Below are 72,089 nucleotides of genomic sequence, written 5' to 3'. Positions count from 1 at the left end.
ATGCATACAATTATTATACACAATGTTTAATTGCTTTTAATATATTTTTAGATAGCAGTAAACTCAATTGACTTTTCTATTGTGTTGCAGCTGTAGTCTACAAGACGTAAGGTTTGCCAATATTGTATTAATGTTAATCTATACAGTTATGTCTGCTTTGCATATTCAAAAAATATGAATTACAAAGACTGCAAACATTGTATTGCATTGTATTGACATGGTGACACTATTGTCCTATATTGTATTATGATAGTCTTGATAAAACTTTTAATTATTTTAGTCTTTTTTATCAAGAGGAATCTAATAAATCATCTTGGGTATCTCTAACATTACAATTGCTATTTCTGTGTCAGTTCATTAAACTCTTGCACCTAGGTATTCCCATCGATGAGACTGGCAGGCTCTCTTGTTTATTCATCAGCGATAGACTGTAAATTGCCCCTTGTCTAGATGTGCACCTTGATGAGGTGTCGGGGGCTTTGTATGAACAATGAGACTCAATCCATTCATTATCTCTTACAGTCTTTCCCAGGACATCTATTCTCCTGTTGAATCAGTAAAATCAATTTGAACTTTTAATAAACTCAGTTATACATGTAAAGAGAATTTACCACTTAAGGTAAATCCAATACAAATGTAGATTTAAATATATCAGCAATACAAACAAGTTAAAGTAACAAAAAGTAAACTTTAGGTTTGACTATTAACAAAATAATCCTTATGTTAATATTCTGTGACTGCTGATACTGTAAAATATTATTATAATTATTTTTTAGTATTGATAGTATATTTAGTTGTAATTGTAAATGAATAACTATAATACTAATACATACAGCCTTCAAGGACCAATAAAAAAGGGCCACATCCAAATTAAATAAAAGTGCTGGAAGTCTAGATACAGTAGGTGATGGGATAGTGATATCTTGGGGCTAAACCAAAGTGTTATCTAAACCCAAAAACAAAAATGTTGTATATTGTTGTTTACAAGAAGTATAACTAAAGACAAAACATTTTTATTTTTTTTAGTTTTGGACAGAGTGGAGATGGTCGGGCTTTTATTGTGTTGATGGGGGAATTCTGTTATGATGGGGGAATTGTGATTTTTTTTGTTACTGCAACCTATGGTTGCAGGAAGGAAATTCCCTCTGTCTATGGCCTGCCTTACATAAAATAGTTGTGCCATGTACTTGGGGTTCTTATCTACCAGGGATTCTCATTACATCACTTGTGAAAGTTAAAGGGGTTGTAAAGGTAAATGTTTTTTCACCTTACCGCATCCTATGCATTAAGGTGAAAAAACATCCAATGGTACCGCCCCCCCCCCCCCGAACCCCCGTTTTACTTACCTGACCGTTCGAAATTCCCGGGCGCGTACATGTGATGTTCTTGGGTTCCCAGCCTGGCCGTTGATTGGCTCGGCTGGGCGGATTGATAGCAGCGCAGCCATTCAATCACAGCTGATGACGCGGTGCGCTGGGGGTGGGGCCGAGTGATACAGTCGGCGGCTATGGCCGGCGCTGTGTCACGGGAACGTGCTCGCAAAAGCTTTCCACCATGCGAGCTTGCTCGCATGAAGGTAGAAAGCTTTTGCGAGGAGGAGCTGAGACAGCCACGGAGGGACCCCAGAAGACAGGGTTCGGGTACACTCTGTGCAAAACGAGCTGCACAGTGGAGGTAAGTATACAATGTTTGTTATTTAAAAAAAAAAAATTTGCCTTTAGTGTTCCTTTAAAAGAAGACATACAAATGAACCTGTTGGAGGTACTTGAATGGAGACAATTTCTGCTATAATTGAATGTAAGCCATGTATTTTTATTGTTTCACTTTAAGCATTATTAAAATCATTGCTCCTGAAAAAAACGAACAATTTTAAAACTTTTTTTTGCATTGATACACGTCCCCTGGGGAATGACCCAGAGCCCCATGCCTTTTTTTCAAAGATTTTTTATCTATATTGCCGGAATCCGACAATACAGCCACAGTTTTAAATTATATTTTTCCTTTAGAAATTTATTTTTGCTGTGGTATTGTTCTAATCATGGGAAAGATGCGCTACTTTACAGGCATAATAAGGACACCCACCAGGCATGATATTTAAAAGGAATATTTCATTTTTATTATCTAAGCATTATTGAAATCACTGCTCGTCAAAAAGGCAGCTTTAAAAACTTTTTTGCATTAATACATATCCCCTGGGGCAGGACCCGGGTCCCCAAACATTGTTTATGGCAATAACTTGCACATAAGCCTTTAGAATGAGCACTTTTGTTTTTTCATGTTAGTGTCCCATAGACTTTAATGGGGTTCCGCAGCTTTCAAATTTGCATAATGTCCGATGTTCAAGTTGAACTTAAGTTCAACTTAAACATCGGGCTCATCCCTAACCAAAATTACCAACAAAAGGGACTCTCAGAGTGTTTAGTGCATCTAGCAGCCCAATACTGAGACTGTACCTGGAAGAGACTGAAGACTGTGACTCTCTCTAGGCAGGAGAGAACAGGTGAAAAGTGCTCTCTTCATTTTCTGAGCTGATATTCATTATTATTAGCACTCATACTGGTACACATATTCAGTATATGTTTGTTTATCGTGGAGTAATCACACATACAGTAATTTAATTTCAGCATGCACAAATTTTGGGTTTGACTGATATCAATTTTAACCTGTACCCATGGGCGGATCCAGAGTCTACTCTCAGGAGGGGCACTACCAGAAAATATATTTTTGGGGGGCAATTTATCAGGGAAATGACTGGTATTAGCGCTTCAATGATCACGGCACCATGGTTGTTATGGTGTCAGGATGATTGGAGCGCATTATTTATATTATTACATTGTAATATAAAATTAAATGGTTCAACTCACCATAATGCAGAATCCGTGGGAGCCCCGAGTGTCACTTGCCACGTCACCTGCCACCAGATGCAGCTTGTCACTTGCCACATCACCTGCCACAAGTTGCGGATTGTCACTTGCCATGTCGCCTGCCACATGTTGTGTATTGTCACTTGTCACACATCGCGGATTGTCACTTGCCACATCACCTGCCACAAGTTGCGGAATGTCACTTGCCTGCCACCAGATGCAGATTGTCACTTTCCACATCACCTGCCACATGTTGCGGATTGTCACTTGCCACGTCACCTGCCACATGTTGCGGATTGTCACTTGCCTGCCACCAGATGCAGATTGTCACTTGCCACGTCACCTGTCACAAGTTGCAGATTGTCACTTGCCACATCACCTGCCTAATGTTGCGGATTCTCACTTGCCATGTCACCTGCCACAAGTTGCAGAATGTCACTTGCCTGCCACCAGATGCATATTGTCACTTGCCACCTCACCTGCCACACCTTGAGGATTGTCACTTGCTAAGGTGGTGTTTTGCTTGTCAGATTCAGGCAGCAGAGAGATGATTTAATCTCTCTGCTGCCTGCACAGTGAGGGCGGAAGTTATTGCAGGGATACAAGACGGGCGTGTCATCTCTCTGCTCCCCCGGCTTGTTGATTGGCAGCTGCCTGCACACCCACAGAGCCGACCAGCTGGCCGCACACTCTCTGACTGTGACTCGCCGCGGAACCGCCCGACGCATGCAAATTCCGCAACTAAAACAAATTTCTCGGGGGTGGCAATTTCCCTGTTGCTCACCTGGATCCGCCCTGCCTGTACCATTTACTCACCTATAATGCTGTGAAAAATCATTTGCCCCCTTTATGATTTTTTTTTGCATATTTGTCACACTTAAATTACTCAGATCATCAAACAAAAGTTATTATTACACAAAGGTAACCCGAGTAAATACAAAATTCTGTTTTTAAATGATGGTTTCATTTATTAAGGCAAAAAAGCTGTCCAAACCTGCCTGGCTTTATGTGAAAAAGTAATTGCCCCCTAAACCTAATAACTGGTTGTGCCACCCTTGGCAGCAACAACTGCAATCAAGCAATTACGATAACTGGTAATAAATCTTTCACATTGCTGTGGAGCAATTTTGGCCCTCTCTTCTTTGCAGGAAAACATTGGAGTGTTTTCCAGCATGAACGGCCCGTGTATGGTCATGATACAGCATCTCAATTGGATTTAAGTCCGGGCTTTGACTAGGCCACTCCAAAACCTAAATTGTGCTTTGTTTGATCCATTTGAAGGTGGACTTGCTGTTATGTTTCTGATCAGTGTCCTGCTGCATGTAACAGCTCTGGTGAACGGGAGTGAACCACAACTGCGGCTAGCAAGGAATTTAAATGCACTTCTCTATGTGAGAATTCAGTATTGGACCCCAGGCGTCACTCCACACAAACAAGAGTTTGGGGGTTTTCTACATCATTTCTCTCTTTTACATAAAGAAATGCGATGATCTTCTAGGGGTGATCGCATTACAACATGCGACCAGAGCCTAGCGTTAAAAGATACGATTCACTAGGAGATTCCAATGCACAACTGTATGCAAGTGATTATCAGTTTTGAACCCAAGGTGTCACTCCACACAAACAGGAGTTTGGGGTTCCCTACATCATATCACTTAAACATACAGTAGTGCATTAGGCCACTAAGGGAGTAGGTATGTATTACCTCCAACCCTTAGCATAGAACAGTTAGAGTGAACAAGTTCAGTAACTTGGGGCAAGGGCCTTTTAGCAAATAAGAACTTATGTCAAGCAAAAATGGGCCAGCCGGACGTACGTTCGTGGATCGCCGTATCTAGCTAATTTGCATACTCGATGCGGAATTCGACGGAAACGCCACCTAGCGGCCAGCGTAAATATACACCTACGATCCGACGGCTTACTAAGACGTACGCCTGTCGGATCGATCCCTCATTCCGTCGTATCTTGTTTTGTGGATACAAAACAAAGATTTGACGCGGGAACTTTGAAATTACGCGGCGTATCAATAGATACGCCGGCGTAATTTCTTTGTGGATCTGGCCCTGTGACTCTATCTAGACTGTGACTTTTCTGGGGACAACCCAAAATTTTTGATTTTCTTTTACTTTCACTTTCAATAGTAATGGTAGACAGGACAAATAGAGAGGGTGAATGTCCTTAAAGGGGGCACAGGCAGAAATACAAACTAAACAGGGGTTCTAATCCCTCTACACCCCATCCAAATCTAAAAAAAAAAGTTTGCCTTTAGTTATACTTTAAAGTTAGAAGGACATTCAGATGATAAGGAATGTGTTTTGAGTAGAAACCTGCAGGTGTCCTGTGATTTCTCTACCTTCCTTTCTCTTCTCTTTGCACATGTGTAATAAAAGCTACAAAAAAGTGACTGGCATCCATCAATCTGAACATCCAGAAAAAATAACTTCTCCCAAGAATGTGGTGGAGGCATCACTTGCCAAGTATGTGGGACATTGATAACATAGCTATCGAGTGGCTGAAGAGCAAAATGTGGTGTATCTTCAAATCATGCCTTCATGATTTCTTCAAATCAGCAATGTTTCTTCAAATCATGCTTTATTTTTGGTTACCAATAGTGCTGCATATATAATTATTTTTATTTTTTATTTATTTTTTTACATAGTGCTCCCCTTTCTTTATTTGATATCAATAAGTAAAATCTTACTTTTTATTAATTTTTTAAGTCTATATTTTTTTTTTGTGAAACATTTTTTTTTATATTGTAAGTTACAGTAAACATTTAGGGGCAGATCCACAGAGATCTGCACCCGCGCAGCGTATCAGAGATACGCTACGCCACCGTACCTTACCTGGCATAATTTTGAATCCTTAAAGATTTCGCGCCATAAGTTACGGCGGCGTAGTGTATCTCTGGCGGCGGAATTCAAATCGCGATTAGGGGGCGTGTTTCATTTAAATGAAGCGCGTCCCCGCGCCGAATGAACTGCGCATGCGCCGTCCCGAAATTTCCCACCGTGCATTGCGCTAAATAACGTCGCTAGGACGTCATTTTTTTTAACTGAGACGGGACTTACGTACATTCCGATTCACGGACGACTTACGCAAACAAAAAAAATAATTCAAATTAAACGCGGAAACGACGGCCATACTTAACATGACAAGTCTAACTATACGCCGCAAAATACCAGCTTTAACTATACGCCGGAAAAAGCCGACTACAGTCGACGTAAAGGAATGCGCCGGCCGCTCGTACGTTCATACAAACTAAACAGGGGTTCTAATCCCTCTACACCCCATCCAAATCTAAAAAAAAAAGTTTGCCTTTAGTTATACTTTAAAGTTAGAAGGACATTCAGATGATAAGGAATGTGTTTTGAGTAGAAACCTGCAGGTGTCCTGTGATTTCTCTACCTTCCTTTCTCTTCTCTTTGCACATGTGTAATAAAAGCTACAAAAAAGTGACTGGCATCCATCAATCTGAACATCCAGAAAAAATAACTTCTCCCAAGAATGTGGTGGAGGCATCACTTGCCAAGTATGTGGGACATTGATAACATAGCTATCGAGTGGCTGAAGAGCAAAATGTGGTGTATCTTCAAATCATGCCTTCATGGCATGGCATGGCTATTGGAAATAGCTAATTTGCATACCCGACACGGAAAACGACGTGAACGCCACCCAGCGGACGCCGAAGTATTGCATCTTAGATCCGAAGGCGTACGTACGCCTGTCGGATCTAACCCAGATGCCGTCGTATCTTGGTTTGAGGATTCAAACTAAAGATACGACGCGGGTAATTTGAAAGCACGCCGGCGTATCAGTAGATATGCCGGCATACTCGCTCTGAGGATCTGGCCCTAACTTTTTGTATTTGAATGTTCTTATTTGTATTTGTATGTCATTGGCTCCCGCTGCTGTCAATCAAATCCAAATGACACGGCTTCCGGGGAGTGGGACCGATTCATACACTCTGCGTCTATGGACGTCGATTGTATGACACGGAAGCTTACCCGCAAGGTAACCCCCTCAGGTTAGAGCTTCCCAGAGAGGGCTAGCTGTTGCAGGGAGGAGCCAAGAGAGCAAACATGGGACCCCAGAACAGGAGGATCGGGGCCACTCTGTGCAAAACAAACTTCACAGTGGAGGTAAGTAGGACATGTTTGTTATTTAAAAAAATGTTTAACCTTTACAACCACTTTAAGGCAGTATAAGGCCAGTAATGTTAATCTATACAATCAATCTATCTATCTATCTATCTATCTATCTATCTATCTATCTATCTATCTATCTATCTATCTATCTATCTATCTATCTATCTATCTATCTATCTATCTCTCTTTTTCCATCTCTCTCCCTCTCTCTCATCTTCTTAAAAATGCATTCAATTATTATACACAATGTTTCATTGCTTTTAATATATTTTTAGATAGCAGTAAACTCAATGAACTTTTCTATTGTGTTGCAGCTATAGTCTACAAGACGTAAGGTTTGCCAGTATTGTATTAATGTTAATCTATACAGTTATGACAAATATGAATTACAAAGACTGCAAACATTTTATTTCATTGTATTGACATGTTGACACTATTGTCCTATATTGTATAATGATAGTCTTGATAAAACTTTTAATTATTTTAGTCTTTTTTATCAAGAGGAATCTAATAAATCATCTTGGGTATCTCTAACATTACAATTGCTATTTCTGTGTCAGTTCATTAAACTCTTGCACCTAGGTATTCCCATCGATGAGACTGGCAGGCTCTTGTGTTTATTCATCAGCGATAGACTGTAAATTGCCCCTTGTCTAGATGTGCACCTTGATGAGGTGTCGGGGGCTTTGTATGAACAATGAGACTCAATCCATTCATTATCTCTTACAGTCTTTCCCAGGACATCTATTCTCTTGTTGAATCAGTAAAATCAATTTGAACTTTTAATAAACTCAGTTATACATGTAAAGAGAATTTACCACTTAAGGTAAATCCAATACAAATGTAGATTTAAATATATCAGCAATACAAACAAGTTAAAGTAACAAAAAGTAAACTTTAGGTTTGACTATTAACAAAATAATCCTTATGTTAATATTCTGTGACTGCTGATACTGTAAAGTATTATTATAATTAATTTTTTTATTATTGATAGTATAATTAGTATTAATTGTAAATGAATAACAATAATACTAATACATACAGCCTTCAAGGACCAATAAAAAAAGGGCCACATCCAAATTAAATAACAATTCAAGTGCTGGAAGTCTATATACAGTAGGTGATGGGATGGTGATATATTGGGGCTAAACCAAAGTTGTATCTAAACCCAAAAACAAAAATGTTGTATATTGTTTACCAGAAGTATAACTAAAGACAAAACATTTTTATTTGTTTTAGTTTTGGACAGAGTGGAGATGGTCTGGCTTTTATTGCAGTCTGTGTCCCTGTTATGGATATTCACTCTCCTTATTTATCTTGTTTACCATTATCATCATAAGTTAAAGTAAAAAAAAAAAGGCGGAGCTTGGCGAGGACCGGGATGGCCGCATGAGAGCGGAGCTCCTGCAACAACGGGGATACAGCACCCGAATACAGCCTGTCTAGCGGCGATCGCGACCCACTAATCCCGCGTTTACATCACGCTGACCACCCGCGGGATGACAAACAAACGAAAAGGCCCCCAGTGGCCTCAGAAACTGACCGAGTACTTTGCATGGGAGCAGAGACAAGATGGCGCCAAGACTCCCGGACCATCTGCTGCCAGCACTCCACAGTCTCAAACCAAGAGCAAAGCAGCAAAACGGAACTCACCCTCGGCCAGGAAACAATCTCCTGTCTCTTCTTCTGCCTCGGGGAGCCCAGAAAAGACAAGGCCTAAGCTGGATGGCTTGGATCCTGCTCCAGAGGTTAGTGTGGGCCCAGACTCTTGGGATGACACCAGGGAACTCCCTGATTCCATCAACCGCTTCCCTACCACTAATCAGCCTGTATTAGACACTACACTAAAGGACATGTTAGTGTCCCTTAGAACCTCGCTCCACGGCGACATGATGTCTTGCATACGCAGATTTGGCAAGGATCTACAAAATGTGTCTGCCAGGGTGGACCACGTGGAGACTAAGATGGGGGAGTACGCTGACACCATTAACAGCTTAGTAGACGCGCATGATGCCAGGGATGAGGAGATGGAAGCAGTCAGGGCCAAAATCGCAGATATTGAGGACCGTGCAAGGAGAAACAACCTTAAAATAAGGGGGGTCCCTGAGACAGTTCAGCAGTCAGATCTGCAAGGCCATGTCACCAACATAATCACCTCAATCCTGCCTGATGTTACAGCAATGGATGTTACCATAGACAGGATCCATAGACTACCTAAGCCTTCACATTTACCGGATAATGTGCCCCGGGACGTTATCTTACGCCTTCACTTCTACCATATTAAAGATCGCTTGATGAGAGCAGCTCGCAACAAGGATCTTGTCCCTGAACAATATAAAGACCTGCAATTTTTTGCAGACTTGTCCCAGTATACACTGCAGAAGAGGCGCAACCTGAATACAATTTCCAAAGCCTTGCGAAACCATAATATTGCATACAAGTGGGGGTTCCCATCAAACTTATCATCACTAACAAGGGAAAGAATTTCACGGTTGACTCCCTTTCTAAAGGCTTGGATCTGCTCAAATCCTGGCTCATCATCCCTGAGGAGGACCCACAGGGCTCACACAAGGGAGACCCATCACGTGTCAAGGATGACTGGCAAATAGTCAACCCAAAAAACGCCCGCTCACACCGCTAACATGCTCGCTGGACTACACAGTGACTTATTTTGTTACCAGCTGTAATCCCTGTTGAGGAGTACGTCTACCAAGCTAGACTTTTTTCCCCTGTTCTAAGCTAGCGTTTGTGCACGCTACACCCAGGTTGTCATGACCTACCGTACCCCCTTGCAGACTGTTTTATTTGTTTTATTTCAAATCTTCTTTTCTTTCTATGTCTGGAGCCTCTTTTTTGTAGCTGGCGACACCACACTCCTTTTGGCCATCGGAGACCTGCCACCCAAGCCGGGAACTCGCCACTTGATGGATGATCTTCTTCGCCAAGTACACGCACCGGGAACTGTGAGTGATGTACCCATTTTTTATTTTGCACAGACTCTTATCGACGGCCCACCATGCCTGTCACATTCCTGACAATAAACACAAAGGGTTTAAATCACCCGGTGAAGAGAAAGTCCCTGTGGAATGAGGCTATCCTCCACAAGGGGGATGTACTCTGTGCGCAAGAGACTCATTTCCACAAACATAAAATGTCTTCATGCACCCACCCTAAGTATCCCCATATTTTCATGGCAAGTGCCTCAGCTAAAAAGGGTGGAGTGCTTACTGCAATCAGGGACACGGTAGCATTTACCAAACACAGCGAGTTGGGAGACCTTCTACGGCTCTGTCCAGCTCTCCTAGGGTAACTGCCTGTCTCCTGGAATCTCCTCCATGCTCTTGAGACTGTGCTGGCAGACGCGGCAAACCTTCTGGCAATGTCACATATTGATGTGCCATCCTGGAGGAGTTGTACTACCTGTGCAACCTTTATAGGGTCCAAGTATCACCTCGTGCTACCAGTAGTGACACTGACCCTAGCCAAATGCAAAACTAGTGAACAACAGTCAGAAAGGATGAGTAGGGAAAAAAATGTCAGATACCTCCACCTGAAAAAAACATTCCTGTTTTGGAGGTCGTCTCATTGTTGCCCATCTAGTGCACCTGTTGTTAATCAGTTTCAGCTTCTTTGCTGTTAATTTAAATTAACAACCCCCTCTGTATACACCCCTCCTCCTCTGTATACTCCCCTCCCTCTCTGCTACTTAACTGACCAGATCAATATCCCAGGAGTTCTGATTCAAATGTTCCTTTAATTTTTTTGAGCAGTGTACTTATGTACTAACTTGACAGTAAATTGTCATAAATGTTATATGATGATGCCATAGATATTTATCTGTAACTCTGTCCCCATTCATTTAATAGAATAGAATAGCCACACATGTTCCTGAGGAAGTTATGAGGCGAAACATGTAGAAGGTAAAATGTGGAACATCTGTATGAAGAAAATGTATTAATGTACACTTGTCTTTCTTTTTTTGTATGCAACAATAATAAAACATTATATACTTTTTTATTTAATATTGTGTTATTTGGTACAGTTAATAGCACCTTGAAAGTCCCACACCATTCAATAGGATTTCCTCTTCTCTTTTTTCTTGTAAAGGGATGATGGTGCTAAAATCTTTATTTGGTAGTTGATCGTTCTAGATTACATACTATTATGAATTATAAGAGTTTCCGGCAATCATTGTTCATGACTTATCCGACTGATTGTCTGTACATTGATTAAACATGCAAGCAAGCATTCAGAGAGACACACACAAGTGTGCAGTTCATCAATTTACTTTATTTTTAAAGCTTATCTCCAGGCTAACAGCTGAATACACACATGAAATACATACACAGGAGCTGCTTTACCCGCTGAAGTATTTGTATTTTTCTCTATCTAGTTCTGAAATTTACATGACTTTGCCAAACAGCACACCTGTCTGATAATGAAGAAAGCCCTATCTTTCCCTGCTTCAGTTTCACTATCACTTACTGTAACCCTGAGCAGCAGACTGATAAGCTCATCTTTCGTTCACTCCCCTCTCTCCACTCAGCATGCTCCTCACATTGTGCCACGTTCGGCATCTGACTGCTTTTCCCTTCCACTGTCTAAATTGTTCTCTACAGAGGGGACAAAGCTAGGCATTCTTACCTTTGAGATAAAGACTTTGTCCAGTACACCCCCACCCAAGAGACATGTGCTTCATCCACACACCCCCAGCCCCTGCACAGGGAGAGAAGTTCAAGTGTAATAAATAAGCAATTGTATGGCAAATATATATATATACAGGGCTTTTTTCAGCAGGAACCCAGGGGAACGCCTATTAAATAACGTCTATTAATGCTGGCTGCTGGGGGATCTATTGTTGCTGGAGGGGATCTATTTATACAGGGGGGTCTATTGTTACTGGGGAGGTCAGTTGTTGCTAATAGGGGATCTATTGTTGCTAAGGGGGGGTCTTATGCTATTAGGAGACAATGGTTGCTGGGAGACATCAACTGTTGAGGGAGGGGTCTATTGTTGCTAGCTGTTCAGAGTCTATTGTTGCTGGGGAAGCTCCGTTGTTGCTGGCTACAGGGGATCTATTTTACTTCCTATCATTAAAAAATTACTTAGCACCACAAATTGATACTTTGTTCTGTATCCATTACTGAGAGGGGGTGGAACCAAGCAATGGTGCTTGGAGGTTGGTAGGGAGTGGAACCAAAGAATGGTGCTCGGAGGTGTGTAGGGGGTGGAACCAAGGAATGGTGCTCAGAGGTGGGTATGGAGTGGAACCAAAGAATGGTGCTTGGAGGTTGGTAGGGAGTGGAACCAAAGAATGGTGCTCGGAGGTGTGTAGGGGATGGAACCAAGGAATGGTGCTCAGAGGTGGGTAGGGAGTGGAACCAAGGAATGGTGCTTGGAGGTGAGTATGGGGTGGACACAACAGGTGACTCGGAAGTAGGGAGTAAGCCCTGTATATATATATATATATGGTGTCAGTAGATTTTTTATTTTACATTTTTTAAGTTATTTTTTATTATTTTTTACAATATTATTATTATTATTATTATTATTATTATTTATTTTTAGGAGCCCCAATTGGGGGGAGGCTTATCTGAAATATCAGGAGTCTAAACATACCCCTGATGTCTCACTTGTGAGACAGAGAAAGAGACTGAGGACAGAGACTCATCAGTCCCTCTCTCTTCAGCCTCAGGTGCACTGGGCAGTGAATGAATTTGAGGTGCTCTGTGCTGCCAAGTGGCTTCCTGTTCATTCACAAACTGAAGCATAGTAAACACAGTTTACTAAGCTGCAGTTCTAAATTGACACAGTGAGCGATCATTCAGAAAAGGAAGGGGCTGGTTAATTATATATTTACTGGTCCCTTCCCCTACTCTCCATCCTGAAACCATCCCCCACAGCAGTCAGCAAGAGAGGGGAGAAGCTGGTAGTGCTGGGGGAGGCCAGGGAAGCAGAAAGAAGTAGAATCTGGATGGGGAAGGTGGCAGGGGCATAATTTACTAGAATTTATTGACTGTGTTTTCCTCCTGCAGGAGGGGGAGGAGGAGAGGCAGGCTTTCAGCTGCTGCAAAAAGAAAATGCAACTGACCAGTTCTAGTAAATGCCTCCCCTGCTGCCCCTCCTATCCAGGTGTGACAGGGAGGCCACACAGCCTAATGGGTTAGCTGTCTGTTTTTTTCTCTCCATGGCCACCAATGTGAAAGAGCCTTTAACCACTTAAGCCCCGGACCATTTGGGTGGCCAAAGACAAGAGCACTTTTTGCGTCGCTTTAAGTGACAATTGTGTGGTCGTGCCACGTGGCTCCCAAACAAAATTGATCTCCTTTTTTCCCACAAATAGAGCTTTCTTTTGGTGGTATTTGATTACCTCTGCGGTTTTTATTTTTTACGCTATAAACAAAAATAGAGCAACAATTTTGACAAAGTTATAGCGTCTACAAAATAGGGAATCGTTTTATGGCATTTTTATTAATATTTTTTTTACTAGTAATGGCAGCGATCAATGATTTTTATTGTGACTGTGACATTATGGCGGACACATCGGACACATTTGACACCATTTTGGGACCATTGTCATTGATACAGTGATCAGTGCTATAAAAATGCACTGATTACTGTAAAAATGACATTGGCAGTGAAGGGGTTAACCAGTAGGGGTGTTAATTTAGAACTGCAGCATAGTGAACTGTGTTTACTATTTTTCAGTGCTGAAGGGGTTAAGTGTGTCCTAAGGATGTGTTCTAACTGTGGGGGTAATGGGCTATGTGTGACATGACACTGATCACCGTTCTCGATCACAGAGAGCTGTGATCAGTGTCCTGTCACTAGGAAGAATGGGGAAATGCTTGTTTACATCAGCATTTCCCCGTTCTTCCTCTCCATGAGATGATTGCGGGTATCCCTGTGGACATCGAGTCTGTGGGACCCACAATTCCACATCTTAAAGGGGGTGAACAGGTACGTCCATCTGCCCAGCCATGCCATTGTGCTGATGTATATTGTTCCCCCCGGCTTCCGGGTTCTGATTCCCGCGGGACTGGGCGTTCCTATTGAGAGGTTAGATGATTGACGTCTGGACCATTTCCAGCGGATAAATCCTCTGGCGGATTTGGATCTGATGGCTGTACACACCATCAGATCGACATCCGCGGTGACATGTTGCGCCGTCGCCGCGACGATGACGCGGCGACGTGTGCGATGCTGGAAGGTAACTACTTCCACGCATGCGTCGAATCATTACGACGCATGCGAGGGATGGGAGCGGACGGATTGATCTGGTGAGTCTGTACAGACGACCGGATCAATCCGCTGGACACGAATATCCGCTAGGCCGTACAGATGACCGGATTTGTCCGCTGGAACTGATCCGTGGATCAATCCCAGCGGATAGATCCGGTCGTCTGTACGAGGCCTTATATAATTGTTTTAGGGTGAACCTCCACTTTAAGCTGTTAAGAAATCAACCATATTGCCTTCATTCAGTGACTAGAACATTTTCTTTTTGTAGTTTCTTAGTGCTGCAGTGGCTTCCCAAATATCTTTATTTCTTAAACTGTACACCAGAGGATTTAACATTGGGACTACAACAAGAAAAAGTAATGGGAGCAACTTGTCTTGGTCTTTGGCATGTTCAAATTCTTCCTTTATGTATAGAAAAATGCTCGGGCCACAGAATAACACAACTGTGATAAGGTGAGAGGTGCAACTGGAGAAAGCCTTGAGACGTCCATGCCTTGACTTGATCTTTAAAACATTGGAAATGATAAAAACATAGGAGGCAATGATAAGTACAAATGGTATGAAGGCCAATATGATGTCATCAAAAACGATTAGAAGCTTCCTGCTGTTAGTGTCACTAGTCGAAAGTGAAATCAGTGAGTTAAGCTCACAAAACAAATTGTTGATATCACGAGAAGTGCAAAAAAATAATAGAGACGTGAGTATGGCATGCACCAATGAGTTTAAAGCTCCAGTAAGCAAAGAAAACACAATCAGTGACATGCACAATGTCTTGCTCATGATTAGGTAATATTGCAGAGGTTTACATATGGCGAGATAACGGTCATACGCCATTGATGTCAGGGTTAAGAGCTCGCTAACAGCACAAAACACAAAGAAAAATAGCTGAATTATGCAACCATAAAGGGAAATTTTGTGATCTTGAGTAATTAAAATCATAAGTAATTTTGGGATGAAGTTCGAGGTGGATGCTACATCTAAGACGGAAATGTTGCAAAGAAAGAAATACATTGGGGTGTGCAATTTGGGTGCTGTAAAGACAAGTGTAAAAATAGCAACATTTCCAAGTATGGTCATCAGATACAACAAAAAGCCTCCAATGAAGATGAAAAGTTGTCCAACTGGAGAAGTTGTGAATGCCAAAATATGGAAGTCATATTGTGCACTTTGGTTTGGGCATCCAGGCATACTGTCAATCTAATGTCAACGTCAAGGTCTAATCTCAATCTAATAAAGGTAAAACATATATTTCCTAATGAATTATGTGTTTAACACATTATTAACTACATCAAAAAAATGGCAATGTAAAAAATGTTTACTTTAGTTCTAGGTGTTAAATAGATTCATGAGGGACACAATATAAAAAAAAAGGAAGATAAATATGTTTATTTGTGAAGTGGAACTTTATACCGGGCCAGCCAATGAAGATGACTAAAGACAACGTACCTGAAAGAAGACCAAGCAAAGATGTCAGCAGCATTAGGTTTGCAGACATTGCATTGCAGCATTAAGGCAGAACTAAATCCTCCTATCCTTTTCAGCCAAAGGAGCTGCCATCTTAGTGTCTGTCTTCAATAGGGGTGAGCCCGATGTTCGAGAACATCGGATGTTCGCCTGTTCGCCGAATAGCAAACAATTTGGGGTGTTCGCGGCAAATTCGAATGCCGGGGAACACGCTTTAAAAGTCTATGGGAGAAATAAAAAGTGTGAATTTTTTTCCTGTGGCCTGCCAGGTTGCAAGCTCAGATAAGGGTCTGGTATGGATTTTTGAGGGCAATCCCACACCATTTTTTTTTTTAATTTTGGCACGGGTTCCCCTTTAAAATCCATATCAGACCTGACATGGATTTTGAGGGGGACCCCTACGCCATTTAAAAAAAAATCTCAGGGTTCACTTTAAAGTGGGGGTTCACCCTAAAAACGATTTTCTAACATTACATCCAGCTCATTCTCTACATTGCCAGTATGCTGTTTTTTTTGTTTTGCTGTACATACCTCATACAGCTATTTTCCTCCCCGGCTTATGGGTAGGGCCTCCCGCGGGAGTGGGCATTACTATCCAGCAGGTGATTGATGTGATAACAAAAACAACCTCTCCCCGTCTCATAAGGAGCATCACGAGTTGCTGAAAGAAGCCGAACGGTGAGTCGGCGCTATACGGCGCCTACGCACCGATGGTCGGCTTCTTTCGGCAACTCGTGACGCTCCTTATGCGACGGGGGAGGTCGTTTTTGTCATCACATCAATCACCTGCTGGATAGGAACGCTCACTCCCGCGGGAGGCCCTACCCGGAAGCCAGGGAAGAAAATAGCTGTATGTACAGCAAAAAAACAAAAACAAATGGCATACTGTCAATGTAGAGAGTGAGCTGGATGTAATGTTAGAAAATCGTTTTAGGGTGAGCTCCCGCTTTAATACCCATACCAGACCTGAAGGGCCTGGTATGGAATTTGGGGGGACCCCTCCCAATTTTTTTTTTATTTTGGTTTGGGGTTCTCTTTAATATTCATACCAGACCCAAAGGGCCTGGTAATGGACTGGGGGGGGGGGGAACCCATGCTTTTTTTTCAATGATTTTTATCTGTATTGCTGGGACCCATCAATTTATAATAGCTGCGAGTAGTTTTAAATTACTTTTTTTACTTTAGAAATGTCATTTTGCGCAGGGACTGTTATAAACACAGGAAAAACGCACCACTTTACAGGCATACTATAGACACGCCCCAATAATGAATTTTAAATGAATATTTATTTAAACTTTTATTGTTTCACTTTAAGCATTATTAAAACTAATCCCCCCCAGAAAAATTGCTGTTTTTAAAACTTTTTTTTTGCATTGATACATGTTCCCTGGGGCAGGACCCAGGTCCCCAAACACTTTTTATGACAATAACTTGCATATTAATCTTTAAAATTAGCCCTTTTGATTTTTCACGTTCGCATCCCATAGACTTTAACGGTGTTTGCGTGTTCGAACAAGTTTTTTGCCTGTTCTGCTGCAAACCTAATTGGGAGGTGTTCGGCTCATCCCTAATCTTCAACTGCCAGGATTCTGCACATGTGATCAGTTATGACACTGACCATTTGGTGGTTTCACAGTTTGACTGAGAACACAAGCAAATGTGACAGCATTTTTGGCATGCTGCAAATGTAACTGTTTTTTTTTTAAGTTAAATCAAAGAATTTTGTTTAGTTTAAGTTGCACAATCCCAACGTAAGTTACCAAAACTCCATTGCCCAGCCAAGAAGGACCATGGGCTCTATCAGCAGCATTAGAAAAAAGTAATTTTAAGTATTAATAAGGTTGTATTTTTCAATTTCATGTCCTTGATAGTACATGCTCTTCTTAGAATAAATATTTGAGAGAAGGTTGATGCATGCTTGCTGCTGCTCTCACTAGAGTCAAAACTCTTCAACCACAAAAAACTACACCCATCTTGACTGAAAGTATCAAATCGCATGCAAGTCACACAGGTGTGATGGGGGACTAAAGGGGTTGGCATTGAATACACACACCGTATATTCTTGAGTATAAGCCAAGTTTTTCAGAAATTTTTTTTGGTGCTGAAAATGCCCCCCTCGGCTTATACTCAAGTCACTTTTGCACCTTATCTCCTGGACTTTGGGTACCTGTACCGGCCAAACCTGGCACACATGCAGCCCCACTCTTCCTCTATTAGTGTGCAAAGTTTGTTGTCCAGGGGACCTACAGCCAGGGAGCACTGACTTTTCAAAGCCGGCACCCCTTCCATAGACTCCCATGTTAAACGTCAGTCTAGTCATGGGCACAGTGAGGCATGGACACAGTGAGGCATGGACACAGTGAGGCATGGGCACAGTGAGGCATGGACACAGTGAGGCATGGAAACAGTGAGGCATGCACATGGACAAAGTGATGCAAAATGAGGCACAGTGAGGCATGCAGATGGACACCCTAGGCTTATACTCAAGTCAATAAGTTTTCCCATTTTTGTGGTAAAATTAGATGCCTCGGCTTATATTCGGGTATGCTTATACTCGAGTATATACGGTACATCGTTTTATGGATTTTAAATATATTTGTGCCATTTTTAACAGTTGGAATACAGTGGTAATTACATGTGGAATTTGGTACTGGTCCCAGGCTTTAAAATTGGATCTTTTGGATGTAATTTAATAGGTTGTAGCTACCAGTAATATGTGATACTCAAATCACACATACATTATTTTATACATTACAAGGTTTCTTTATTTCAATTTTAGATTCCACACAAGCTTCTTTCCATATCCCTGAGCTTTGAAGTGTTTATGTATCTCAAATGAAGAGTGGTCCTGGTGTATCTTTGAAATAAATTGTATATACTGTATATCATTTTCTTGAATATTTAACTATTAAATAAGAAGGCACATTTAACACATATATTATTATTTTAGACAATACACAGGTATAAAATCTATTATCATTGACCATTTCATCCAGGTAGATTAGAAAACCAGGAATTAAATAACTGCTACTCTTTGGTAATAATGTCAAAATGCAGGCTCAATTTGCTAAGGCTCCTGAAAAGTACTCCCAAAGTTTGCATCCAATGTGCAGTGTAGGAAATAAAGGATTAAATAACTTTATATGGTATATATTTCATATCATAAAGAGTTTTGTGGACAAGACCAGATTACCAATGTTTTTTCGAACCGACATTACACAGTATCGTAAATAGATAGGAAGCGGGGTTGGAAAAAGAGACTTTTCAGGTGCAAAGACATATTACACAACCATTTATTAAAAATGACAAAACATTATTTGCTTACAAAACATTTAAACAACCATGTGTTGCCATACACCAAAAAGAGAAAACATATACATCTTGCTTGCAATTCAACATGTTTCACCATTCCGACTTCTTTTGGAAAAAAGTGTGGTGAAAAAAAAAAAACGAATGAAGTAAACAAAAACAACATAAGAAATCTAGAAAAGCACAGTTGAACATTGTATCCATATTACATAATAATGTAATTTTGTCTCACGTGTTATAAATATTATTTGGCAATATGGATACAATGTTAAACTGTGGATTTCTAAATTTCGTATGTTGTTTATGTTTACTTCATTCGTTTTTTCACCTCTCTTTTTTCTTCCTGAAGAAGCTGGGACATTGAAACATGTTGAATTGCAAGTGTGATGTATAAACTTTCCTCTGTTTGGTGTTAAGCAACATAGGCCTGGATTCACATACATCGGCGCATATTTATGCCGTCGTAGCGTATCTCTTTTACGCTACGCTGGCGCAGCTGGATTCACAAAGCACTTTCTCCCACTCGCTCTTAAATATACGCTGGGTTTCCTCGGCGTAAGCCAGTGTAGGTGGAAGTGGGCGTGAGCAATGCTAATGAGGCGTGACCCCATGCAAACGATGGGCCAAGCGCCATAGAAGTACTTAAAATGAACGGCGCATGCGCCGTCCCGTGGCCGCATCCCAGTGCGCATGCTCAGAATCACATTGAAACAACTGCCTAAGATACGTCGAATCACTGCCTATGACGTGAACGTAACCTACTCCTAGTCATATTCACGTACAACGTAAATGACAAAAGATACGATGGCTTGTGTTCCCTGGTCCATACCTTTGCATGAGTTGCGCCTCCTATATGGGGAATAACTTTACGCCGGACGTACGACTTACGCAAACCGCGTATAATTATGCGCCGGCCGCAACTACGTTTGTGAATTGGCGTATCTCCCTCATTTGCATATGTGCATAGAAAATCTATGGGAGCGGCAAATGCGCCCAGCATAAATATGCGCCCACGATACGACGGCGTAGGCAAGTTACGTCGGTCGTAGGAAGCCTATTTTCAGGCGTATCTAGTTTTGTGGGTGCGGCGCACAGATACGACGGCGCATATTTGCACTTAAGCGGCGTATCTCGAGATACTTCGGCGTAAGTGCTTTGTGAATCCGGGCTTTTGTGTTCAGAAATAGTTTTATCAAGACATCATACATATGCCTATGTCTGCAACAATTAGCCCTGTATATGCCTGGGGGGGTTATTTACTAAAGGAAAATCTACTTTCCACTACAAGTGCACTTGGAAGTGCAGTCGCTGTAGATCTGAGGAGAAGATCTTAAATGTGGGGAAGCTCTGCTGATTTATATCATCCAATCATGTGCAAGAAAAAATGCTGTTTTTAATTTTTGTTTTCCTTGCATGTCCCCCTTAGATCTACAGCAACTTCACTTCAAAGTGCACTTGCAGTGCACTTGTAGTGGAAAGTAGATTTTCCTTTCGTAAATAAACCCCTATGTCTCCAACAATTACTGAATTAATAGATAAAATAGGCTGACAAAAACATGATACATTAACAAAAATGTTTGCTACTGCCAGCCTTAAAAATGAAAAGTGTCTCAACAATGTTCAACATATTGATAATGTGGCACATATTAATAATAATAATAATAATAATAATAATAATAATAATAATAATAATAATAATAAAATAAAATTCAAGAAAAATAAATAAACCTTTTCAGTTTATGATTCAGGCTTACCAGAAAAATGAAGCGTTGTGGTTTGGCAACTTTTTTTTTATTATCAATTTGAAATGAGGATCCAGTATTATTTTGAAATAAGTTAAGGTGAAGTAGGTATTATTGGCACATTTGTAGTCAGCATTTCAAAGGCAAAATATGACCAATAAATCTTTATGGTCTTTATATTTTGCAGAGGTTACAATGCAGGAGATGTTACTGCAATTCTTTCCAGTTCCTTGGCTTTGATAAAGCTTGAAGCAGCTTCTTTTAAAGACCAAGGCAATTTACCAGGGATTTCAAGACCTGCTGGGACATGACAAAATTGAATTGACAAATGTTATTTTTCTTTGATTTAAAAATAGCTTAAAGCAACACTAAAGGCAAACTTTTTTTTAAAATAACAAACATGTTATACTTACCTCCACTGTGCAGGTCGTTTTGCACAGTGTCCCCTAACCCTGTCTTCTGGGGTCCCTTGGCGGCTGTCTCGGCTCCTCCTCGAGCTTGCTCGCATGAAGGTGGAAAGCTTTTGTGAGCGTGCTCCCGTGATACAGCGGCGGGCATAGCCGTCGACTGTATCACTCGGCCCCGCCCCCCCGGCGCGCCACGTTATCCGCTGTGATTGACAGCAGCGCCAGCCAATGGCTGCGCTGCTATCAATCCTTCCAGCCTAGCCAATCAACGGGCAGGCTGGGAACCGAAGATAGGATGCATTAAGGTGAAAAAACATTTACCTTTACAGCCCCTTTAAGGTGCTTATAAAGCCATTTTTTTCATTCTGGATATTGTGACGAAGAGTTGGAACCTCTGTCTGTGTCCCGGTTTGGGATTTTCACCCTTACAATTTGTCCTGGTGACCATTGCTGCTGGGACAGAAAGTTGGTGCAAGTTCAAAAAGGTGTTGTCATCAGAGCAAGAGGTGACGGTAAAACCTAAAATGGGGACACCTGGTGCTATTACGCAAATCTTGTTCACTTTGTAAATATTTCTTCTCATTTCCCATTGCTTCTCCAGGAAATCAAGGGGCATCTCCCAGTTGGATATAGACTGTAAAAACACACTGGCCCAGATTCAGGTAGGGGCGCGCACTGATACGGCGGTGCAGCGTATCGTTTTTACGCTACGCCTCCGTAAATTACTGGAGCTACGCTGCATTCACGAAGCATTTGCTCCGTAATTTGCGGCGGCGTCTCGTAAAAGGGGGCGGCGTAAGCGTGCATATTTAAATGATCCCGACGTGCATTGCGGTAAATGATGTAGCAAAGAAATCATTGGCTTCGACGTGAACATAAATGGCGTCCAGCACCATTCACGAACGAGTTACGCCGGCCGCGCGTACGTTTGTGAATCGGCGTTAGTATGCAATTTGCATACTCTACGCTGACAACTACGGGTGCACCACCTAGCGGCCAGCGGCAGATTGCACCCTAAGATACGACGGCATAAGAGACTTATGCCAGTCGTCTCTAAGGTTACAGTCGGCGTATCTAGCTTTATGAATACAGAAAATAGATACGCCAGCGCTACTTAGCAATTACGCTGCGTATCTATGGATACGCAGGCGTAACTGCTTTCTGAATCTACCCCACTGTCACTGGGAAAAGAGGTGAAAAATTAATAAAGGGGAAACCTTTCAATGGGGACAATTGCTCCAGTTACAACTGTCTATGAGAGTATTCCTATAACTTTAAAACATTTCCTCATGCTTTCTGTTGTGTGTCTACAGAAAGAGAAGTGATGTCTCCTGAAAGGGACGCAGATGACACAAAAATCCTAATAGGGGTTTTGTGTATGTAAACCCTAATAAGAATATTTCTTTATTTGTTCCCTGGTTAGCTAAATATAAAACTTGAAAGTGTGTGGAATCAGAAGGAAAGCTAGAAAGCTTAGGGAATCTGGCCATCCCATGCCTCCAAACTTTGCAGACACTTCTCTTGTAAGCAGATGTTTTTCCAAGTGAGGAAACACAGCATTAGCAGTCCAAGACCTAGGACTGTGCCTGAGAGAGGCTGAACACAGACCAAACCTACTCTAGGCAGAGGAAAAAGTCACAATCTTCATGCCAACTGTGAAGGAATCATCCAGCATCCAGTATGGGTGCCTCTGTCAAGATATAGCTTCCTCCAGTCTGGATCCAGGAGCCGGGTATTATATCTAAGCACCCAAGACTAGGCAACACTAACTTAGATGCAAACTGGAACTCTCAAAATATATAGCACACCAGATCAGGTAGGGCCTAATAACATTACCCTAACAATACAAACTATAGGGCGGAGCCAACAGCGGACATATAAGCAGCAGTGTGAAGGCGCTCATATATTTCAGTGGGTAGGGCCGGTGGAGGATCAGTGTATACATGGATGCTGTATACATGGGTCCTGCCAGCGCAGTGCCCCAGTGTGAAAGCACCCGGGCTTTCACATTGGGATTTTAGGGGAGGCATTTTTCAGGCGCTTTACAGTCACTATTTTTAGCCCTTTAGTGCCTAAAAAATGCCTCAGTGTAAAATGAGTCTAATGCTTACCTGAGCCCCCTCTCAATCCAGCAATAACCATGAGAGCCTTGCCTCTCCAAGGACTTGCACTCCTGATTGACTTTTGGTATCAGTGAGAGCTATTGGCTCCTGCTGCTGTCAATCACAGTCAGTGAGCCAATCAGTAGATGAAGGAGGTGGAGCCAAGCCGAAGCTCCATGTGTGAAGGGACACACAGACCTGAGGCTCTGGAGCGCACCTTCTTGGGTACCCCCAGAGCAAGCTGCTTACTATGGGGCATCTGTCAGGAGGGAGAGGATCCGGGCTGCTCTATGTGAATGTAATGCAGAGAGCAGGTTAGTATAGCAAGCATAAGGGAACAGACAGCACACCACAATAAGAAACAATAATGTAACCACTTGACAACTGGGCACTAGGGATGAGCTTCATGTTCGACTCGAACGTCGTATGTTCGATCGTTCGTCAAACTACGAACGTTTTGGGACATTTGTGCCAAATTTGAGTTGCGTTTTATGGCCCATAATTCACTGCTGCATCCCAGTGTATTGCTGGCTGATGATTGGCCAAGCATGCACTATGACCCGCATACTTGGCCAATCACAGCTTGCAAAAACGGAGAGCCATAATTGGCCAAAGCCAGGGTGGCTTTGACCAATTATGGCTCAGGGGGTTTAGTACACGCCCCACACTATAAAAGGCTGCATGCAGGTAGGCCTTGTGTAGTGTGTTGCGGTGGTTAAAAGAGAGAAAACAGAGAGAGAGAGAGTGTAATTTCTAGTAGGTAGGCAGGCTAGTCAGTTAAAGTTACAGGGCCGGATTCAGATACGAGATACGACGGCGTATCTCCAGATACACCATCGTATCTCTGAGTGCGGGCCGTCGTATCTATGCGCCTGATTCAGAGAATCAGTTACGCATAGATTTCCCTAAGATCTGACCGGCGTAAGTGTCTTACACCATCGTATCTTAGGCTGCATATTAACGCTGGCCGCTAGGTGGTGCTTCCGTATAGTTACGCAAGGAATATGCTAATTAGGTATTTATACCTATTCAGAAACGTACGTCCGGCCGGCGCATTTTCTTACATCATTTACGTTAGGCTTTTTCCTGCGTAAAGTTACCCCTGCTATATGAGGCGTAGCTAATGTTAAGTATGGACTTCGTTCCAGCGCAGAGTTTTGAAATTTTTACGTTGTTTGCGTAAGTCGTTCGCGAATAGGGCTTTGCGTAAGTTACGTTCACGTCTAAACCAATGAGGCTTTGTGGCGTAATTTCGAGCATGCGCACTGGAATTCTTTCACGAACAGCGCATGCGCCGTTCACAAAAAACGTAAAATATGCGGGGTCATTTTAAATTTAAATAAAACACGCCCACAACATCCCCATTTGAATTAGGCGGGCTTACGTCGCCACACATACGTTACGCCACCGTAACTAAGGGCGCAAGTTCTTTCTGCATACGGAACTTGCGCCCAAAGTTACAGCGGTGTAACGTATCTGAGATACGTTACGCCCGCAGATAGATAGACTAATCTATCTGAATCCGGGCCACAGTGTGTAGATGATATATATGCATCCCAGGTGTTGTATATATATTTATACACTGTATAGTTCAGCTAGATCAGCTCTTCCTAATTTACTGGCAGGCAGGTGATTGTGCTAGCTGCATTATTCTCACGTGGTGTACTGCCTGTGTCCTCTGCAGTGTGCACCATACAGCTATGTGGGATGTGCACTGCCTTTGTCCTCTGCAGTGTGCACCTAAAGCTACTTGGTGTGTACTGCCCGTGTCCTCTGCAGTGTGCACCTAAAGCTATGTAGTGTGTACTGCCTGTGTCCTCTGCAGTGTGCACCTAAAGCTACATGGTGTGTGTACTGTCTGTGTCTGCGCTATTTTTCTCAATGATTTTCATCCATATTGCAGGGACCAGACATTACATTAAAGCTGCAAGTAGTTTTTAATTACTTTTTTCTTATAGTAATCCAATTTTGTGCAGGGACATTGGCAAGCGTACCTCAAATTGTGGGGTATTGCAGAGTATTGTGGGGCATTGCAAAGTATTGCAGAGTATTGTGGAGTATTGCGGGGTATTGTGGGGTATTGCAGAGTATTGCGGGTATTGCAGAGAATTGCAGGGATTGCACAGTATGGGGCAGAGTATTGCAGGGTATTGTGTATTGCACAGTATGGGCAGAGTATTGGGCAGGAATGGCTGATCGATCATGGAGGGATCAGGATCATGGAGGCAATTGTCACAGATCCAGCCCACAGCACTGCTGCTGACATCCACTCTCTCCACCTCTTCTCTTACACTGTACCGATCGGTACAGAGAGGGGAGGGAGGAACCAGCATCATCACATGACGCTGGTTTGTTTACAAGTGATCGCTCCGTCATTGGATGGAGCGATCGCGTGGTAAACCACCGCTATCAGCGGCAATTTACCATGATCCATGATGCGCTGGGTCCTCTGGACCCAGCGGTCATGGACACTGCTGTTTGCGCACCCTAGGGGGCGCGCAGGAGCGCGATTCTGGAAAGCCGTTAATTAACGGCCTCCCAGAGTTAAGCATCCACCCTGTAACAGTACTTTGGCTATTGGCCGGTTGTTAACTGTTAACTAGTTTATTGTTAATAAGATTTGGCAAGACATGCAGTAAGTCATACAGATGCTATAAGAAATATTGCACACTTTATTAACCAAGTCATGCTAATGATACTGGATTGACAAACAGTCATATGTTATATATAGGACATGTTAGCACAAAAATCTCAAATACACCTGTAACATAATCATATGGTATGTACAGTGCATTGCAAAAGTATTCACCCCCTTGGCATTTTTCGTGTTTTGTTGCCTCACAACCTGGAATTCAATGTGCAATTCAACTATTCACCCCCTAAAGGCAATACTTTGTAGAGCCTTTTGCGGCTATCACAGCTCCAAGTCTCTTTGGATAAGTCTCTATGAGCTTGCCACATCTTACCCCTGGGATTTTTGCCGTCCCTCCTTGCAAAACTGCTTCAGCTCCTTCAAGTTGGATGGTTTGCTCTTGTGAACAGCAATCTTTAAGTCTGATCACAGATTTTCTATTGGATTGAGGTCTAGGCTTTGACTAGGCCATTCCAACACATTTACATGTTTCTCCTTAAACCACTCAAGTGTTGCTTTTGCAGTGTGTTTGGGGTCATTGTCCTGCTGGAAGGTGAACCTCCGTCCTATAGCCTCAAATCACACACAGAGTGGTACAGGTTTTGCTCAAGAATATCCCTGTATTCATCACCATCCATCTTTCCCTCAACTCTGACCAGTTTCCCAGTCCCGACTGCTGAAAAACATCCCAACAGCATGATGCTGCCACCACCATGTTTCACAGTGGGGATGGTGTTCTTTGGGTGATGTAATGTGTTGGGATTGCGCCAGACATATCGTTTTCTTTAATGGCCAAAAAGTAAAATTTTAGTCTCATCAGACCAAAGCACCTTCCTCCATACATTTTGGGAGTCTCCCGCATGCCTTTTCGCAAACTCAAAATGTGCCATTTTGTTTTTTTGCTAAAAGTAATGGCTTTCTTCTGACAACTCTGTCATCCTATGTACATGTAGCGCCCCCTTACTTTCAGTATGGGCACTACGCTTAAGTTAGTAGGGAATGGGAGAGTTATTTTGCTCCCATTCACAATTTGTTAAATTTGGGCTGCTGTCATTCCTAAACTGTCCCGTGGGTCAGTCTGCGCTCCAGGGGTGTCGTTTCCACCCCTGGGTGACAGGTGGTGCTAGAGGGGTTCTGGCGGAGACGTTTTTCCCCAGCAGCCAATTAGAGGAGTTTTCCCTCGCGGGGCATGCTGGGGGAGAGTATATCTGTGGCAGACGCCATTTTCTTTGGTTCTTCGCAGGTTCCAGGTTCCAGGTGCGGCACCCACCTTTAGGGTGTGCGCATCCAACAGACCCCAGGGATATGGCCTTCCAGGCCGGGGTCACATTCTACGCGGAGCTCCATGTTCCTGAGAGGGGCCCCAGTGAATTATTGGGCCCCCACTTTGCTGAGAAGATCCCAGGCTGGGTGACGTTCGATGGGGGGTCGGCTTGAGGAGAACCCGGAGGCAGGTTGTCCAACAAGGCTTGAATGAACCATCGGGGATCTGGTGGCCGGAATGCTGACAGGTACTCTTTGCTGTCATCCGGTGACCTATGTTTAATCTACTGGAAGGATTCGCTCAATTTGTCCATTCAGCTCATTCAAGTAATAGTCCTGTGGCAGAGGCCCTAGAGCCAGGTCTGTGGCACAGGCCTGTTCCTCCCAGCAATCTAAAGTGACGATTTGGCTGCCAGGCTTGTGGCAGAGGTCTGTCCGGGGGCACTTCACCCACTCTGGCTGGAGTGGCGACGAACTGCGGTTGATACTACTGAGAGCAGAATTGCTTGGTTCATATCCAGGCCTGATACTGCAAAGTTCTTTCCTGCTTCATCAACCTTTTCTCCCTATTTGATGTTGATGTTGGCTATGTTGGGCCGAAAATAAAGCATTTGAAAATCTTCCATCAATGACTGGACATTCGCTCACTGCTCTATTCTACTCTACTCATCAAATACACCCCTAGACAACACTGAGATAACTTAATACGCCGATCCCAACAACAACCAGCGGCTCCTGCGGGGGTAGTGCTACACGTGGGGGCTCATCCGGGATTTTGGCTGTTACCATTGACAATGGAAATTGTGAGTAGCAATTTATTAAGGAGCGAAGAGTGTTCGGCATTGTGTATTTAGAACTGTAGCCGGACAGGGAGTTATGCCGCGTACACACCATCGCTTTCTGCGATGGAAAAATGCGACGCTTTATGTGCTTTAAAAAAACGTCATTTTTCAAACTTCAATTTGAACAACGACGTAGCATACACACCATCGCTTTTTCACAACGCTCTAGCACAGCGCAGTTCCGTCAATCACGCACGACGTCACTATAAAGGGTCGTTTCCATGCGGAAGACGGCCTCTTTTGCTGATATCGTGTTGCTGCGTGTTAGTAAAAGTTTGGTGAGATACGATTCGTGATTTTCAGTGACTGTGCTTTAAATTTCGTTTTCTGTCGTACAGTTTGTCTATTTGTTGTCGGATCTGTGATACAGTGCTTGTACTAAGGACGTATTTGTTTAGGCATTACGTTTTGTGTGCACGGTGCTGTTTAGCAGGTCGTTCTTCAAAGGCCATTCTTTACTTCAGGGCGTAATTTTTAGTCTGATCTGATTTGACGACCGTTTTCTAGCCATGTTGCGGGTACGAACTCGTCGCCGAGATCGTGCTGTGCTTGTTGTTAGGATGTGTGCTGCATCCCAGCGACGGTCCATGAACAGGGTGAGGAGGAGGTTGTGGACCAAGAACTGGTTGCTATGCAGGGACCAGTTCTCTCATATGCCTCTGCTGCGGGAGATCCGAGAAAATAACCCTGATGATTTCAGGAATTTTCTTAGGATGTCTGACCCCGTATTTCAGCAGCTTTTGGCTTTGGTGTCGCCATATATCACCAGGCAGGACACCGTTATGCGGGAAGCCATCACTGCTGAGCAGAGGCTAGTTGCTACGTTGCGCTACCTTGCAACAGGGAGAAGTCTGCAGGACTTGAAGTTCTCGACGGGCATCTCCCCCCAGGCTCTGGGCCTCATAATCCCTGAGACCTGTTCGGCCATCATTCAGGTTCTTCAGGAGGACTATGTTAAGGTAAGTGGTGTTCTTTCAATGGTCAAACTATGTCCCAAAAAAAAAAAAATGTTCTAATATGCTTAGAATGCTCACTTTGTCTCTATGTATGCTGTTCTACACAATTAGTAAAGCCCTACATGTTTATTTAATTTAGCCAACCTGTCCATCATTCTATGTTGTGGCCAAACCCACCTAGCATAGTCCCTATATCCCCGTTTATTTGTGGCCTCCATTGTAGTGCTGCATTTTGTGTGTCCCTATATCCCCGTTTATTTGTGGCCTCCATTGTAGTGCTGCATTTTGTGTGTCCCTATATCCCCGTTTATTTGTGGCCTCCATTGTAGTGCTGCATTTTGTGTGTCCCTATATCCCCGTTTATTTGTGGCCTCCATTGTCCAAACCCCCCCCCCTAGATTTTTGAACTACATACTAATAATTATTTTTCTTAGTTAGATATTTTTTGGGGGGTTGTTTCTCATGTGAGAAACTCATCTTGAGCCCCACTCCCCCTAAATATATTTTTTCAACATCAGAGGGGGGTGATTAATATGCTTAATTGTTCACATGTTATTTTTTAATACTAACCTTTTTTGTGGAATTGTTGGTGGGATCCCTTGTAATTTTAGCTATATTCTGTTCAAAATCTTTGTTATAATGTTTTTTATTTTTTCTTTCTATCTAGTTCCCCACCACGCCACAGGAATGGCAGACTGTGGCAGCGGACTTCTCCCAGCGTTGGAACTTTCCGAACTGCGGAGGAGCCATTGATGGCAAGCACATCCGCATTGTGCCCCCACCCCATAGTGGATCCCATTTCTTCAATTACAAGGGGTTCCACAGCGTTGTTTTGATGGCGGTGGTCTCTGCAAATTACGAGTTTTTGTACGTGGATGTTGGGAAAAATGGCCGGATGTCGGACGGCGGTGTGTTTGCGGAGACGGAGTTCGCCCAACGGCTTCGGTTGGAGGACCTAGGATTGCCACCTGCGGAGGAGAACGAAGAGGGTCTGCCCTTCGTGTTTGTTGCAGATGAGGCTTTTGGTTTGGGTCCCCACCTCATGAGGCCATTTCCCGTACGCACCCTCACCCATGAGAGGAGGGTTTTTAATTATCGGCTGGCCAGAGCAAGACGTGTGGTAGAGAATGCCTTTGGAATCATGGCCAGCCGATTCAGATTGTTTTTAACAGCAATAAACCTGGCGGAATACAAGTGGAATTACATCATCCTATCTTGTTGCATTTTGCACAATTTTTTGAAAAGAAATTCTCAAACTTACCTGACGGTATTGCCTGATGAGGCTGATCTTGTGGCTCCGGAGCCGGGACATCAGGCTAGCCATAGAGGCTTGGCCCCCCAAACCGCACGTGCAGTGCGTCAATCCTATGTGGACTATTTTATGGGGAGGGGGGCCATTGCAATGCCTGATCTTGATTAAATAATTAAATTTACTTTTTGTTTGATGAAACAGTGTTTATTTGTTTGATTTTAGTTATTTGTAAGTTTTGGGGGGTAATGTTTCTTTTTCCTAGGTTCTCATCCAGCCATGTGTTTGGGATGTCATAAATTCACATGAGTGTTAAATCTTAATAACTCTACAAATATGCCTGAGTAATTGAATGAGTCTGCATTGATACCAATAACTACACACAAATTGTTTGGAGTCCAAGGGCCAGATTCTCAAAGGCGTTACGACGGCGCAACACCATTAGCGCCGTCGTAACACCTCATCTGGCCCCGGGTATCTATGCGACTGATTCTCAGAATCAGTTTCGCATAGGTACCCATTAGATCTGACAAGCGTAAGGCTGTTACGCTGTCAGATCTTAAAAGTAATTTTTTTTCCCGCCGCTAGGTGTCGCATCGTCGCTTTTCCCCGTCGTCTATGCAAATGAGGTAAGTACGGCGATTCCCGAACATACGCGAGGTCGACGCAGCGAATTAACGTCGTTTGCGTAGCGTACCCGACGCGTAAGGTTGCCCCTGCTAATTAGCAGGCGCAACCAATGTTAACTATGGCCGTCGTTCCCACGTCGAATTGAATAAAAATTACGTCGTTTGCGTAAGACGTCCGTGAATGGCGCTGGACGCCATTTACGCATACATCTAGGCAAATGACGTCGGGGCGACGTCATTTAGCGCAATGCACATCGGGTAATTTACCCGACGGAGCATGCGCAGTACGCTCGGCGCGGGAGCGCGCCTAATTTAAATGGTGCCCGCCCCATTTGAATTGGGCGGGCTTGCGCCAAGCAATCTAACGCTACACCGCCGCAAGTTTACAGGTAAGTGTTCTGAGAATCAGGATGTAAACCTGTAGACCTGCGGCGGTGTAACGTAGAGCTCATATATTACGCTGCCCAGGAGCAGCGCGAATGTATGAGAATCTGGGCCCAAAATGTTATTTATTTGTGACTTTTTTTTTTTTGATTAGTACAACAAATCATTTTTTTTGTTTTTTTGGTCTTTTTTGATTAGTACAAAATATAATATAATTTTTTTGTTTTTTTGGTCTTTTTTGATTAGTACAAAATATAATATAATTTTTTTGTTTTTTTGGTCTTTTTTGATTAGTACAAAATATAATATAATTTTTTTGTTTTTTTGGTCTTTTTTGATTAGTACAAAATATAATTTATTTTTTTTGTTTTTTTGGTCTTTTTTGATTAGTACAAAATATATATATTTTTTTTTTTTTTTTTTTTTTTTTTCAAATTCAAGGAAAAAAGAAAATACACCAAAAATTAAACCCTCCCCAAAACATTAATAAAATTTTTAAGCTGCCGTCCCAGCGTCTTTGCTTTGTGGCGTATTTCACGGCAGGCCAGACGTATGTCCTCAACTTGGGCCCTGCAGGTGAGAACCTCGCCGATGAGGAGCTGGGCACTATACGTGTCCAGTCCCTGACCAGCCCGATTTCCTCCTGAAATGTGGAACCAAAACATGTGTTAAAAGATTGTATGCCTATATCTATATTCACAGAAAATGTGGTAGATGTTACTTTACCGGATGTTGAGGCAGGTTCCTCTTCCTCTACATCCCTCGGGGGTGTGGCTTGATTGGCTTGTGCCTCCTGCCTTTCTGCTTCATTGTGCCCTACAAGATTGAAGAAAGGGAAAACATGAGGTTCAACCATTACGAGCGGCATGAAATGACACCCAAAAAATAAGAAATGATAAACAAAAGGTCACTATTGTTGATTTTTAAACAATTATCAATAAAATAGACCAATATTTAATCCATTCACAAAGTAATGTCAAATCAGTTAACCCAATTTTTAATTTTAGATATGTAAGCTAAACAAGTCTCCCCTGGATCTGCTCACCCCTGTGTGTGACCCAACATAGGTTGTGATTGTGACAAACAATTGTGCTACTGAGTACACATGTTCAATAAAAAAAGGAGTAGCAAACGCTCCTTTTTGGGAATCTCAAGGTATTTACGTTTCTTCTAAAATAAGCTGAAACACATTTCCATCTATTCCAGAATTGAATACACCTTTTTTTTAAGCCCCAAAAATGTCACAACTTTCATATTTGTGTCAACTAATTGGTCATAGGAGTCATCGTTCATTCGCCCACAATTCATAAATTTACGATTTTTGTTCAGATACAGTGCTTCAACTCCCCTTTGCACATGCAAACTAGGCATGATGCCATTTCTCATTAATATGGTCTTGGATTATTGAAAGTCACCGAATGAACGACGACTACGACGACTGCATCATGCGTCCACATTCATAATATTCATTTTATGGTCAACCTGGCCCAAAAAAAAAAATGGCACAAAGAACACACCAAAATAATTAAATACACATGGAAAAAACTTACTTCTTCTTCGAATCACCCTATTAATTCTGTAAAGTTGGTGGGGTTCCCTTTTTTTTAAATCCGACCACCTTTTGCGCAGGTGCTCTCTGCTCCTGGTTTTCCCAAACTTCCGCTGGAGCCTACGGATGACCTTCTCCATAATTTGGGCTTTTACTTTATTGGGATGCATGTAGGGGCCATGCTTGGCATCATAGTCCTCCCTCCTCAATATGGTGACCATCTCCACCATTTCATTAAAGCTCATGTTGGAGGCTCTGCAGCGGAATCTGCGGCGTGGTTGGGCCTGGCCTGCCTCCTGGCTAGAGCTAGAATACACCTCCATGTTGTCCATCTTTTCTCACTCACCAAACGACAGAGAAGGGGCGTGGAAAGGACGATACCGAACGTCAGGGGCGGGGTGTCGTGCGGAGCGTCACGCGTGCGTAGTGTAAAAGGGATGGGACGTGTTTGTAAACGGCGTGCATAGTCTGTGGAAGAAGGCGTAAATCCCGATCTTTCCTAACGACGAGACGTAAGTTTTTTATTCCGACTTTATTATAGTGAATAGGGAATGAGTTTGTGGGCTAGTTAGGGGAAGTAAGCTAGTGCCTTTAATTACATTATGTTTTGGCTTCTGTTTCATGTGCAGAAAGAATGGATGCCTTCAAGGATGCGGACTTCCTGACAGAATTCATCCAAAAATGGAAGGAACATCCAGTTCTGTGGCAAACCAAAAGCACAATAAATAAAAACAAAGATGCCAGGGAGAAAGCTAGACAGAGCATGCTTGTTTTTGTGAAAACAAGGGTCCCCAACGCCACAACAGCCACTGTGAAAAGTAAAATCAATTCCATCAGGGGCACCTACAGGGCCCAACGGGTCCAAGTCCTGGCCTCAATGAGGTCTGGGGCTGCAGCTGACTCCATATACAAACCAACCCTGTGGTACTATAGTCAGCTGCAGTTCCTGGACGACCACATTGAGACCAGGACATCCATGTCTACCCTTCCCCCAAGAGGTAGCTCCCAGCTTCCCAGCAGCCAATCCTCCAGTGTTCCCTGCAGACAAGAGCAGGCAAGCTCGGAGGAAGAGGAAGAGTTCCTGGAGGACCCCAATTGTGAGCCATGGCGAATGGTATGTGTTTTTTGTTTGAATTTAGTTAGTATATGACAAGTATAGTAATAATGGTAAATGTATGTTACTATTGTTCTAAATTCTATGTGAATCTCGTAAGTTTAGGGATAGGATCAATAGTCAGTAGTGGGAAAACATGATGGGGTCAAAATGGGCAAATTAATAATGTTTATGAAGGAGTGGGTGGCATTTTCAGATAGGCCAGTAGGGGGGAGTAACGCAATACACCTGCAAGGGGTCCCAGATGGAAGACACCCTTTTTGAGTACTATCTAGTTGACACTAAATTGAATAAATTAATTTTTTGGGAAAAGGCCACTTATTTACTAAATTAGGCATGCAACAACCCACATAATTCCAGGGGGACCATGTCTGAAGGTGTTTAAGGGGCCACATAATTAAGGATGGCGACCCTGTGTGTAATATATATTGACATTCAATTTGCATCACTCATGATTGTAAAAATGTGTGTGATTAATGACAAACACAAATAACATATGTTCCTTTTTTTGATACACAGGCAGACCCAAGCCAGGAAGAGCCAGGGCCCACAGGGAGCCAGGAAGAGCCAGGGCCCACAGGGAGCCAGGAAGAGACAGGGCCCACAGGGAGCCAGGAGGAGCCAGGGCCAACTGCAAGGCAGGAGGTGGCAGAGCCCACTGGGAGCCAGGAGGTGGCAGGCCCCAGTGGGACCCAGGAGGCACGCCGGCGGGATACCATCTCCCGGATCTCTCCATTCCGCAATCCCAATAAACGGCTCAGGAGTATGCGACAAATGGAGGAGGAGACCCAGGGCCTGCTTCGCCAAGCTACTGCAGCCATCCGAGAGCCACCCAGTGAAGTTGAGGGGTTCGCAGCGCTCATTGCAGCCAAGATGTACAATCTGGAGCAGAGCCAGCGTGTGCGCTGCGAACTCCTCATCTTCCAAGCCATAACCATGGCATCCCTGGGGCAGCTCGATGACGACACCCACATTGTGCGGATTGCTCCTCCTGTCCTTGCTGCTCCTCCTGCTCCTGCTCCTGCTCCTGCTCCTGCTCCTGCTCCTGCACCTGCTCCTGCTCCTCCACCTCATGAGGCTGCTCTGGCTCCTGCCACCTCATCTCCTCCAGGAACCCAGCCCCCAAGGACTCGGGCTACCGGGAAGGCTGCAGGGAAGACTGCAGGGAAGGCTGCTGGGAAGAAAAGGGCGAAGAAATAATACGGTGCCCCTGATGGAATTTTAATGTGGACTCACAGGCTGTATTTGTGGCTTCGGGGACCCTTGTTTTCAGAAAAAAACAAGCATGCTCTAAAGTGCTGCCTACCTTGGCATCTTTGTTTTTATTATGTTGTGTTTTTGGGTTGCCACTTTTTATTTTTGAAATTTTTATGAAGACTAAAATAAAAATTAATTTTTCAGCCAAATTTCAACATGTTTCTTTATTGTAGATTTGAGAGATCAGTATTGAGTGGGCAGACCCATTACAAAATAAATAATGCAAACATTAACAAGGTAAAAAAACATGCTTGTGGGTGAGTTAACTAAAAAATTAGGTTGTTGCAGACACTTCACACACTCCTAAATAAAAACAAAATAGAGATTACTAATCAAATTGGTGACAAAAAAAAAAAAAGGTGGACCAATATATATATTTAAAATGTTTAAGATGGAAGATACAACTAAATAACAGAACACAAACATAAACATTATCAAACAAGAAAGAAACTAATTAAAAGCTTGTCATAACTATGCAACAAGATCAGCCGCAACAAACGTCCATTTCTGGGTAGCAGTTAAAAGCAGGGGTTAAAGAAGCGCTTTATTTTCTTGTCTATAAGCTGAAAAACACCTTAACGAATGTGCTGATTCCATTCTGAACAGTCGTTTTACATGAATGAGCGCTGCCGTCTCCTAACTTGCTTCTGAGCATGCGCGGGCTTAAATCGACGTTTTTATGTACACACGGTCAATGTTTAGAACACAGAAAACGACGTCGGCCAAAAACGACACATAAAATTGAAGCATGCTTCAATTTTTTTCTGTCGTTTTTTAGAAGACATAAAACGACGTTTTTGCCCACACACGGTCAATTAAATTGACGTTTTTGAAAATGACGTTTTTTTCCATCGCAGAAAGCGATGGTGTGTACGCGGCATTACCCTCGCACAGCTAAGCTTGGGCGTACGTGCGGCACAGCACGTGCCTACAACGTGTCCGGACAAGTTCTTCTAGTGGGAGGAGCCACCCTCCCCTGCGCAGGACGTATAATAAGATTTTGCGCCAAGCAAGCAGAGTACCGCCCATCAGCAAGGTAGAAGGAGAACCGCATGGTGATGTCTGCTTTCCTGCAACCGGGTGTTGCCCCTCCGCGACTTAGGCCCCCAACTACCTCACCAAGGGCCCTTAGCATGTTTACACTGCTGGGAGTGTCTGTCACTGACACAGGCGTTCGCTTGACCTCAGAAGGTCAGTTTGTGCTATTGTCCAGTGGAGGAACGGAGATGCTTGAACTGACCTGCCCTCAGTGCGAGTAACTGTCCGTCAAGATTCAGCCTTTCGCCCGCTACCAGAGATGCCAGGCCTATTTGTTCGTTGCCACATCACCCGTTAAGACTCCAAGGGAGTACAGGGTGAATTTCATTACAGCTGCCGTCACCGCTGAGGAGGAACCCACAAGGCTGGAACCATCCCCATCAGTGGAGCTCGTAGAGCCGGAGGCTCCCAACATAGAGGTCATCTCGGTCTCATCAACCCTGACCTTGCAATCGACTACCCTGCCACCTTGCCCCCCAGAGGTAAGCCCTATGACCGAAGATGACCCAACCAGCGTGGCCAGCTTATCGGACGTGACCAGTTTATCGGACTTGAGAAAATTGCAGGCCGATACCACTTTGGAGACCACCCCACCCACAGTGATCTCCGTGTGGCGTACTTCAATCGAAGTGGGACCTGTTCCAGCCTCCCGCGGCTGCGGTCGAGGCCTACCCTCCAGACACTCCTTGCCTGATCAACCCAAAGATCCAACAGCCAAACCTTGCAGCCATACACCTGCGGAAGAGCTGCACTCCTCCGAGCTTGATTCTGTGTCTGAAGATGAGGACACACTGGAAAGTTTATTTGAACCAAGGTTCCCGGAATTGCAAGGCCTTGGAGAATCCCGTGCCATCCCTGGTACTCGGAGGAGGAAGAAGCGTTCCGGCCGGAGCGCATCCCGTGGGTCTCAGCAGTCATCCGTGAACGTTCCGCAGCTAACCTGGGGAGTCGGTGAGTCTATTTCTGTTCCCCCTATCTCACTCACCACCCCTGTGCCCCTTGTTGCTCCCATATTGAGAAGGGCACCAGATGCTTTAGTGCTGCAGGGACGAGGAGACCCGCGGAACCTACCCAAGTTGGCTCACTTACAGTATGTGGTAATCCAAAGGGTTTCTACTGAATATGGATACAAATATCCGTATGTGCCACCTTCCCTTTTGTCACAGATTGACCAAGAATGGGAAGCTTGGTGCCAGGAAGCCATTTGGTCATATTTAAAAGTGCCTCGTATCCTTGTGGGTGCAGACCCAAGGCTGCCTCATTTGAAAGACAGATTTGAGAGATGCCAACGCGACTGGAGCTGGGGCCGACATATCTTTAGAGATCGTGTTGTGCTGAAATTTCCTGGGAGAGAGGATCGAGTGTTTTTAGTCACCAAGTCCACAGAAAATGGTGACATTGTCATTTTGCCTGACCCCCAATTTTATAAGTAAAATACATGTGGGCTTTGCATAGCTTACTAACCTTGAATAAGTTTTGGACAAGGATTTTCTTTGCCCCCACTTTTGTTGTTTCTCCAAGTTTTCCCTTTTCCCCCTGGCCTCTCCGGATCCAAATCAGAACTATTGTGAAGAACTTTGGAGGGGTTGGGTTCAGTCAGTTAGAGGGGGTCCTTGCCAACTTATTTACAGCAGTACCAGAAGATTCAACAAGAAAATAATTGTTCTACCTGTTCACTTCCCTTTTGCTGCTATTTCTTTGCACTTAAACTGGACTGCCGTCGTACCAGCGCACTGACCGCTAAGGGCAGTGTTCTGCAATGTTTACATTGCAGGACAGAAATTTACATACAGTTCCTTTATATCTTTAGATTCTTGCAAACAGAGTACAGAGTAAAGATTGCTCAAGCACTTACATTTAGGACTCCCTGGGAGGAAAGGAGATTTTGAGTTCAGACGTGAGCGTGCAGTCTCAATTCTGACCTTGGAGGTTGTAAATAGATAGGAATTCTATATTGTATATTGTGTATGTTTTATATTTCCTATGCAGGTTTTCTGGACCCACCTACTATCAACACTGTGGAGAATGGGCAGCTAGATAGATAGGGTTGTGTATGTTCGTATGTCTTATGTTATCCTAAATTTTCAATATTGTAATTTAATGTTTTAAATTATGCTTTTTACTTTCCCCCCCTTTTTCTGGTTAGCAAGTATCAGGCTGGCATTCAGGCTTGAATGTCTTAGGACACTGGGGACAGTGTCATTTCAAGTGGGGGGAGTATGTAGCGCCCCCTTACTTTCAGTATGGGCACTACGCTAAAGTTAGTGGGGAATGGGAGAGTTATTTTGCTCCCATTCACAATTTGTTAAATTTGGGCTGCTGTCATTCCTGAACTGTCCTGTGGGTCAGTCTGCGCTCCAGGGGTGTCGTTTCCACCCCTGGGCAACAGGTGGCGCTAGATGGGTTCTGGCGGAGCCGCTTTTCCCCAGAAGCCAATTAGAGAACTTTTCCCTCGTGGGGCATGCTGGGGGAGAGTATATCTGTGGCAGACGCCATTTTCTTTGGTTCTTCGAGGGTTCCAGGTTCCAGGTGCGGTACCCACCTTTAGGGTGTGAACATACAACGGACCCCGGCAATATGGCCTTCCAGGCCGGGGTCGCATTCTACGCGGAGCTCCATGTTCCTGAGAGGGGCCCCAGTGACTTACTGGGCCCCCCACTTTGCTGAAAAGATCCCAGGCTGGGTGCCATTCAATGGGGGGTTGGCTTGAGGAGAACCCAGAGGCTGGTTGTCTAACAGGGCTTGAACGAACCATCGGTAATCTGGTGGCCAGAATGCTGACAGGTACTCTTTGCTGTCATCCGGTGACCTATGTTTAATCTACTGGGAGGATTTGCTCAATTCGTCCATTTAGCTCATTCAAGTAATAGGCCTGTGGCAGAGGCCCTAGAGCCAGGTCTGTGGCAGAGGCTTGTTCCTCCCAGCAATCTAAAGTGACGCTTTGGCTGCCAGGCTTGTGGCAGAGGTCTGTCCGGGGGCACTTCACCCACTCTGGCTGGAGTGGCGACGAACTGTGATTGATACTACTGAGAGCAGGGTTGCCCGGTTCATATCCAGGCCTGATACTGCAAAGTTATCTCCTGCTTCATCAACCTTTTCTCCGTATTTGATGTTGATGTTGGCTATGTTGGGCCGAAAATAAAGCATTTCAAAATCTTCCTTCATTGACTGGACATTCGCTCACTGCTCAATTCTACTCTAATACACCCCTAGACAACACGGAGGTAACTTAATACGCCAATCCCAACAACAACCAGCGGCTCCTGCGGGGGTAGCTTACATACAGATACTCCAGTCTCTGCTGTAGAACTCTGCAGCTCCTCCAGGGTTACCATAGGTCTCTGTGCTGCCTCTCAGATTAATGCCCTCCTTGCCTGGTCCGTGAGTTTTGGTGTGCGGCCATCTCTTGGCAGGTTTGCTGTTGTGCCATGTTCTTTCCATTTGCTTATGATAGATTTGATGGGGCTCCTAGGGATCATCAAAGATTTGGATATTTATTTATAACCTAACCCTGACTTGTACTTCTCAACAACATTGTCCCTTACTTGTTTGGAGAGTTCCTTGGTCTTCATGGCAGTGTTTGGTTAGTGGTGCCTCTTGCTTAGGTGTTGCACCCTCTGGGGACTTTCAAAAAGGTGTGTCTATGTAATGACAGATCATGTGACACTTAGATTGCACACAGGTGGACTACATTTCACTAATTATGTGACTTCTGAAGGTGATTGGTTGCACCAGAGCTTTTTATGGGCTTTATAACAAAGAGTGAATACATACGCACATGCCAATTATCATTTTTTCTGAAAAATAGTTTTATGTATATATTTTTCAAATTTTACTTCACCAACTTAGACTATTGTGTTCTGATCCATCACATATAATTCAGATTAAAAAAACATTGAACTAAAGGCTGTAATGTAAAAAAAAAAAGTTAAAAGCCAGGGGGGGGGGGGGGGATTTTTTTGCAAGGCACTGTAAGTCTTTCAAAATGTAGTTATAATAAAATGTAGCATTTATTGTGAATGTTGAACACTATATAAATGAAGCATGGGAACCACCTTAAAATGATGGAACATTAACCACTAGCCGACCACGCACCGCCGTTCTACGTCGGCAGGTCGGCTCGGCTGGGCGAGAGCACGTAGTATAACGTCCTCTCTCTCAGCCGCCGGGCCCCCCGCTCGCCCCCGACTCCCATGCGTGTGCCCGGCGGGCGCGATCGCCACCGGGCACACGCGATCGCTCGGTACAGAGCGGGGACCGGGAGCTGTGTGTGTAAACACACAGCTCTCGGTCCTGTCAGCAGGGGAAATGCTGATCTTCTGTTCATACAATGTATGAACAGAAGATCAGTGTTTCCCCTAGTGAGGCCCCCCCCCCCCCCCACAGTAAGAACACACCCAGGCATACTTAACCCCTTCCCCGCCCCCTAGTGTTAACCCCTTCACTGCCAGTGGCATTTTTATAGTAATCAAATGCATTTTTATAGCACTGATCGCTATAAAAATGCCAATGGTCCCAAAAATGTGTCAAAAGTGTCCGAACTGTCCGCCATAATGTCGCAATACCGAAAAAAAATCGCTGATCGCCGCCATTACTAGTAAAAAATATATATTAATAAAAATGACATAAAAATACCCCCTATTTTGTAAACGCTATAACTTTTGCGCAAACCAATCAATAAACGCTTATTGCGATTTTTTTTTTACGAAAAATATGTAGAAGAATACGTATCGGCCTAAACTGAGGAAAAAAAAAAGTTTTTTTATATATTTTTGGGGGGGTATTTATTACAGCAAAACGTAAAATATATTCATTTTTTTTCAAAATTGTCGCTCTATTTCTGTTTATAGCGCAAAAAATAAAAAACGCAGAGGTGATCAAATACCACCAAAAGAAAGCTCTATTTGTGGGAAAAAAAGGACGCCAATTTTGTTTGGGAGCCACGTCGCACGGCCGCGCAATTGTCTGTTAAAGCGACGCAGTCCCTAATCGCAAAAAGTACTCTGGTCTTTGGGCAGCAATATGGTCCGGGGGGTAAGTGGTTAAGGACACAGCCATTAGCTTAAATCTTGTGTGTGGGCTTCAGAGCATTTTTCAGGTTCTGAAAAACAGCCAAAAAAAAAAATTCGAACATGCTCTATTTTTTCACGTTTTTAACGTTGTCATTTTTTGGGTTGTAAAAAATGGTCGCGTGTGGGCTTTAACGATGTGAAAAATCCTGTGCATGCTCAGAAACAAGTTATGAGACGGGAGTGCTCGTTCTGGTAAATCTACCATTCGTAATGGAGTAAGCACATTCATCACGCTGTAACAGACAGAAAAGCGCAAATCGTCTTTTACACAAAATCAGCTAAAGCAGTCCAAATGGTGGCGTCATCCGAATGGAACTTCCCCTTTATAACGCTGTCGTATGTGTTGTACGTCACCAAGCTTTGCTATAGCATTTTTTTTCCACGTTCGTGTGTAGGCAAGGCCGTTTTAATGATCAAGTTGACAAAAACATTGTTTTTTCTAGAGCCTGAAAAACGTTGTTTTTTACAACCCAAAAATGATCGTGCCTCAATAGTCTGGGTCATGTTGGTCTCCTCCAGACAGTCTTCTCACACAAACTATGTGTATGCACCAAGCAGCTCCCTACTGCACTGACTCCCATCTGTTTTCTTGGTGAAGCCCTCCAGACTGTTTGGCTGCATCCTTCTCTGTCCAGCAGGGTGAAGCTTTGAACACAAGTTACAATTTTAAGACAAGCCCTGTACACACAGGCACAATCAGTGTACTTGCTGTCCACAAAATCTGAACCTAGGATTGGAGACTTCCAGACTCCAGGACCAAAACCAGGTTTTATCTATCCCCAAAGAAACAAAAAGAGTTTGCTCTGTATGACACAAGCACCCTGGAGCCCCTCAATCTGTCTGGATAAGAAACCTTGGTTGGCACAAAACCCACTTCACACCATGGTAGGGCACAGCACTGTTGAAGAAGACAATGTAAATAAAAAAAATATTGCTTATAATGAGCCAGTTTATTTAGTAGACTTTAAAGTAGAAGTACGGTCAGAGCTCATTTTGCTGTTTTTATCCTGTGGATCACATGAGTGCAGTTCATTCTGCGCTCCTGTGACCCATTTTCAGCAGACAGCGGGCGAAATCCACTGAGGCTGATGTCACAGAGCCAGTCCAGGCTGGGGAAAGATCACAACCATATGGTCGGGATCCGCCAACATGCCTGGACCGACACCCAGCTCCGCCTCTCAGCGAGTCACTAAGTAGGAACAGCGATCTGGTTCCTCCTCTAGTCAGTCTCATCCCTATACAGTTAGAAACACACAGGAGGGAACACATTTAACCCCTTGATCACCCTTAGTGTTAACCCCTTCCCTACCAGTGTCATCTACACAGTAATCAGTGTATTTGTATAGCTCTGTTCGCTGTATAAATGTCAATGGTCCCAAAAATGTGTCAAAAGTGTCTGATCTGTCACAGTCCCGCAAAAAAGAAATTGCAGATTGCTGCCATCACTAGTAAAAATAAAATACAAATGCCATAAATCTATTTCCTTTTTTGTAGGCACTATAACTTTTGCACAAACCAATTAATATATGCAAATTAAATGTAAAAGAATATATATCAGCCTAAACCATTGAAGAAATGTTTTTGTTTATTGCGCAAAAAATAAAAACCGCAGAGTTGATCAAATACCACCAAAAGAAAGCTCTATTTGTGGAGAAAAAAAATACATCAATTTTGTTTGGGTACAGGGTATCGCGTGCAATTTTCAGTTAAACCGACTCCTTAAGTGGTATACCAATATTGTATAACATTAAAAATAACTGGAGGACCAAATGTCCCTGCCCCAAAAACCTAAAACCAGGGAGGTCCTAACAAAGGGGTGGCACTAGAAAATAAAGCTCCATTAGTTTCTTTAAACCCCTTCCACTGGCCACTATGTTGGTAATCATTGGGGCCCAAAGTCGATCCTGGCATTGGAGAGCTCAGATTTTAGTGGATCCCATGATGTGCCCAAACTGTATCCACAAACAATGCAGTGACCCAGGCACCAGGAAAGGTTAGGATTTACTGCCTTATTCTTAATATAACTGGAATTGTATTTTTTATTTTTTTTGCAAAAGCCTCACAGACTTTTTTTAGTATGAGTTATATACCCCAAAGCATTTTTGATGTCTTTATTCCTCAAACTGTATATAAAAGGGTTTATAAAAGGAGTAAACACTGTGTACAATAAGGACAGTATTTTACTGATCATCTGTGACTGTCCTTCATTTGGAAGGACATACATGGAGATTAGAGTCCCATAAAATATGGACACAACTGTCAGATGGGAACTGCAAGTAGAAAAGGATTTCAGTCTCCCTGAAATAGATGATATCTTTAATATAGTTAAAGCAATGTATATATATGAAAGGACTATCAAGAGGAATGGCAAGACTATGACAGCAGTACAAAGCAACGTGGATTCCATCCGGACAATGGATGTGTCTGAACAAGAAAGTTTCATCAAAGGATAAAAATCACAGAAGAATTGGTCAATAGTATTTGGCCCACAGAATTCTAATGAACACACACCATGAATTATAAAAGATGTTAAAGAACTGCTTAACAGCCAGGCTGCAAAAACAAGCGCAATGCAAAGAACTTGACTCATAATGGAGACATAATGCAGAGGATAACAAATGGCTAGATAGCGGTCGTAGGACATCACTGTCAGAATAAAACATTCAAATGTCTCAGACAAAGCAAAAACATAAAGCTGTGTGATGCATCCAGGGAAGGATATGGATGTCTGCCCATGTAGTACAATATTAAGCATGTTAGGAGCAATATTGGTAATCAATATGATGTCAGATACAGACAGTTGGGAGAGAAAAAAATACATGGGAGAATGGAGGGATTTGCTGTAGGACACCAATGTGATGATTAGAAGGTTTCCGCATATTGCTGCACAATATATCATAAGGATTAACGTGAAAACCAATAGGTTAAATTTGCCCATATTGTGGAATCCCAACAAGGATATTGTTGTAATATTACTTTTAAGCATGATCTGTGTCATAATAGAAAAAAAACATTTAAAATATAATAAAATATAACAATAATTTTCAAAGTATAAAAAAATGTGTCTTACAACGTAACTAAAGCTTAGTTTTGCATAGAGTTGTGAAAGGTTTGAACCCTTGGTAGCTTTTGTCTTGCTGTCTGTGTCCCGTATAATACCCCGTACACACGACCTGGTTTTCCCATGGGAAAACTGCAATGAGAGCTTTTGGCCGGGAACCCCGGCCGTGTGTATGCTCCCTCGCAATTTTTTGACAGAAAAGCTGCCAAAAAAACCCGGCAAAAAAAAAGAGAACCAGCTCTTTTTCCCCATCTGGATTTTCCGACTGACTTTTTCCCGTTGGAAATTCCGAGCGTGTGTACGAGGCATGAGAGATTCACTCTTTTTCTTTGTCCTAGTGACTACTGTCATTAGCATTAAACATGAAGGAGAATCCAATATACTTAGTTGTCACGACAACAAAACTATGTAAATATTTCAATTGAGATCATTTTTCCAATAACAACAGTTATCAGGAGTAGGTATTACATATTAGTATAAAATTGCATTTATATACCGCCAAAAGTTTGGGAAACACTTTAAAAAAATAAAAGAAGACAGTACAACTGCAATACTATTTATGACAAGAGGGTAATGGGGCCCCTGCACATCTAAAGAGATGGTAAAATTATAAAATAGGTGGTAATTGTGCGGGGATGGGTTGTGGGCGAAAGTAAGATTGATTTGAAAGTTACGGGAGGCATTATTTGCTTCCCTAAAATTATGAATTTTCAGGGAATCACCTGAAGGTAGACAGAATAGGAGATAGTCAGACAGATTAAGGTAAGGAGCTGAAGAGGATGGGAGAGGCTAGGAAGAAGTCCTGGAGGTGACTATGGTACTAGGTGAAAAGGGAGCTAGAGAACAGGAGGTCTTGGGAGGAGCGAAGCAGATGTTGTGGTTGATATTTTGAGATGAGGTTGATGATGTAGCTGGAGGCAAAGCTGCAAATGACTTTGTAAGCTATTGTTAATATTTAGAATTTTATTTGTTGGGTGTTCGGAAGCCAGTGGAGGGATTGGTGGAGAGAGATGGCAGACATTAAACGGTTGATATAGTGGATGAGTCTGACAGCAACCTTCATGATAGGCTGTAAGGAAGTAGCCTGTGTAGAGGGAGGCCAAACAGGAAAGAGTTTCAGTGGCCGAGGTGAGAGAAAGAGAGTGAAAAAGTAGCTTGGTGGTATCATTGATTAATGTAGAACTGAAGGCAAAACTTTTTTTCTTACATTGGATAGGCTATGGGAAGACCAGAACCCTGATTGTTTTTTTTTGTCACTTGTGTCCCATTGGCGAGATTTCTCTTCTCTTTCCAAAGTCACAACAGGAAGTACAATGAAATCCCTCAAAAGTGAGGGAAATCCCTGGAATAACCAAGGTCAGAGCTACTGTCTCAATTCCTCTCTATCCCTGTTATAGTGACCACTTAAAATGTAAGATTTTCTTTAACTTTCACTGATTATGATCACCATTATAAATAAAGAGATTGAATCTCTCCAACAAGGAAATAGAAAGAAATACAAACCTAACCAGTATCTAATCCTTCTTAACTTCAAACCTAAAAAAGTTTTGCTGCTAATCATACTTCAGGTAGGTATGTATTTTGGAAATGTTACATAGGTGTAGGCAGCAAGATTTGGGCAATGAATGAGGGACTGAAAGGAGAGGTTGGAGTGCAGGATTACACCTAGACCCATGATAGGAGGAAAAAGAAGAATTGTGGTGCTAATGATCTCATTAGAAACTCTGGGGAGGAGATATGGGGGTTGGGGGTAGTTTTGAAAGAATACATTTTAGAAAGTGGTTTGACTTCCATACTGATATGTTAATTAATATATTATTTATGAGCAAGGAGACTTAAGGGGTAAAATGAGTCGAAAAGAGATACATTTGAGCATCATGGGCATAGATGTGGTATTGAACGACATGTTAGACATGGGGAAAATAAGTATATAGAGAACAGAAGGGGTCCAAGGACAAAGCCTTGGGGGAGCCCAATGGAATACGGAAGAAAAGAGGAGGATGTAGAGCTGTAGGGGAAACAAATGCATAGAGGAGGAGACCCCATAAAAAAGAGTCTTGGAGGCCAAGGGAGTGGATTTTTTTTTTAGAAGGAGTGGGTAATCAGCTATGTTGAAGGCAGTAGAAAGGTATAAAAGTAAGATAAGTGAGTATTGAAGATTGGTTTTATAAGTTAGTATGCCATTAGTGAGTTTTAGAAGGACATTTTCTGTGGATTGTTGTTCGGAAGATTGTTATCAGTGAGGTAGCAGCTTAGACACTTGCAGACTAGGCATTTGGCAGTAAATTGGAGAAAAAAAAGATGGGTCTTAGGTTGTTTAGACTGGTGGTGTCCAATGAGGGCTTTTTAGGTAACGGAATGACCAGTGCATGTTTTAGAGGGCAGAGGAAGGTGCCAGCAGAGAGAGAGAGTGAGAGACATTGAAGATGTGAGTGGGAAAGCATGGAATAAAGTAAAAGGTTGGAGTACTTGTGGATAAATGGGGTCCAGATGGCTGGTGGTTAGGATGGTGAGAAAAGTGACTGGGTAAAAAGAGCATAGTTTGGTGGTAGGTAGAGATGGTAACTGGTGGAGATAACAAGACAATGGCAATCTCAACCATGAATTGTGTTTATCTTGTTTTTTAAATGATAGGCAATGTCCTGTGCAATGAATGAGTTAGTTAGTGGCAGCAGTGGGGGAAGTAGAGAATAAATGTAGTAGGGGTAAAGAGCGTTATTGAGAACTGGATGAGAGAGTGATAAATGAGGTCTAATTGGGCGACTATGTGGCAAATGAGGTTTAATGTTGATAAATGTAAAGTTATGCACTTGGGGGTTAAGAATATGCATGCATCATACATACTAGGGGGAGTACAACTGGGGGGATCCATAGTGGAGAAGGATCTGGTGGTTTTGGTAGATCATAAGCTCAATAATGCCATGCAATACCAAGCTGTGGTTTCCAAAGCAAGCAGAGTTCTTTATTGTATTGAGAGAGTTATGGACTCCAGATAGAGACATATAGGCCCAGATTCACAAAGCACTTACGCCGACGTATAACATGTTACGCCGACGAAAGTGCCAATATGCACCGGCGTATATGTGTGTGGCAGACCCACGAACCAACATGCGCCTAAAAACAGGCTACACCCCGCCAACGTAGCTTGTACATGCCAGCGTATGGTGGGTGCACATATGGGCTGGGCGCAGGGTGCTGCTCCCATTGATTAGCCATTCAAACATGCAAATGAGGGAAATACGCTGATTTACGAATGTGTGTGTGCCCGGCGCATGCTACGCGAGATGCACATAAGTTGTACGTCTGGTGTAACGTTATTCCCCATAAATGAGGTGCAACCCGGCAACAGACATGCACAGGTCTGCACCAGGGAACACAAGCTGGCGTATTGTGCGTTGGACGCGTGTCTGGCTGGGCGTTTGTTATGTTCACGGCATGCGCAGTGATCCGACGTAGCTTAGGCAGTTGTGCCGGCGTGGTTGTGAGCAGGCGCAGGGGGGTGCTGTGTATGCATCTATGTCACGGCGCATGCGCCGTTCGTGATACATACCTGTCTGGCGCTCGGCCCATCATTTGCATGGGGTCACGTCCACTTCCACCTACGCCGGTGTGCGCCTTCAAAACCTACGCCACGCTGGTGCAGCGTTTGGAGCACTGGCTTACTAAATGCAATGCTTGCCTCTCTGCACTACGTTGGTGTGGTGTACAGTGTTTGCTCTACGGTGGCGTAATGTGTGCCTTGCTCTCTGTGAATCTGGGCCATAATTTTGCCCCTGTACAAATCATTAGTAAGACCTCATCTGGAATATGCAGTTCAGTTTTGGGCCCCAGTTCTCAAAAAGGATATTGGGGAACTGGAGAAAGTGCAGAGAAGGGCAACAAAACTGATAAGAGGCATGGAGGAGCTCAGCTATGAGGAAAGATTAGAGGAACTGAATTTATTCACTCTTGAGAAGAGGAGATTAAGGGGGATATGATCAACATGTACAAATTTATAAGGGGTCCATATAGTGAACTTGGTGTCGAGTTATTCACTTTACGATCAACTCAAAGGACAAGGGGGCACTCTTTGCATCTAGAGGAAAAGAGATTTCATCTCCAAATACGGAAAGGTTTCTTCACAGTAAGAGCTGTGAAAATGTGGAATAGACTCCCTCTTCTGGCCAGCTCAGTAGATTGCTTTAAGAAAGGCCTGGATTCTTTCCTAGATGTACATAATATAACTGAGTACTAACATTTATAGGTAAAGTTGATCCGGAGAATATCAGATAGCCTCTCGGGGGATCAGGGAGGAATTTTTTTCCCCTGCTGTAGCAAATTGGATCATGCACTGCTGGGGTTTTTCGCCTTCCTCTGGATCAGCTCTAGGTATAGAATTGGGTATATGGGATTATATGATATTATTATTATTTTTTTTTTATGGGTGAACTGGATGGACTTGTGTCTTTTTTCAACTTGACTAACTATGTAACTATGTCTGTTTTAAAGGGTGTAGGCAGGTGTTATATTTTCGTTGGGCAGTTTTATACAGGGTAAAATCTTTCAGTGACCTTGTTTTAAGCCATACTTGCTAATTAATGTGGCTATCTTGTTTTATATTTCTGGTTTCACCTGCTTGCTGGATTGTAGTGGTCGGGACCTAATTCCGCATGTAGTGAAGGCAAGAAGTATATCCAGTGAAGATGAGAGAAAGCTGCTGTAAACAGAAGTGACCAGGTTAGGTTAAGAAAGGGTTAAGATTTTGATATAGAGGTCATCAGTAGCAGAATAGATCAGAGAAGGGGAGTAGCAAAAGTTCCTATGGGTTGAAAAAAGTTTGCTGGTTGAAGGGATATGAGGTGAAGGTAAAACTTTAAAAGTTCTTTGTGGGGACAGAAAAATTCCAACTCTGCCCCTTTTTGATCCACTGGGTCTGAGTCAGGGAGTCCAATAGAGGCTGTCATGGGAGAGGGAAGCTGAAGAGGCAGAGTTAGATCCCTGATGCAAAGTTTTCAGTAATGACCAGTAGGTTAAATGAGTTGGAGATAAATAGTTAATGGAAAGAGGTGAGCATGTTACAGACAGAGTGGACATTCCAAATAAAGTATGAACAAAGAGGCTGGTTTCTGGAAACAGGTTAATAGAGATTAAAGTGTCTGGATTGCATCTGCTGCCAGAGGAAGAAGGGTGTTGGTGTTTCCAGTGGCCAACCTCCATAATGCAGGAGGGCAGCTGTTTGGCTTGGGACCTGGAAGCTAGTGGAGCTCACTGTGCTCACAGCGATTTCTAGCTTTTAGAGGGATCCCACAGGTATGTTATATGCATAGTTACATTATTGGTCCAAGTGGTATATAAACTAAGTAAAAAATGCCATACCTGGAATTCTTCTTTAAAAAAAAAATAAGCTATTAAGTGTAAATTGCAAACTTTAAACATTTTGTTACATTTGACAGCTGATAATAAAAAAAAACACAAACAGGAAATTAATTAATGGAACAAAGAAATGATCCTGGACTGCCGCACTCTGATAGGCAATTTATTGAAACATGGATGCAATGGGCGTCATGTGCACAGAGAGATCCATGGTGCGGAGGCACTCAAAACTGGAGAATGACGGTGCAGAAGGTGGTGGGCGGAGCAGGTACCAAGCTGGGCAAAGTCCAGGAAATGGCAAACAATTGAAAAAAGTACAGCTCCAAGCCCTGCAACCTATACAGTGCTCCCACCCTGTAGCACTGACAGGTGCAGACTCTGCGCTGACCTGTGGAAAAAAGTACCGCTCCAAGCCCTTTTTTTTCCACGGATCGGTAGAGTCTGCACTTGTCAATGCTACAGAGTGGGTGCACAGCATAAGTCGCAGGGCTTTTTTCTATAGGAAATTAATTAAGACAGAATACCAAAAAAAGTCATATGCTACGTACACACGATCAGAAAATCTGACAAGAAATCTGTGGATTTTTTTCCGATGGAATGTTGGCTCAAACTTGTGTTGCATACACACGGCCACACAAAATTCCGACCGCCAAGAACACGGTGACGTACAATACTACAACGAGCCGAGAAAAATGAAGTTCATGCGTCAAATTGATTTAGAGCATGCATGTTTTTTTGTGCATCAGAATTTTTCTTGTCGGAAAAATTGAGAACAACTCTCAAATTTTTGTTGTCGGAAAAAGTCAGGTAGAGCCTACACAATATCCGACCAAAAGCTCACATCAGACTTTTCTTGTTGGATATTCCAACCGTGTGTACACGGCATTAGGCAGGCCATACATGATTAATTTTCTTGCAATCTACTAGTGGGTTAAACAAAATAAAATTTATTTGATTCCCCTATTCACACATTCAAGGTGGATTTATGGAAACCCTCTTATAAAGTTATTGTATTCTGACAGCTGGGAGGCTTTCTCGCCATCAGAATACACTCAACAGCACCGCTGGCTAGAGAGCGGCACTGATCAAGTAGAAATCTTTCAACAGGCTGGTTTTACAGAAGTCGCTCAAGAGATTGATTGTCATTTTAAAACACTTAAAAATTCTCAAAATAAAAATCCAACTTACAATAAACTATTTCAGTCTAATTCAAAATCTCATATCTGCCACTTATGAAGAATACATAGAAAAGTGTTATGCTTAAAGTCCTCAGTGGAAAAATATTACATCTTTGCTATCAAATTACCATTAGCTGGTATCACCACAATCTGTTCGGTCATATATAGTCTCTGCTTAAATAGACAACATCTAAAGATATTAATAGAGCTCTCTAGAGTACAGGTCTGCAAGGATTTAAGAAAGAAAAATATAATGATTATAAATATAATGAGAGTTTATTTCAGTAAAATAGACATATCTTATAAAATAGGACAATCAATTGCAGCATAAGCTGCATGAATGTAAAATAGCATTAAGAGATACAATTGAAAAATTATTAATTCAGATTAAAATCATGAAATTTATCTTGATGTCAGTGAATGGTTAATATTGTTGAAGTATGTCCCACACAGCAAACTAGATGGTGATACTATAATATAATGTGTGTGTGTGTGTGTGTGTGTATATATATATATATATATATATATATATATATATATACATGTATATGAATATGTATAAAACATATATATTTTTTCTTTTTTTTCCGCTGACAGCTGAATAAAAAAATATAGTCACTGCCACCCACATGCCCAACATCTAAGTTCAAGCTTGTCAAAGCTTCTGGATTTACAACTCCTGCCTTTCTGTCTGGTGAATTCTGCCCCCTTTCTGCGATTTTGCAGAATGTGCTGTACCACAATGGCAGGTTCCCAGTCGCTATTTCTTTGCACGTAAGGCCATTCCAGCTCTGTACCATCACGTGGAAAGCAATGTTGTGGCATGGTTGGGAAAGGCAGTCAGCCTCAAGGTCCACCTTACTGCTGACACATGGTCCACCAAGCATGGTCAGGGACGATTTATTTCCCCTCCTCGGCTTAATTGTCCTATGAACCACGAGTACCTCCTAAGTGTTCAAGGGGCTATTCAATGAGTCAAGCTAAAAGGTGACATGCAGTGCCTCAGTGAGTCTGTGTAGGGGACAGGAGTCACACCAGAGCAGAGATTCTTGCAGCTCTGCAGGGACAGGCCTAGAGGTGGCACACGTTCTGGTAGTGCAGTGTTTCTTAAATATGTACCCAGGGTTGGAAAATCTGCTAATGCAGGCCAGAAGAGTTTGAATTTTAGGCGGTCATACACATACCCGTAAACCACTTTTGTGGTTTGTGACATGCCCACCAGGTGAAACTCAACTTTGGTATTTCTGCATCGGATGCACATGCAACAGAGGGCTGTCAACGAATACATGTGTGAGTAATGACAGGCTTTTAGTGAAACTTTTTTTTTCACTAAAATAGCAGGACAAGAATGTCCACCCTGTGATGACTTTATTGTCTAATTATTAATTATAACACAAATAAGGTGCTCAACTTCTTACCAGATCAACATTATCTCAAAGTTATAAAAGATCTGCACCACAAGAGGTGGTCAATTCAACATCAGCCATTAAATATGATCTTTCCAAAAAAGTAATAAATGCACATTTATCGGGCAGACAAAGGTTATGGGGGTCTGGGTACTGTCCTGGAGGACATGTATCAATGCAATAAAAAAATTTCAGGAGCAGTGGTTTTAATTAGGCTTAAAGTGCAACAATAAAAATGAAAAACTCCTTTAAATATAGTGCCTGAGGGGGTCCCCTTAGTCAAATTCTATTTAAAATGTCTTACTGTTCCAATTGCCGACACCCGCCTATTGAACGTTGTGGGCTTCCCCCCTTTCCATACAAAGCCCTCTGGGTCTGGTATGGATTTTTAAAGGAACCCCACACCAAAATTATAAAAAAAATGGTATGGGGTCCCCCCAAAATTTATACCAGATTGTTATGCGAGAATGGAGCCTCACAGGTCACGAAAGGGGAGGCAAGCTCCCTCCCTCCCTCCTGAGCACCCCAAAGCACCATTTTTCCCATGACAATTCCCACAAATGTGGCTGGTGGCTGTGGGCAGGGGCCTTATTGGAATCTGGAAGCCCCCTTTAACAAGGGGGCTCCAGATTCCGTCAACCCATGTGAATTAGTATGGGTAACCATTCACCAAAAAAGTGTCAAAAAGTAATAAAAACACCGACAGTTTTTGACAGTGCCCCCGATGTAAATCCATGGTCAATCATGCTGCCCACTGCACATAAAAACATTCTCTCACCATCCATGAAGGCTACTGCAGGCTAAGCCATTTGACAGTTCTGAAATAGGTGAGGGGCGGTGCCACCTGGCTATGTCACTTAGTGGCACCGCCCCTTCTGATGTCACAAACCGGTGCATGCATGCTGGGTCAGTAATGTCAGTAATGTCAGAAGGGGCGGTGCCACCTATATAAAAACTGTCAAATGGCTTAGCCTGCAGTAGGCAACCAGCCTTCAAGGACGATGGAAGCATTTTTTTCAGGTGAGGTGGGCGGCGTGATTGACCATGGATTTACATTAGTAAAGGAATTGTCAAAAACGTTCTCTGTTTTTATTACGTTTTCATACATTTTTGGTAAATGGATAGGGGTACTATGTACCCCATACTCATTCACATAGGGGAGGCTGGGATCTGGGGCCCTTGTTAAAGGGGACTTCCAGATTCCAAGAAGACTCCAGACTGCAGACCCCCACAACCACCAGCCATGGTTGTGGGGATGAGGCCATTGTCCCCATCAACATGGAGACAAGCAGCTTTGGGTGGGGGGCCCCCTGCCCCAAAGCACCCACTCCCTATGTTGAGGGCATGTGCCCTGGTATGGTTCAGGAAAGGGGGCACTCCCTCACCCCTCACCCTTTCCTGACCTACCAGGCTGCATGCTTGTATATGGGTCTGGATGGTTTGTATTTTTGGGGGGACACACAATTTTTCATTTTTTTTCACATATTACAACAAAAAGTGAACATTGGTATCAATTTCATCTCAATAATCCCCCCAGAATTGTGTTTTTTTTCTTCCTTTTACTGGCAAGCTATTCTTTTTTTACTGATCTGTCATCAGGGAAACCCATTGACAGTTAATGACTCATCGGTTGTTAAGGTTGTTAACCACTTCCATACAGGGCATTAATATACCCTTCCTGCCCAGACCAATTTTCAGCTTTCAGTGCTCTCACACTTTGAATGACAATTACTCAGTCATGCTACATTGTATCCAAACAAATTTTTTATCATTTTGTTCTCACAAACAGAGCTTTCTTTTGGTGGTATTTAATCGCCGTTGGGTTTTTTATTTTTTTCAATATAAGCAAAAAAAGAGAGAACATTTTGAAAAAAAAACACTTTTTTTTAGTTTCAATCTTAAATTTTTGCAAAGAAATCATTTTTCTTCAGAAATTTGGGCCAAAATGTATACTGCTACATATCTTTGGTAAAAATAACCCAAATTAGTGGATATTATTTGGTCTCTGTGAAAGTTATAGAGTCTACAAGCTATGGTGCAAATCATTGAAAAATTATCACATCTGATCACAGCTGATGTACTGACATCCTATCATTTCTTGAGACCCTAACAAGCCAAGAAAGTACAAATACCCCCCAAATTACCCCTTTTTGGAAAGTAGACATTCCAAGGTATTTAGTAAGAGGCATGGTGAATTTTTTGAAGTTGTAATTTTTTCCCACAATTCTTGGGAAAATTAAGATTTTTTTTTTTTTTACACAAAATTGTCATAATAACAAGTTAGTTCTCTCACACAGCACATGCATACTTACAATGACACCCCAAATTACATTCTGCTGCTCCTCCTGAGTATGGCGATACCACATGTGTGGGACTTTTACACAGCGTAGCCACATACAGAGGCCGAACATTGAAGTAGCACCTTCAGGCGTTCTAGGAGCATAAATTACACATCTAATCTCTCAACTACCTGTTACACTTTTGAAGGCCCTGGAGCACCAGGACAATGGAAACGCCCACAAAATGACCCCATTTTGGAAAGCTAACACCCCAACGTATAATCTATGAGGCATAATTAGTCTTTTGAACGGTTCATTTTTTTCCAGAAGTTTTTGGAAAATGTGGAAAAAAAAATGAAAACACATTTTTTTTACACAAAGTTGTCCATTTATAAGATATTTCTAACACATAGCATGTACATAGCAAAAATGACACCCCAAAATACATTCTGCTGCTCCTCCTGAGTATGGCGATACCACATGTGTGGGACTTTTACACAGCGTAGCCACATACAGAGGCCCAACATTGAAGTAGCACCATCAGGCGTTCTAGGAGCATAAATTACACCTCTAATCTCTCAACTACCTGTTACACTTTTGAAGGCCCTGGAGCACCAGGACAATGGAAACGCCAACAAAGTGACCCCATTTTGGAAAGCTAACACCCCAACGTATAATCTATGAGGCATAATTAGTCTTTTGAAGAGTTAATTTTTTTCCAGAAGTTTTTGGAAAATGTGGGAAAAAAATGAAAACACATTTTTTTTTACACAAAGTTGTCCATTTATAAGATATTTCTAACACATAGCATGTACATAGAAAAAATGACACCCCAAAATACATTCTGCTGCTCCTCCTGAGTATGACGATACCACATGTGTGGGACTTTTACACAGCGTAGCCACATACAGAGGCCGAACATTGAAGTAGCACCATCAGGCGTTCTAGGAGCATAAATTACGCCTCTAATCTCTCAACTACCTGTTACACTTTTGAAGGCCCTGGAGCACCAGGACAATGGAAACGCCAACAAAGTGACCCCATTTTGGAAAGCTAACACCCCAACGTATAATCTATGAGGCATAATTAGTCTTTTGAAGAGTTAATTTTTTTCCAGAAGTTTTTAGAAAATGTGGGAAAAAAATGAAAACACATTTTTTTTTACACAAAGTTGTCCATTTATAAGATATTTCTAACACATAGCATGTACATAGAAAAAATGACACCCCAAAATACATTCTGCTGCTCCTCCTGAGTATGACGATACCACATGTGTGGGACTTTTACACAGCGTAGCCACATACAGAGGCCGAACATTGAAGTAGCACCTTCAGGCGTTCTAGGAGCATAAATTACACCTCTAATCTCTCAACTACCTGTTACACTTTTGAAGGCCCTGGAGCACCAGGACAATGGAAACGCCAACAAAGTGACCCCATTTTGGAAAGCTAACACCCCAACGTATAATCTATGAGGCATAATTAGTCTTTTGAAGATTTCTTTTTTTTCCAGAAGTTTTTGGAAAATGTGGAAATAAATAAAAACACATTTTTTTTTACACAAAGTTGTCCATTTATAAGATATTTCTAACACATAGCATGTACATAGCAACAATGACACCCCAAAATACATTCTGCTGCTCCTCCTGAGTATGGCGATACCACATGTGTGGGACTTTTACACAGCCTGGCCACATACAGAAGTCCAACATCCAAGTAGCACCTCCAGGCGTTCTAGGAGCATAAATTACACACACAAATTCCTGCCAACCTAAGACATTGTTGAAGGTCCTTCATATTTCTAACCCATAGCATGTACTGTACATACCAATTATAAACCAAAATACATTCTTCTGAGTAAAGAGTAAAAAAAATATTACCTGCTGTCTTAGTAGTGCAGTGGTCCACAGAGTAGAGCATCGGTCCGGGTAGCAGGCAGATGTGGTCAGCAGCAGCGAAAGGATCGTCAATGCAGCAGGCAGGAATACTGTCCATAGTACATGCAGCAGGCAGAGATATGGTCAGTGCAGCCAAAATATTGGTCCAGGCAGCAGGCAGGACCATCAAGTTTAGGGCCTCGGTCAGGAAATAATGGGGACAGGGGTAGAGGCTTCTCCCACCCAAATCGCTTTGAAGCCTCCGGGCAACCAGACCCTGTTATGGGAACACAGAAACCAAAAACTGGTTTTCTGAACTCCGAACACTATTCTGGGGCCCCTCACATATGTGAGACCCCTGTGTGGCAGGGTGCAAGATCAGTCCAAGGGGCAGGCAAAAACATGGTCAACAAGCCGAGGTCAGTGCAGGTAAAAGGCAGAAATAGGCAGTAGGCAGAGGCATAGTCGATACAGTCCAGGGTCAGTTCAATGTGAAAGGCAGAAACATGGCGGATAAACAATGCAGACGGCAGGCAGAGGCATAGTCGAGAAGCAGTCCAGGGTCAGTTCACGTGAAAGGCAGAAACATGGCGGATAAACAATGCAGACGGCAGGCAGAGGCATAGTCGATAAACAGGCCAGGGTCAGTTGAGTTGAGGCACTAGGTTGGTTGGTTGAGGCAGCAGGGAAATCAGCACAGAAATTGAAAGAGGGGCTAGTGGCAGTCTATTAGGAATTTGGGTTAATAATTTTCGAAAGAGTGATATTGCTTGAAGCATGGTGCCATACATAGGCCAGGTTGGGAGGGACAGTCGGGGCAATAGCAACTGGTGTCTTTTCTAATTCCACGTTTGCTGCACACCCGACATCTTTTTTGGCGTCTTCTTCCGGTTGCTGATGGTGGAATATGGTCAGGATAATGGCGCTCGTGCAGTCTGCTGACAGAATCGGAGCGAATTCTTTGTGGGGCAGAGCCTTGCTGATAGATCAGGGCAGTGACAACATTTTCGATAAATCTGATAAAGGGGATGGGTCTTTTTGTTGATTTGTGATAAGTGACAAATGAATTATAAAGGGCCATATGGAAGAAGTATATTGCAACTTTTTTATACCAGAAAATTGACTTTCGCATTGAGAGATAGGGCTGCAGCATTTGATCGTTTAGATCCACCCCCCCCATGAACTTATTATATTCATTGATACAGCAAGGCTTTCGAATGGTACGGCGTCTCCTGTGAATTTCCACTGAGGTGTCATTGTGGATAGTCGACATCATGTAAACGTCTTTCTTATCCCTCCACTTCAAGGCCAAAACTTCTTCGTTCCTCAGGCTTACCGATTCCCCTTTTTGTAGGCATGTGGTGACTAAACTCTGTGGGAAGCCTTTCCTGTTTTTACGTGAAGTACCACAGGCCAAAGTTTTATTCAGGAATAGGTGGCGAAAAAGGGGCAGGCTAGTGTAGTAATTGTCCACGTATATGTGATACCCCTTTTGGAAGAGTGGGAATGCCAACTCCCATACAATTTTCCCGCTTATTCCCATATACGATGGACACTCAGGGGGCTGGATTTGGGAGTCTTTGCCTTCGTACACACGAAAGGCATTCACATAGCCGGAGGAGCTTTCGCAGAGCTTGTTTAGCTTCAAGCCGTACCTCGCTCTCTTACTGGGAATATACTGTTTTATTCCCAGCCGGCCAGTGAAATGGACCAGGGATTCATCCACAGAGATGTTCTGTTCCGGGATGTAAAGTTCAGCAAACTTCTCATTGAAAAAATCTATTAGGGGGCGAATTTTATATAATCTATCAAAGTCTGTATGATTTCGGGGGGGGCACTGCGAGTTGTCGCAGAAATGCAGGAACCGTATGATCTTGTCATAGCGGGACCTGGACATCGTAGCTGAAAAAATTGGCATATGGAGGATGGGCTTTTTAGACCAATACGAATGAAGTTCATTTTTTTTTGAAAGCCCCATATTCAGCGTAAGGCCTAAAAACAATCTCATTTCCTCCATTGTTAGGGGTCTCCATTCAAACGGGCGGGCATAGTATGAGTTGGGGTTGTTTTGTATGTACTGACTGGCAAAAAGATTTGTTTGGTCTATGATGGTTTGAAGGAACTCATTAGGGAAAAATAAATTAAAAAAATCGATTTCAGAGAAACCTTCGGTGTTGGCCTGCACACCTGGCTGTGCTGTGAAAGGGGGGATTGTGGCTGACCCTGTACTAGAAGGCAGCCACAACGGGTTGGCCAAGCCATCCGGTAGATGGGTTTGGGCCCTTCTTCCTCGGTGTGGAATTCCAGAGCTTGTACTGGGCCTTTCCTCCTGGGGTCTAGCGCCGTTAGCATTTGCTGCTTGGCCACTGGGATGTCCGGCGCTGCTGGTAGCTGCCTGGGGTTCAGACCGTGGTCTTTTTGGACGGACTACTTCCTCCTCCGATTCGGATGTACTGCTTTCAGGAGGCTCGTATTCCGAACCTGAATTGAAAGTGGACTCGGCACTGTTATGGGGCGGTGAGAGCTCCCCACTGCTCTCATCGCTCTGGGTTATAATTTTGAATGCCTCTTCTGTGGTGTATAATTTTCTGGACATGTTGGCTGTATGACAGGGCTGCACGATAGGGACTAATTGGCTGTACGTCAGCTAGAAATTGGCTGCTGGGCTCACGGGACAGGTACTCCTGATGGAGGTGACAGGTACTCCTGATGGAGGTGACAGGTACTCCTGATAGAGCTCACGGGACAGGTACTCCTGATGGAGGTGACAGGTACTCCTGATGGAGGTGACAGGTACTCCTGATGGAGGTGACAGGTACTCCTTATGGGGGTGACAGGTACTCGGGTACTTCTGATGGGGGTGACAGGTACTTCTGATGGGGGTGACAGGTGCTCCTGATGGGGGTGACAGGTGCTCTTGATGGGGGTGACGGGTACTCCTTTTTTATGGGGGCGACAGGTACTCTGGTACTCCTGATGGAGGTGACAATTACCCTTGATGGGGGTGACGGGTACTCAGGTACTCCTGATGGAGGTGACAGGTACTCTTTATGGGGGCGACGGGTACTCGGGTACTCCTGATGGAGGCGACGGGTACTCAGGTACTCCTGATGGAGGCGAAAAGTACTCCTGATGGGGGCGACAGGTACTGAGGTACTCCTGATGAGGGCGACGGGTACTCAGGTACTCTTGATGGGGGGTGACGGGTACTCAGGTACTCTTGATGGGGGTTGACAGGTACTCAGGTACTTTTGATGGGGGGGTGACAGGTACTCTTGATGGGGGGGGGGTGACAGGTACTCTTGATGGGGGGGTGACAGGTACTCTTGATGGGGTGGGGGGTGACAGGTACTCTTGATGGTGGGTGACAGGTACTTGGGTACTTTTGGTGGGGGGGTGACAGGTACTCTTTATTCGGGGGGGGCAATCTGGACACTATAATGACACTGTAGAGACTGTAAACTGTAACTCACTGTTTCTGAATTCTCCTTCTCACACAGGATCGGTGTGTGAGGAGGAGAGCCCAGAGACAGCGGTTACAGCTTTGTTTGTTTACAATTGTGACCGGCTGTGATTGGACACAGCCGGTCACGTGGTAAAGAGCCAAATTTCATTGGCTCTTTACCCAGATCGGGACTAGGCTATGTCCAGGGGACGAGCCTCGTGCCCGATTGCCGCAGTGTGCGCGCCCGATCGCCGAGAAGCACGCGCTCGGGGCCGCGCGCGCCTCCTCCATAGGGAAGTGACCGGCTGTGATTGGAAACAGCCGGTCACGTGGGTAAAATCTTTTTTTTTTTTTTCTAATGCAGTGATCGGTGACGGGCTGTCTCCGAGGCATTCGCCGCGTCACCGATCTCCGATCCGCGAGCTGACAGGAGCCCGCAGTAGCGGTGAGAAGGGGTGGACGTCATATGACGTCCACCTGAATCGTAAAGGGGTTCCTGCCGCCGTCATTTTCCAATGAGGCGGTAAGGAAGTGGTTAAGGATGCCATGGCCGGCTTTCTGGTCCTGCTACTTAACAACCAGTTTTTCCTGCGCCCTGGGTGGGCAAAGCTTTGCCCAGTCAGGGTACAAAATGTACTGTGCAGCACACAGTGCATTGCAGAGCATTGGGTGGGGCGAACAGCCGATGTTTGGCATGAACTGATGCTTTGGCTGAACCATTTACCCAACTCTAGTGACAGTATGTAAAAAAAAAACATTGTGAAAAAATGTCTCCATTTTCCAAATAATTGTGACAAAAAAATTACAACTTCAAAAGACTCACCATGCCTCTTACTAAATACCTTGGATTGATGACTTTCCAAAAAAGGGGTCATTTGGGGTGTATTTGCACTATCCTGACATTTTCAGGCCTCAAGAAATTAGGTCAATTTTCAGATATATGCCATAGTTTGTGGACTCTGTAACTTTCCTACAGACTAATTAAAAAACACTTATTTGGATTATTTTCACCAAAGAAATGTATCAGAATACATTTTGACCAAAATTTGTGAAGAAGGATTCTGTATTTGCAAATTTTATAACAGAAACAAAGAAAAACTTTTTTTTTCAAACATTTTGGTCTTTTTAGTTTATTTTGCACCGCCAAAATAAAGCTCTATGTGTGTGAAAAAAATATAAAATTTTCTTAGCTACAGTGTTGTCTGACTGCGGTTGTCATTCAAAGTGTCACAATGCTAAAAGCTGAAAAATGCCTGGGCAGGACAACTCCAAAATTGTGCAAACTTTGGAGTGCAACTTTGTCTCAACTTTGACTAATTTTTGACGCAGCTGTGGTGCAACTTTGGATGGGTGCAACTTGGATGTGTCTTGTTATTCCTCTGCAAAGTCGGATGCACTGTTGCATGTAAAACATTCAGGTATGACTTTCATGCAACTTTTGAGGGTTAACGTCTAGGGCCCTCAAGTTACATGAAAGTCAGACCAAAGTAGTGCATGAACTACTTTGAAGTTGTTGCGACTTTAAATCGCACATACTGTATATGAATGGTTATCATTGGAAATAACAAGGTAAGACTCATCATGCAAGTTTGATGTGCAAAGTCGTATGACAAGTCACAGAAGTGTGAATAGTGTTATGCCTCGTACACATGATCGGACATTCCGACAACAAAACAGTGGATTTATTTCCTATGAATGTTAACTCAAACACGGTCACACAAATGTTGTCAGAAATTGCGAACGTCAAGAATTTGGTGACGTACAACACTACATCTAGTCTAGAAAAATGAAGTTCAATGATTCCGAGCATGTGTCAAATTGATTCCGAGCATGCGTATCATTTTTGTGCGTTGAATTGTGTACACACGGTCGGAATTTCCAACAACAACTTTTGTTGTCGGAAAATTTGAGAACCAGCTCTCAATTTTTTGTTGTAGGAAATTCCGACAGCAAATGTCCGATGAAGCCTACACACGGTCAGATTTTCCGAGAACAAGCTCACATCGAACATTTGTTGTCGGAAATTACGATCATGTGTATGCAGCATTAGTGTGCTTCTGTCTTGTGACATACTGTAACTGGGGATACATGTAGCAGAAAAATGTAAGACTTTTTTTCTCATCGCTGGACTGGAGAGGAGATCACCCGTCGCTGGATACCGACAACGTTGGAGCAGGAAGCCGGGACCGAGAGTGGATTACCACCGCTGGATTTTTTATATTATTTTTATAAATAAACGACTTTTTTCCACGATGTGTGTATGTGTTTTTTACAACTATTTACACTTCCTTCGTGAAATGGTAGGGGTACAATGTACCCCATTACCAATTCACATAGGGGGGCCAGGATCTGGGGGTCCCCTTTGTTAAAGGGGTCTTCCAGAGTCTGATAAGCCCCCCGCCCGCAGACCCCCAATACCACCACCCAGGGTGGTGGGGATGAGGCCCTTGTCCCCATCAACATGGGGACATCCTCCCCATGTTGAAGGCATGTGGCCTGGTACGGTTCAGGAGAGCGGGCCACACTCTGTCCCCCCCTCTTTTCTGCGGCCGGCCAGGTTAACGTGCTCGGATAAGGGGTCTGGTGTGGATTTTTGGGGGAACTCCACGCCATTTAAAAAAAAAATTGGGGTGGAGTTCCCCTTAAAATCCACACCAGACCTGAAGGATCTGGAATGGATATTTGGGGGGAACCCCACGTCATTTTTTTTTAAATTGATGGCAGGGTTCCCCTTAATATCAATACCAGACCTGAAAGGCCTGGTAATTGAATTTGGGGGGACCCCACGCTTTTTTTTTTTATGAATGAATTCTCTCTGAATTGCCGGAAGCCGACAATTGATTATAGCCGTGAGTCCGGTTTTAAATGACTTTTTTCTTTCATAAATTACACTTTGTGCAGTGACAGTTCTAAGTACGGGAAACATGTGCTATTTCACATGCTTACTTTACACCCCCCTAGGTACGAAATTTAAAGGAATATTTCACTTTTATTGTTTCACTCTAAGCATTATTAAATTCACTGCTCCCGAAAAACGGCCAATTTTAAAAAAAATTGCATTGATACATGTCCTCTGGGGCAGGACTTAGGTCCCCAAACACTTTTTAGGACAATAACTTGCATATTAGCCTTTAAAATTAGCACTTTAGATTTCTCCCATAGACTTTAACAGGGTGTTCCGCGGCTTTTCGAATTTGCCGCAAACACCCCAAATTGTTCGATGTTCGCCGAGCAGGCGAACAGGCAATGTTCGAGTCGAACATGAGTTCGACTCGAACTCGAAGCTCATCCCTACTGGAGAAGCTCTGTATGGAGTAGTAGGCCAAAATCCCTGCTGTGGTGCGTGCAAATCTGGTCAAGAACTACAGGAGAAGTGTGATCTCTGTAATTGCAAACAAAGGTTCCTGTACCAAATAGTAAGTTCTGCTTTTCTGATGTATCAAATACTTATATCATGCAATAAAATGAAAATTAATTACTTAAAAATCATACAATGTGATTTTCTGGATTTTAGTATCCATCTCTCACAGTTGAAGATTATCCTATGATAAAAATTACAGATCTCTACATGCTTTGTAAGTAGGAAAACCTGCAAAATCTGCAGTTTATCAAATACTTGTTCTCCCCACTGTATTTGGAACCATTAAATCCAGTGTCTCATACCACTAATTCTTGTTACTTATTTATATATATATATATATATATATATATATATATATATATATATATATATATATATATACATATATATATATACACATTTATAGGGGCAGATCCACAGACAGAGAACGCCGGCGTATCTACTGATACGCCAGCATACTTTCAAATTACCAGCGTCGTATCTTTGGTTTGAATCCTCAAACCAAGATACGACGGCATCTGGGTTAGATCCGACAGCTATACATCCTCGTACGCCTTTCGGATCTAAGATGCAATACTTCGGCGTCCGCTGGGTGGTGTTCACGTTGTTTTCCGCGTCGGGTATGCAAATTAGCTATTTCCGACGATCCACAAACGTACGAGCGGCCAGCGCATTTTTTTATGGCGTCTCTAGTCGGCTTTTTCCGGCGTATAGTTAAAGCTGGTATTTTGCGGCGTATAGTTAGACTTGCCATGTTAAGTATGGCCAACGTTCGCACGTCGAAATTAGATTTATTTTTTATTTTTTGCGTAAGGAGTCCGTGAATCAGGATGGACGTAATTAACGTCTAAGTTAAAAAAATGACGTTGTTGCGACGTCATTTAGCGCAATGCACGGCGGGAAATTTAGAAACGGAGCATGCACAGTTCATTCGGCGCGGGGACGCACTTCATGTAAATGAAACACGCCCCCTAATCGCCGATTTGAATTCCGCCGCCAGAGATACACTACGCCGCCGTAACTTACGGCGCAAAATCTTTAAGGATTCAAAATTACGCCAGGTAAGGTACGGCGGCGTAGCGTATCTCTGATACGCTGCGCCAATTTATTTCTATGTGGATCTGGCCCATAGTTGCTAATGGAGATTACACATAAACTCCTCATAAGTCTACAGCATTTCAAAAACAGTTTTTTTTGTGTTTTTTTTTTTCATTGTACATGTTTTCCAGGGAAGTGCTCACCCCCATGCTATTTTTATTTTTATTTTTACAATCCCTTGCCTATAAGCCAAGAAAACTGGAATTTTCAATTTGACAGATTCAGCGTCCATTGATTTTAATGGGAGCATCTTAAAGGAGAGGTTCACCCTAAAAACGACTTTTTCTTATTACACTGGCCCCCCACATTACAATACGATTATGCCTATTAGTTTTTTTTGATGCTGTACATACCTTCGTACAGCTAATTCACCCGTGGCTTCCGGGTTGCGAGTCCCGCGGTAGTGGGCGTTCCTAACATGCTGGTGATTGATGTTTTGACAAAAAACGAGCTCCCCCCCGTCGCGTAAGCCGCGTCACGATTGGTGAAAGGAGCCGAACGGCGAGTCGGCGCTATACTGCGCCTGCGCATCACCGTTCGGCTCCTTTCGCCAATCGTGACGCGGCTTACGCGACGGGGGGAGCTCGTTTTTTGTCAAAATGTCAATCACCAGCATGTTAGGAACGCCCACTCCCGCGGGACTCGCAACCCGGAAGCCACGGGTGAATTAAATGTACGAAGGTATGTACAGCTTTAAAAAAAAAACTAATAGGCATAATCATATTGTAATGTGGGGGGCCAGTGTAATAAGAAAAAGTCGTTTTTAGGGTGAACCTCCCCTTTAACTTCTTTGAAATTCACCAAATAGCACTTGAACCAAACCCAAGGCAGTTTGATTGAACACCGGCTGGCCTGTAGTCTCTGCCCCCAAGGGGATTCTACAAGTTCAAAAAACTAACAAATGGATAAAAAAAATCCTACAATCCATATCTATATTAAAAGCACAAATATTAAAATATGATACAGTAAAAAAGTAATATTGTCCCTGTTTTTTTTTCCCCTAGGTAGTGCTAATTTGTTTAAAATGTACAGAGGCAATGGTGGAAAATAAGCGAGTGGATACAAGCAGTAAAAATAAACATGGAGTTTCTTATTGATTTCAATAAAAGATTAACAAAGTTTGTATGTCAGGGGAAATGCAATGTGAAAAAAAAATCCTAAAAGATTATTAGCTTAATAATCCATTATTAGTGGATTAATTAGCAAAGCAAAAACAGCACACAGAGGAGGAGGAAACATATATAAGGCTTTCAGATCAACTCAGTAAATAAATTAGATGAATTATTCACTGTAAGTTGTATATTATTTCCACTAAGATATTTCATGGCTGATCTGACATTGTTTTCTGGGGATTTTCAAAGTAAACAAATACATCTAGAAGTCATCTCTAAAAATGCTCACAGAAATGAGGTACAGTAAGTAACAATGGTTTGTAGATAAATGAAAATATAGACACATCATAGAATTGCTGTTTTGTGTTTCCATACAGATGAAGAACTATAGAGGTGTAACATTATACTGTACTTTCTTCAAAACCACTCTGCACCCCAACACTCAATTTAACTGGGACGCTTCCAATAAGTTTACCATCATTTTCAATTTAACTAATGCCAAAAGAAGATTGCATTATCCATTGGAATTTGAGCTTTCCTGGTTTAGTGTTTTCTTATAATATTGCTTACATTTTGAACCTGAAATATAATTACTTGGCAATATATAATTTTGTAAATTTGCTGGTTGACTATCTTTTTTTTTTTTTTTTCTTCCTTTTATTTCAATAGTATTTATTACGTTTTGAAATAAGAACCAACATAGTGCATCTCAATCAAAGATGTAACAGTAGGGTTTTATATCACAGTAGTATTGTAATTCTAAGGTTGTTCAACAACAATATAAAATATAAAATGTCAAGAAATACAAACAAGGGAACAGTTGCTGGGTACATAACTTATGCCGCATTCATCTTCCCACTTCTTTATGAACTGGGTATTTCCATGAGGTTGGGAAGATAGGAAAAGCCGGGAGACATATGTGATGCTTTTCTTGTTGGGTGCAGGTGAGGCGTAGAAGATAAGACTGTCTTCTGGAGCCATGTTATCTGCTGTCTTTTTTATGTCCCCTCCCTCCCTTTATTGGAAATATCATGCATTTTTGCATTTACTGGGCCAGATCCACAGAGCGAGTACGCCGGCGTATCTACTGATAAGCCGGCGTACTTTCAAATTTCCCACGTCGTATCTCTGTCTTGAATCCTCAAAACAAGATACGACGGCATCTGGGTTAGATCCGACAGGCGTACGTCTTCGTGTGCCTTTGGATCTAAGATGCAATTCTTTGGCATCCGCTGGGTGGCGTTCATATAGTTTTCCGCGTCGCGTATGCAAATTAGCTATTTCCGACGATCCACGAACGTACGAGCGGCCGTTGCATTATTTTATGTCGTTTCCGTTTGGCTTTTTCCAGCGTATAGTTAAAGCTGCTATTTCGTGGCCTATAGTTACACCTGCTATGTTAAGTATGGCCGTCGTTCCCGCGTTTAATTAGATATTTTTTTTTCGTTTGCGTAAGTCGTCCGTGAATCGTGATGGACGTAATTTACGTCCACGTCAAAACAATGACGTCCTTGCGACGTCATTTAGCGCAAGGCACGGCGGGAAATTTAGGAACGGAGCAGGCTCAGTTCGTTCGACGCGGGGACGCGTGTAATTTAAATGAAACACGCCCCCTACTTGCCGCATTTGAATTCCGCGCCGTTACACCGCTTGAGATACACTACGCCGCCGTAACTTATGGCGCATAATCTTTATGGATTCGATTTAAAGCCAGGTAAGGTACGGCGGCGTAGCGTATCTCTGATACGCTGCGAGGGTGCAGATCTCTGTGGATCTGCCCCACTGTCTTTATTTAAGAAATATGTTCAATACAATAAAAAATTGCATAGGAATATTACATATTAAATACAGCACAATGTAACTTTCTATTGAAATCAGCTAAATACTGTTTAGGTGCATCAAAGCAAAAGGTGTTCCAAATCTCGGTTGGTTTCCATCAGAAAGCATTCTGCGTTCTGCTGCTCGACCGGTTTCGTCTATTGACTTCATCCAGATGCTGCTCCAGATGAAGTCATCAGACAAAACCGGTCAAGCAGCAGAACGCCACAACACTTCCTAATGGGAGACAAAAAAGAACAGTTACTCGAGAAATGGTAATTGATGGTCGGACTTTGGAGGCAGGACTGGAATATCAAAAGATATACATTTTATTACAAAAAATAGAAAATTTACAAGACAGATAGGTGAAAAACCATATAGGATATATGATATGGACAATATCCCACGGGGGACACGGCACCACTTAACAAATCTTGTGTTTGCTACTCTATAGACTTTGCTGACTGTCTTCACTGCTGAGGGCTCTCAATACACTAGTATTTGGATGCAGGTCTGGCATACCTGGCTGTATAACATTGTATACCTACATGTCTCTGTCATACCCTCTTTGGTCAGCCCCAGAACTAATGTTCATTTTGGAACCATTAGAACTGGCTCTCTGTACTTGCGGTGCACCTTCATGGCCGACATTGTAGGTTGAGCTAGTCCTTTCTGGATTTTTGGAGACTTCTCTACTACATTTGGAACCTCCTTTTACTATCCTTTCGACATATATATATATATATATATATATATATATATATATATATATATATATATATATATATATATGTGACTTGGAATATTCTGAGACAATGAAATATATTTTTCTACTGTTAATTTCTTCTGCTCGTCCTGAGGAAGCCCAATGGCGAAACACGTAGACGATGCATAGAGGATATTGTCCATATCATATATCCTATATCTTTTTTCACTTATCTGTTTTGTAAATTTTCTATTTTTTGTAATAAAATGTATATCTTTTTGATATTCCTGTCTTGCCTCCAAAGTCAGACCATCAATTACCGTTTCTCGAGTAACTGTTCTTTTTTGTCTTCTAAATTTATGGATGTGGCAAATGTGAGTGCCCCCCCCCTCCTTCCCTTATTTTTTGATTCACTTCCTAATAGGACTAAATGCAATTTTTACTCTACTAATGTGTGAGTACCCATTTTAAAAGCTTTATCAATAAACTTTTAAAAAAACGATAAAACACTATGTGGGGCCTTTTCTCTTGTACATGAGCTGGAGTGGAAAAACCAGAACAGCAACAAGGTTGGTTTGATTGCCAGAGAGCGACACAGTGGCTTGCACTGTGAAGGTTCCATACCCCAAAAGGGGGTGTATATCCGGTGAGTTTGGGCTTTGCAGGGGAACAGATTACAGTGTCCACCCACTGGGATTAAAATTGTCACTTTCACCAAGCACCAAGCACGCATTTATAAATATCCAGCACGAGGGAAATTCTTTTCAGAGTTCTTTTCAGGTTTTGTGCTGTTTTCACCTGCCAACAATGGACTTTTTCATAGTTGTTTGTTATTTGTTACACAGGATTTCATATGCACTTTAATATGTCTGCACCAGCTGTTTTGTATTGATTGCAGTGGATTATTATTATTCTTGATTTGCACGGGTTCATTGAACTTAATATCTATAATTGTTATAGTCAGTAAGCTAGGGTGACCAGACATCCCTGGTTTCAGGGGACAGTCCCCGGATTGAGGACACTGTCCCCAGACCAAGTCTGTCCCCGGTTTTGTCCCCAGATTGGATTTGAACAGGGGCTGGAGCAATTTCAAAGACAGTCAGTGCAGATTTAAAAAAATAATAATTCTGAATTACACCCCCCCGTTCTTCTGCTCCTACTAGCTTAGGGGGGGGGGTATTTTTTCCATTATCTGTGCCCCTTTCTGATGATCATGTGCTGGTCGAAGCGGAGGGAATATTTCTTCAGTTTCGGGTGCATGCCCATTCAGCTCTGCTCACATGTTCTTCTGCCTTGGCTCAACTCCTGGCCTGCCTGCTTATCTCCTTGCCTTCCCTGGGAGAGTGATCTTCCTTCGCTCCCCACCCAGTAGTAGCCAGGGCCCAGAGAGTAAGACTTGACAGGCTGTGAGGCGGGCGGCTGTGGTGATGGGCAGAGAGTCGCTGATTGCCGCCATTACTAGTGAAAAAAAAATATGTCCCCGGATTTCATTTAAAAAATCTGGTCACCTTACAGTAAGCAGTGTCTTCAATCAAATACATAATTCATTCATATTTTTGTGCAAATAACATTTATAAAGTGACCAGTGCTGCAAATAGTAAATCCAAGGATCCTTTGTTAATACAACCAAATACAGAAAATAAAAGTGAAAATAGGGGAAATAGGTACCCTTTGATCTGAAAAAGCTATACTGATCAAGGAAGTCTGATAACTTAAATGTAAGCAAGCAAGGGGTTTACCTTGATGGCTGAATATTAAGAGGTTGCAGATTAGGCTTCTGGTTTTGGAGTCTCAGGATTGCCTATAAATCCCCTCCTGGCTGGCGTGCCATACTGTCTTAGAAATTTTACAGATAAGCAACGTCTATCCTAATATTGATCAGTGTTTACAAATTAATTATAACTACTGTAGCAGGGAACTGACACAAAAAAATACATGCAACATCTTTCTGAATAGCGGAAGAGTTAGTATATTGCCAAGGGTATTGGCTGAAGTAGACAAAGCATACAAAAGAAAATATGGGCCAGATTCAGAAAGGAGTTACGACAGCGTATCTCCAGATACGCCATCGTAACTCTAAGGCCGGGTACACATAGGATTTATCCGTGGAAACGGTACGGGGGACCGTTTCCGCGGATAAATCCTCTGGCGGAATTTGATCTCATGGTTGTACTAACCATGAGATCAAAATCCCCGCAGAATTCCGTCCGCGGTGACGTGTCGCGCCATCGCCGCGATGATGACGCGGCGACATGCGCGACGCTGTGATATATAGACTTCCACGCATGCGTCGAATCATTACGATGCATGCGGGGGATGGATTCGGATGGATTGATCCGGTGAGTCTGTACAGACCAGCGGATCAATCCGTTGGACTGGATTCCAGCGGATCGATTTCTTAGCATGTCAAGAAATTTTGATCCGCTGGAAATCCATCCCCGGGGACAAAAATCCGCGGAAACAGATCCGCTGGATCGTACACACCAGGGGATCTATCCGCTGGTCCGCGGATCAATTCCAGCGGATCGATCCTCTCGTGTGTACGGGGCTGTTTCCGCGGATAAATCCTCTCGTGTGTACCCGGCCTTAGGCCTCGTAAACACCATCAGACATGTCCGATGAAAACGGTCCATGGACCGTTTTCATCGGACATGTCCGCTCTGAGATTTCGGTCTGATGGCTGTACACACCATCAAACCGAAATCCGCGCAGACAGAGAACGTGGTGATGTGGTCGCGACGTGGCTGCGACGATGACACGGCGACGTGCGCGACCCTGGAAGGTCAATGCTTCCACGCATGCGTCGAATCACTTTGACGCATGCGGGGGATTCCGGCCCAGCAGACATGTCCGATGAGTCATACTGACCATCGGACATGTCCGGCGGACATGGTTCCAGCGGACATGTTTCTTAGCATGCTAAGAAACATTTGTCCGCTGGAAACCTGTCCGATCGGCCGGAAAATTGTCCGGTCGGCCGTACAGACGACCGAACATGTCCGCGGAAACTGGTCCGCGGACCAGTTTCAGCAGACATGTTCGGTCATGTGTACGAGGCCTGAGTGTGAGGCGTCGTATCTTGGCGCCTGATTCAAAGAATCAGATACGCCAGAATTTGTCTAAGATACGACCGGCGTAAGTCTCTTATGCCGTCGTATCTTAGTTGCATATTTACCCTGGCCGCTAGGGGCGCTTCCGTAGATTTACGCGTAGAATATGCAAATGAGCTAGATACGCCAATTCAGAAACGTACGTGCGCCCGGCGCATTGATATACGTTGTTTACGTAAGGCTTTTGTCGACGTAAAGTTACCCCTGCTATATGAAGCGTAGCCAATGTTAAGTATGGACGTCGGAACAGCATAGAATTTTATGTGGTTTACGTTGTTTGCGTAAGTCGTACGCAAATAGGGCTGTGCGTAAGTTACGTTCATGTCGAAAGCATTGACTATTTGCGACGTGAGTTAGAAGCGTCAATTACGTGGGGTCACGAGTCATTTACATACAACACACCCACTACCAGCTTATTTTGAATTACGCGGGCTTACACCGGCCCATATACACTACGCCGCCGTAACTTAGGACGCAAGTTCTTTCTAAATACGGGACCTGCCTTACTAATTTACGGCGGCGTAGTGTATCTGAGATACGCTATGCCCGCCTAAAGATAGGCGATTATATCTTAATCTGGCCCATACTACGACTCGTACCTAGTTTGGGGTTATGGACGCACTACCACACATCCTACTCAGGATAGGTTAATTCCGCCTGTGAAGGGAATTCTCTAGACTACTCTATTGTCTTATATTCTCCTCTTTTTCTGATCTTTCTCTATACTCTTTCCTTTTTATCTTTTGGTATGGTCAATTTTAACTTGTGTATGTAACTGTACCTGTCCTTAACTAACTTGAGACCTTCAGTTTTCATTTTTTTATTTTAGTGACGCTCTACACCAGTGATGGCGAACCTTGGCACACCAGATGTTTTGGAACTACATTTCCCATGATGCTCAGCTACTCTGAAGAGTGCATGAGCATCATGGGAAATGTAGTTCCAAAACATCTGGGGTGCCAAGGTTGGCCATCACTGCTCTACACCATCTCGCTCTGAGCTCTCGTCATGGCTTACGCGGACC

At 43.0% G+C, this 72,089-nt stretch overlaps 3 protein-coding genes across 3 annotated transcripts; all 3 read right to left on the bottom strand.

Moving 5' to 3' along the window:
- Positions 1-14,500: 14,500 nt before the first annotated feature.
- On the bottom strand, positions 14,501-15,442 carry LOC120930703 (olfactory receptor 5V1-like). Its single transcript, XM_040341878.1, has one exon. It carries the CDS (start codon positions 15,440-15,442, stop codon positions 14,501-14,503), a length of 942 nt encoding a protein of 313 aa, XP_040197812.1.
- A 27,880-nt stretch (positions 15,443-43,322) lies between these two features.
- On the bottom strand, positions 43,323-44,288 carry LOC120930702 (olfactory receptor 1468-like). The gene has a single exon (XM_040341877.1). It carries the CDS (start codon positions 44,259-44,261, stop codon positions 43,323-43,325), a length of 939 nt encoding a protein of 312 aa, XP_040197811.1. The 5' UTR covers positions 44,262-44,288.
- A 12,869-nt stretch (positions 44,289-57,157) lies between these two features.
- Positions 57,158-59,011, bottom strand: LOC120930701 (piggyBac transposable element-derived protein 4-like). Its single transcript, XM_040341876.1, has one exon. It carries the CDS (start codon positions 59,009-59,011, stop codon positions 57,158-57,160), a length of 1,854 nt encoding a protein of 617 aa, XP_040197810.1.
- Positions 59,012-72,089: the final 13,078 nt, after the last annotated feature.

This window comes from Rana temporaria, chromosome 3 (assembly GCF_905171775.1).
Source record: "Rana temporaria chromosome 3, aRanTem1.1, whole genome shotgun sequence".
NCBI lineage: Eukaryota > Metazoa > Chordata > Amphibia > Anura > Ranidae > Rana > Rana temporaria.
This window is presented reverse-complemented; position numbering and strand designations above follow the sequence as displayed.

Excerpts from the sequence above, each read along its gene's own strand:
- LOC120930703 (XM_040341878.1), bottom strand. The coding sequence starts at position 15,442 with ATGCCTGGATGCCCAAACCAAAGTGCACAATATGACTTCCATATTTTG.
- LOC120930702 (XM_040341877.1), bottom strand. The coding sequence starts at position 44,261 with ATGACACAGATCATGCTTAAAAGTAATATTACAACAATATCCTTGTTG.
- LOC120930701 (XM_040341876.1), bottom strand. The coding sequence starts at position 59,011 with ATGTCCAGAAAATTATACACCACAGAAGAGGCATTCAAAATTATAACC.